This window comes from Papaver somniferum, chromosome 2 (genome assembly GCF_003573695.1).
Source record: "Papaver somniferum cultivar HN1 chromosome 2, ASM357369v1, whole genome shotgun sequence".
NCBI lineage: Eukaryota > Viridiplantae > Streptophyta > Magnoliopsida > Ranunculales > Papaveraceae > Papaver > Papaver somniferum.
The window spans coordinates 98,558,352-98,620,964 of record NC_039359.1 but is presented as its reverse complement, the minus strand read 5'-3'; the positions used below and the strand labels follow the sequence as shown (position 1 = coordinate 98,620,964).

The window sequence follows — 62,613 nt, the reverse complement described above, 5'->3', positions numbered from 1 at the left end:
TGGACCATAAATTCAACGTACGTATCAGATAGATTGATCACTTCCCTTTTTTGGGAATCACATAGTAATAATGCTAATTTAGTAGCACAACAAGTACCATGAGTACCAAAATTAGATACTCTAGTCTATACAAACAGGCTATGTTAGCATAATCTCGAACTTCAGGTCGAGAAGCACTACACCAAAACATCCGATTTGGGACGATATACTCGTTGCAATTAATTTCACCAACGCGTATATTCGTTGGGAATATTGCTTAGCAAATTTGTGATGCAACGCTAAAATCCGTTGGGCAATTATTTTGTGCAACGGATATAAACGTTGGTCAGTCAGTTTACCAACGTTTGTTGAGCAACGGAGTCTTTAATTTGTGCAACGGTTACAATAATTTAGGCAATGTATTATTTAATTTGAGCAACACTTATAAACGTTGCAAACCGTTTACAGGCAAACAAAAAAGAAATCCGACGATAATTCCAGGTAAAAAAAATAATAATTCCGGCAGATTTCTACACCTGAATATATATTCAGCACCTTCATGTACCACTGTAGATCAACTAAAAGGCCCAATTTTTCATATGAACATATGGTTGGTCATCACAATCCATCAAGATATATTAGTTCATAAGAATACCTTCAGTTGTTCACATATGATCACTAACTGAAGTACAATTGATGGAAGAGCATTAAAAGCAATATCCTGCAGAGTAGAAGACATAATTATATGGAAGTTAAGGTTAATGGTAAAATTTAGTGTGTTAATGAGAGATAACACAGTATACACATATGCAACTTTGTTATATTACTGGGGAAAGAGTTCTTATTGTTGAAAGCACACAAGATCTGGAGATCAAATAGCAGCCACTAAGCATACTGTTTAAAATGCACTTGCAATTGTATAAATATATCTATCTAGGAACTGCCACTTTGATAATATATGAGTTTGATTGGGAGTATGATATGCAAAATTATACCTCTGCACAGGATCCTGTACTTCAGTAATACGCTTCCCACTTTATGGACATGATATTCAAAATGCTGGTCAGGTGCTGCTCATTATGATGTCATCATCCTGCTTGTCACCAGGCCTTGGCTGACCTCCAAGGTGAACATTCTGTCGAGGAGCGATTGAGAGTGTCAAGTATATAAAAGTGAAAGAAAAAAACGGAAATAAAAAAGCTGAATAATTCAAAATAATATCTTTGCTGCGTGCATATAGAAAGGTCCTAAGTGCGGCACTTAGGTTCTCTCTGTTATTAACTAAACTGTGATTATTCATTGGTATTATTTATGCATGTTTGACCTGATTTACTAAACATCAACTTAGATCAATTCAATTTGAATCTATCTGAAGCAAATCAGATAGAATTTTAGACTTCTCTGCACATTAGCTAAAGCGTCAAGTTTATGTGAAATGACCTGTATAGAACTTTAGAATTCTCCGCACATTAGCTAAAGCGTCAAGTTTATGAAAGACGAGAGACATTAATATAAGAAACTCTGCAACTGTACATGTTTAATTTTGACTTCTTGCACTTTCACACATTCATTGAACAAATTTCTAGATAGTTAGATGCTTTTTAATGACAATGTTAAAACTTAGGTAAATAATATAGAAGTCTGGTTATCGCACATTCAATCTGATCATATTGTTTTAATAGCATATTGAAAACTTGGATATAAAAAGAAACAAGAAATATAAATACCTCGACAAATGAACTTCATATCACGCATCCAAAAATACGAATGGCTACTGGGGAGGCTATCATCACTAATTTTCAGGTTTCCTAAAGCAGCCTTTATGCTGAAGGAAGACGGGAACACCTGCGGAACACAAAATTAAATATGTAAAACTAAAAAAAGCACAAAGTTAAGGTCTGGACTCAAGAATAGATGATAACTCGAATGAACCTTGATATCCGTGAACAAATTATTTTGTGATAACGTAGCAAGCCGAGTTCCATTTTCATTCATCAATAAGATTTCTGCACGTGCAATATTCAATGTCAAATAAAAGATAACTCTGGATTTTCCTTTCCCGAGCAGTCCTTTCATGACAGACTCTTGGACTTGGGATAAATCCTCCCTAGAACTCTCCTTGGGTAGAACTGCAGACTTCTCATTAGAAGCATCACAGAAATGTTAACAGCAGCCACGAAATCAAGAATCGCAAGAACTGCTGGTCTATAACAAAAAAATGACAAGGTAGCCAGGGTCACCTCCACCTACACAGAAGAGGTATGCTAGTCAGTTATAAGCATATTGAAGTGGTGGCAGAAGTTCAAACAAAAGGATGGAGTGATCACCCGCTTGTCAATATTATTATAGAGTGAAGAGTTCAAATCATAGATAACTATCTGAGCTTTGACAAAACTATCCAAAGCTTCAGTTATGGAGTCCGTTGTTTCTTCCTGACGCTCGTAATCAGGAAGAAAGCCAGAAACACGACAAAAGCTGGGAGGTTTAAGCAGAGGTTTAGGACTCTTATTTCCACGGGTTTGGGCAGGGCTGTCAATGACATCGCCCAAACTCTCAGATGCCTCAAACAAGCTTTCCTCTCCTTCATACTGAGTTAGTTCATTGTTGCTATAGATTCAAATGCATACCTTTCAAAAAAAAAAATCAGATAGGAACACCGGCCGGTTAGCATGGAATTGATCAGCAACTCTTCAACACTCCACAAGTAACTAAACTGCAATCACCACATCAGACTTGAAACATCATCCCGATATATAGAAAAACAGTGAAAAGTAGAACACCCTTACCAGTAAGAATGATAGAAAATCAATGTCAAGAACTGGTACCAAAATGGTGCAAGGAAACCCGTTACCTGAAAAAGAAAAAAAAAGAGCAACTCCATATTATATGACAGGAGTATACCAACCTTCTCCCTCTTCCTTTATTCTTATACCAGCAAACTGATTCCTAAGCAAACTGAATGCATAACAAGAAACTGAACTATAAGCAAACTAAGAGCAAATTAAACTACGCACAATACGAGAGAGGCAGAAAGTACAGAATACTAAAAGTACAAACAAGCAACAAACGCTCTATGTCTTAACCTTTCTTTGTTTCTTATTCATCCTATTTTTCTATGCCTTTCAACATCCAAAAGCTGGTACTGTTTGTTGCTGTCACGTCCCATTCAAAATGGAGATAGTTAATCTAATACATGCTTAATTTAAAACATTTCCAGTCCTGGACTCGTCATTATCAGTACCTTCCAAAAATGATTTATGCAAAGACCATTTCATATTAGATTCCAACGAATACTAGAAAGAAAACAAAGTTTGATCTTTATAATGAGCCTTGCATATGTAAAACCAAAATACAAGTACTACTATTTTTATACAAGACCCGTCATCTTTAAGTTTGCTTGACAAGCGTATCATACAATACAAAGGTAACATCTAGTTGGCATCTAAGATAGCCATCACCTCAAAAAAAAAAATGTACAAACAAAACATGTTTAAGACCACTTCTAAGATACTTCAAGAGATACTTCAAGGAACCAACTTGAAATTAATCACTCGTGCCAGACGTGTTACTCCCCTTCCCCTGCTCCGTTCTCAGCTGTAGTAGATTCACCTGGCACCAAAAAGGACATCGACATGAGCACAACCCAGCGGGAATTTACATATCAACGTTATCAGTTACGGCTAAAATAAGAAAATGGTAAATTAGATATCACATTTTAAGGAAAAACAAATGTGCACACAAAACATGTTTAAGACCACTTCTAAGATACTCCAAGGAACCAACTTGAAATTACTCACTCGTGCCAGACGTAGTACTCTCCTTCCCCTGTTCCGTTCTCAGCTGTAGTAGATTCACCTGGCACCAAAAAGGACATCGACATGAGTATAACCCAGCGGGAATTTACATATCAACGTTATCAGTTACAGATGACAGCTAAAATAAGAAAATGGTAAATTAGATATCACATTTTATGGAAAAAAAATGTACACACAAAACATGTTTAAGACCACTTCTAAGATACTCCAAAGAACCAACTTGAAATTACTCACTCGTGCCAGACATAGTACTCGCCTTCCCCTGTTCCGTTCTCAGCCGTAGTAGATTCACCTGGCACCAAAAAGGACATCGAGATGAGTACAACCCAGCGGGAATTTACATATCAACGTTATCAGTTACAAATGACAGCTAAAATAAGAAAATGGTAAATTAGATATTCATATGGGATTGTTAAATGTGACCCCATACCCTAAGAGGCATTCTGAAATATGGAAATAAGAGGAAACCTCTTGTTTAATACAGCAAATGCGCACATACCAACAAGGAAAACAAACAATCCAGGGAGGAGTTGTCAAAAATGTGCACAATCTTACTTCAACTGCTTAGTGAATACTGAATAGTAACAATAACATATGATGCACAAGACAGGACCCTTCAAATCCCTCCTATTTCAGGACAAGCACCAAGAATCTGGTGGTGTGGTTCACATAAAATTTGTCGCAATTAAAATTTAGAGAATAATCGATAATATAGATAGGCTCTCCACCAAGGATAATGTCCAGAGTCTAGTACTCCATTTTTTGAATGACCCCAAGTGATCAACTTCAACTAATAGAATTCAGACTACATCCAGCAGTAACAAATCAAAAAGGTAGCTTTCTCTCCATAGTGTTACACACAAGATTGAGCTCTTTTTAGTAGAAACAGACAGATGCACTAACTCAGAGAGAGTACCTTTTCACCGCTATCATTACCCACAACCCTAATCTCTAGTCCTACAACAGCAACCTCAGGTGCAAGAGGAATCTCCTTAATGCTCGGAAATTGCACAGATCCAGGTTCATATCTGACATTTTAAAATCAAGCAGCAAGAGATTGATAACTAAAACAATTTAACCCTAAAAATAGCTCACAAATCAGCATAAACATTCTATGACACCATAATAATAAAACTAAATGTGTTGACTAAGCAGAAAGCAAAACACACCCATGCCTTGAAATTCTACATACAAAAAAAAAAAAAAAAATGAAGAGCAGAATCCGTAACTTCAAAACATCAAACTAAAACCCTAACTTCAAAACACCAAAACAACTTCAATAAACACATTAAACTGAAATCTAAATACACCCATGCTTTAAATTTACATGTAAATATGTACATGCAATAAGACTCAACTTCACAGAGTTAGGTCAAGAAATAGATCAGAAGATAACCAACAAAACCAAAATTAAACAACAGTACTAGTAAATAATGGTTTATACCTGATGATAATCAACTATCAGATGAATTGATTTCGGATTTCATGAACAAAATTGATTTTGGATTCTAGGATTAGGAATTCTTTAGGGTTCTAGAAAATAGATCGAGATTTCCAGATTTTGATTACTGAAACTCAGGTTTTGATTCGTTAGTAAAGCTCAAAAGATTTTGGATTTGATTGTGAATCTGAGAGAAAACCGTCTCGAGGGTTTTGGTGAGGGTTTCCGTTCTCTGAAAGATAGAAAAAACGAGAGAGAGAGAGAGAGAGAGAGAGAGCTAGAGTAATAAGATTTTTCTAAAAAAGAAAAATAATATAAAAAAAAATTGAGATTAAATAAAAAAGACTACTAAAAGCCCATGGAAATGTCCGATTTTACAAAATTACCAACGATGCCAACGTTATACGTTTCAAAAACGTTGCTACATTAATTTTATTTAACAAACCCACATTATTTATTTTGAACAACGTATTTTCGGGTGTGCGACGGATATTGGCGTTGCGCACTTGCGTTGCACACCTCCGAAACTGATATGTTGGAAAATGCAGAATATGGTGCAGTGAAGCTGTTTCATTTTTCAATGAGATCTCATATTTTAGTTCAAGCGTGGATTTTAGCGCTACTAAGGGCTCGTTAAGAAGCCAAAAATGATATCATAAATCCATTCGGATTTTAACTTTATACCAAGAACATAAAATACATACAAGGATTGCTCATGAATTTCTCCTATGTGGTGATAATGACTCATTTCAATCCTGACATAATTCACAAAGTCAGGTGGCTGCCTGAGTCAGAAACTCGAATCCTTCAGGGATTTATTACAACCACTAGTCATAACAAGATGCAATATGATCCCCTCGAGGACTACCACGCTAAAGTGCATCTATATTAGGAGAATTATTTTGTCTTACAGAAAAAATCCTGGGGTTCAGCAGGAACACCCCTAAATTGCACTTTGAGCGATCAAATTACTCTCTCTACGCTTCATCTCAAACACCAACCTGTGACATTCAGGCCCCACAATTTTACGGTGTGAGTCGGATCCTATCTTTTGCGTTTTTGGAGATATTCCATCCTCTACCTTAGTTTGATGGAAACATGTCATATGCCTACCAATCACAATGTCGATGTTCCTCTACAGAGGGGTATACAACCACTATTGTAAACAGTAATCAACAATCATATACGATTTATCACATTCTCTAGTGCATGCACATTCAAGAAAATTTCACAAACTGGTACCAGTGCCACTTCAGGGGTATTATCATCTGCTCATTTTCAATAAGGAGTTTCAAACTTAGAGAATATGGATCATATTCTGATAGTCTCCACGAGCACTATTTGTAGTCTCTCTTCAAGAGCACTACATATTAGAAAAGTGATTGGATTCTCTTTTAATAGGCATATATGAGGCAGTTATTCAGGCCTCAAGCGTGTTTAACACAGATGCATGATTTAACCTGCTGTGACCACTTCTCGTGTCTGCATCCTCGAACAATATTTTCCCAGAGCTACTGCAGTTATTTGTTTTAATCATGAGTAATCTCCAACACCTTCCAATATCTTGGTGTGAGAAAACAAATGAGATGTTTCACGCCAATTATAGTGGCAGCCGAACTTTCTTTCATCAGGATAAAGCTTAATCAGATAACATATTTGATTGTCGACATTGTTTACTGCAATCTTTAGGTGGTGCCTGTGATCTCTATGACTTCAAGGGAAAACCTTTAAATTTTTTGACATAATACTTGCCATCTTCAGGTGGCAAGTCTTTCTCCCCCTGGCTAAGGAGTGAAAACCTTTTTAGGTTATCAACATAACTCTCACCAACTTCTTGTGGTGACATTTCTCCTCCTGATTGAAATGGGAGAACCTTAAAAGTTATCAACCTTACTCACGCCAACTTCTGGTGGCGGGTTGTCATGCCAACTTCTGGTGACATTTTAGTTATCCTGATCATGACGGAAACGTTACTATCTCATTTCTGGAAACTTCTGGTTCCATAATTTTGTCCAATTTTCAAAGACAATTCCACTCATGATAGTTTTTGGGTGTGAATTAAACCACAAAAGTATCCCAAAAAAGCTGCAAACTCAACAAAAGATGAGACATTTCACGTCGTTCCTTCTAACGGCCTCCCCCTAACGGCGGGATTACAGTCTCATCTGCAATAAAACATTATCATCTCAGGTTTTCAATGTCTTATGAATCGAAACCAACATATATAGTTAGGTGACACTATGAACCAAATACGTAAAATTAAAATGTAGGGTTGCTTCCCAAAAATATATTGATGGTAAACAGTTGGTCGATCAATCAACTAAAGATGCTTAAAAAAAAAAAACTCAACTATACCATGTTGAGCGTGCACGTGTGCTATTTATGCTCGATATAACACCAACTGAAGGCAAAGCATCAAAAGCCTATAAATTTACCACCAAAATAAATGAGCCTACTTAGAAAGTCAAAAATGGATAGAAAACCACATGATTTACACAAATGGTTCGACAAATCCAACATTACGTGTCAATATAAACAAGTGACCATCTAGAAAATGCGTCTATTAATACAGTGAAGTATTAAAAATTGTCCACAATGCCGGCAAATAAGCCCTACAAAATTCCACCGTAAATCCCCTTTGCAAGAATGATGGTGATTCAGCTGGTTACCGTAAGCCTATTGTTAATGCCAGTTAAAGAGCCAAATGTCTCAGAGAAAGAACAAAACGATTTACATCCTTATTTGACAGAAGCTTCATATTCCGTAAAGGATGTCCATCAGCATTTTGTATCGTTCTACTCAACTTGGTAGAACTTGGGTGTCCAAACTTACCATGCCGAAGCATGACAATTCAAGGTCATTAAACTTCTGGTTAATGACAATGTGAGATTCGAAAATTCGAATTCTCCTATGGCACACCCCATAAAGAGAGCCTTACGCTTCTCTATAACGTGCTTCTGGCACAAAAACAAATGAAGTAACAAAATACTCCATAAAAATGCTCATTTATCGTTTCAAGGTGGTAATACCAAATATTTTTAAAACTCAACAGATTCTTATGGAACCTGATAAAATATAAGGCAAATACCACACCACCAGATAAAATGATATACGCTCTTCTGCAGACGTCTATCATACTATTCGAACCTGAAATGATATTTTATATTTCGTAAAACCTCTACAAGGTTATAAAAGTGGTTTGAAAATTTGTGTTTGTTGTTCAACTGTCTTTGAGACAAATATCTCCATCATCCATATCTTTACTGGATAGATTACTTCTGGAGTCCATATCCTTTGGTAAAGATAGACGGGATAAAAATAGTAGAGTCATCGACAAAAACATTTGGTAACCATGGGCTACTTCGGGAACCCAAAATTTTATGGCTATTCCTGAAATCCAAAAATTTCCATAAACCACTTTTGAGTCCATATTTATGGATTATTACAGGAATTAACAATTTCCATGTTGGACCGCTTCCGGGGTCAACAACATCTCATGAACTACTTCAGGAGTTCAGTATTTACGAAAAAGAAAAGAAGTAACTAAAGAAAAATTTCAAGTAAAGAGATACATAAAAATACACACTTATGATACTAATATTAAGAAATCTCCATTTTCGTCACCTTCAAAGTCGACGAATTATTAATTTACAAGTGTACAAAAATAGATTCGCTTTGGCAAAATTGCCTCAAAATCAGCCATAGGTCACTTCAAGGACCGCTGATAGAAACCGGCTAGCACTTTGTAACGGGTCACTTCTGGGACCGACTGGCTAGCGAAGCGCACTTTTGCATCCATACTATGCCACATGATATTCCATCTTCTGGTGGAATTATTTCATATTTCAGGAGATTATCAAAGCTGAGAAAATCAAATTTACGCAATCCCTAGAGAGGAGGCAATTTCTTGCTCAACCGGTATTAAACTGTTAGTACCACAATAAATAAAAAGAGAATTGTAAAAATTCAACGAATTTCAATTCTCACCATTTCCTTTCTTACCTGTGACCCTGCTTATGCTTACCAAAAATTATTCTCACTTGGTTCTTGAAAATAAGCACGTTACTTTCATCAGAGGCTTATTTAGGTATCACTTATGGAGTTAGTACTCTAGCTTTCCACTTGCCTTGACAGTTAACACCATGTTCAGTTAAGTGATTTCCTGACCACCACAAACACAAATGGAAAGCAATTAAAATTAAAAAATTAAAATCAAGGCTATAAACGTATCTCAGTTAATGAAACTGAGAAGTAAAAGGAGAAAGAAAATGTTTTTCTCTTCCATTAACATAGACTTCGCAAGTATATATCATTAGTGAAGCGAGTATCTCCAGACTAATGGAGTTGATGATTTGGTATCTACATGTCTTTCACTAGATCCTTTCCTCGCGAGCATTTCGTGCTGATAACGTGTTGTGAAATGGTACTGTTAGACTCCTTTACATTTCAGACTAGCTCACGGTAATTAGATATACAAATAGCTCAGAGTACTAATACGAGACATAATTAAATACTAGGCTAACTAGGACATGTATACAAGTAAATGATAATAGGAGAAGTTTCTGTTTTCATTTCATTACTCTTTTTCTATTTTGAGTCGGTCTTACAAAGTGATATTTATAGCCTATGACAATGAGTTCAATTATGTGCACACTCCTCTAAGGAGTATATATTTGACATGTTTTTTTGATTGGTTAATTAGTTAACTGTTGGGCCCATTACCTTCTATATTTAAAATCTTGATCCTCGTTACATAACTCCCTAAATTTAATCAACGATGAAGATTGAAATATTACGTGCACACTCATCAAGGAGTGTGCACAAAATCGGACTCTATGCCAATAAACAAGGCGGCATATATAGAAGATTCAAGAACTGCTCACATGGCAGTGTACAATCCTAGGCTAGTTTTATGTTTATCTTTACATAGTTTACATAAAGATTAAGACTAATCCAGCTGTTGATCATTATCTCATTTTGTGAGATAAAATTGCCGATTCTTATTTGTTCTTTGACGTGTCCAAGTGAGATGGGCCCCATGGTGGTCAGCGACAAAGATAGTCTGCTTATAACAACCCCTCTGTTTTTGTTGAAAATGTCCATGACCCCATGTCAAAATTATTTCCTGCTCCACTTTACCAAATAACAGACGAGATTCAATGAAAACCTTTCCAATAAGCTTTTTTCCCCATTTCTTAATAGCCCTTCTTATTTGCTTATTATCTTCCAAATTTGTAGGATTAATTTTTCCAATGATTTCAGTTAAATCGCCAAGAACTCGCACACATATTAGAAATTATGAAGAGAAAAGTATTGAGGGTGAGAATATGAACAAACCAGTTAGTTATCCTCCAATTTATACTAGACTTGCATGTTTTACAACTGAGACGTGTAATTTTATTTAGAGAATCTTCACCAAGTTTTTCATTATCTAGATAAATTTCGCTTAGTGTCCATCTACTTGTCTTTCGATGGTAAACTTTTTGAGAGTGTTGCGAGCATTTTTTGAAAACTAAATCAGAGCATGGCTTGTAACCTAGGGACCAAATGGGTTAGGGAGATTGGAATAATCGTTAAACTTTCTACTGGTGGCTAAGCTAAGACGTCAAATTGAGTTTTTTTATGCATTTGTCTGATTAATTATATGAAATACTACGCATAAAAAAATGACCTTCGTATATAAAAGTTATATAATTAATCCATATAACCGTGTCCATGTCTTGATGATTTTCAATTCTGCTGGTCCATGTGTCCGTGTCGTGCCCGCATCTCGTGTCAGTACTTACCAGATCAAGCTTGACTGATACCAAGTTGAAGACGATTTAGAGACTAAGTTGAAAGCGCTTTACAGACTTAATTTATCGCTCCATTCACGCTCTGATTAGTTTCAGGGGGTTAAAATGGGTCAAACAGTTCCATATTTGGGAAATAGGGGAAGGTTTTGATGTAAGAGCTTTCCATGATAACTGTATTCCCAGTACCGTCACTAGTACTTCCACAGCTCATTCTTCTACTTTATCAGATGTCAAGGTTAGCTCTTTTATACTTTTGGAATCTTATTTTTGGGATGTGTTTGCTCTTCATCAATATTTTCTCCAAGTCAGGTGCAAGCTATCACTTCTATTCATTTATCTAATATTGATTATGGTACTTTGCAATGGTTATTAACTAACAGTGGTGACTTTAATATAAAGTCCACTTATAGAGCAGTATGGCATCATGTATTCCCACCTCTTGTTACTATATACAAAGAAGCACTTTGGTAAGGTCTTTGGCTTATTAAAGTTCCTTACAAGGGACAGATGTTCATGTGAACACCGTAATAACGTTGGCATCTTCGTGTCCACAGTCAATATTCGCAATACAAGTAATACATAATAGATTGAGCGAATAAGTAATATGAAAACAAATAAAGAGGTATGATGATATTTATCGAAGCCTACCACCGTCGTGCAAATGCTTAACAAATCAAACATAATGAGAGTGTAAGAAGTGACTGAGATAATCGTTAATAAAGGCATTGAATGTAAATATAACGACGTTAATATAAGTACAAAAAGTAAATGAGACCCTGATTTACGCGGTTCAGCACTAAGGCCTACATCCACAGGATATTGTGAGATTTCACTATGGATTAAAGTAATTACAGAGTTTAAGTCAAATAACTTTGAGTTGAGGGGAAGAAGATAGTTTACATAGTTATAATTCATATCTAAGACTCACTTTTATCTCTCCTAAATACTTCTTCTAAGTCAGAAATTGTTAACCCCTTGTTATCTGATGGAGTTGGGTATTTATAGGATCTTCGGGTGGGCCCCTCATTCGACAGTTGTAACACACTTTCTTGGTCGATGTGCCAATATCGTTGGTACCCGTCGTATTCTTCTCGATGATCCTTCAATTGATATATCCGATCACGATGATGCACCTCTCTTTCAGCCATTCATGTTCTGCCACATATCACCTATCCATTGGCATTTAATATGGGTAGTTGGCTTATCCCACGCCTAGACAGCTGTGTTGCATGCTTTTCTTTTCACTGTCCCTTGAAATATTCTCAGCCGTGGAATTTGAATTCATCTCGAGATGTGATAAAGTAAGATTCTGAAATATTCCTATGCTCTGCACCAGTCTCTTTCTTTGGCACTTCTCAGCAGTGCGTCCGTTAGATGTTCATTATGTCTGCCACATGTGTACTGATGGGCTAAGGTTCTTGATATTGTTAAGGTGTTGAACACGTGCCTCGTATTTGATGCGCCCATATAGCATGGTGCACACTACTACACCATTTTAAGGTATTAGCAACCTATTATAGTTGTTGCTAAACGGGGTTGCAACAGCTTTTCGCCGTTGCTAAACACGGTGTCACAATTTTTAGCAACGGCATAAGCTCTATTGCTAATCTCGGTCAGCAACGGAAATTCGCAACAGAGCTTGCCGTTGCGAATTTTCTTATTCGCAACTACAACCTGTTGTTAATAATCTGTTGCTAATTATAGGAATACCCTTACCCGGAACTAGATATTGTTGGTTCTGGTTCTAATTTAAGGGTTCTGGTTCTAATTTATCAACAAAAAAAAGACGTTGCTAATTTTTTGCAACCACAAAAAAAGAGGTCAAGTCTATGTTTATTGACCTAGTCAAAATTCATTTCACCCCACATTTTACCCCCTGCAATTACCCAGTTCCCCATATTCAACATCCCCACAGATATACAAACTACAATTTCCATACAAAACTGTATTGTTAATAAACAAACTACAATGGCCATACAAAACTGTATTGTTGAGAACCACCACTACATGATATTATAAAAGACAGGATTCTTCAATTGATACAAATCTGTTAACTTATTATTACACAAGGGGAATCTTACAAAATATTTTAAAAGATAAGGAATAACATTGTTGGATATAGAGAAAAAATAAAATTGTACTAATACAAATACATGATGAAGTACCTGCGCATCCCGAAGCAGTTCACTCATTGACGGTGCTCCAACGCCAGTATTTGTATAAATCTCACAGCATGTGCTGCTAGAGTCTGTCCATAAACATACATTAGGACTTGGAGAACCCCGACTGTCAACACATATTTTGCAATAGTATGTGCTGACAATTACATCCTCATAAGACCTGATGAAATCCAGCATTCGAATTATCTCAAGAGTTCAGAAAAAAGTAAAAACCTGATGAAGTCTAACTCTTTTGGTGAAAATTACATCCTCATATGACCCACTGCCTGAATGAAGTGTTCAACCTTCCTCAAATCAAGCTAGAGAGCAGCGAAATCAAAAGATAAGATCAGTCCCACTACTTAATTCCAGAATATTATAGTAAGTATACATAATGAGGAAAATCCAATTACCAATAATGAGAAAAAAAAAAGTTGTCAAAGCTAAAGTACCTTGCTTGAGTTGGTATACACCCCTTCATTGCCCCAAATTCTTTCTTACAGATAACAATCAGAAAGTTGATGGCACCCTGAATATCAATCCAACCAGACAACATGGAACAGTTAAAATAATGTCTCAGCAAAAATCTGCCTCATAAAGCTTTCTTACAAGTTCCTCTAGAGTAGATACAACATATATTATAATAAAACCATGAATCATCGAGCTAACTTAATAGGGTGACAAAGAACCAGTTGGCTACAACCAGTTCTATAAGAAATTTGTTTCATTGAGTTACAGATACACACCTAGTTCCCACAACCACCTTGAAATCATCTTCCAATGACCTTTTAACCGCCCTACCTCAAGATTTGTGCATCCGTGTATCCTTCAACTGCCCTACCTTAAGATCAGACTGCAAACAGTATGTAATGTTAGTATAGGACAGTCTTTTAATTTCCTACCACTTGGTACTGAGGGCAGAAGAAAATGGATATGTGAATTCATTTATCCTTCTATGAAGCCTCAACTCCCAAATAGAACACTCAACATAAAAATCTGGATGTAACAGTACCAAATTGCAAAAAGACCTGGTACCAAATTGCTAGTTATACTGCCATGCGAGCTACAAATGCCTCTGCCAAAGGTTCATTCTTCCCTTCCATGCTTAGACTCTAAGGTGCTGAAAAACTATTTAAAGTACAGATAAAGTGAGGCCCGCTCATCAGGCTATATATAATCCAGAACAGGAAGGCTTAAAGGACTATATGGATGAGGTAGGTCTGTCGGGTACCAACATGGAGATGATCCCATGGATGATATTTTTGTATCAGGTCATCTACACATGGCGAAACCTAATTATTATAAAATTTGTACCATACGAAAAACACGAGGAACTGGATCACTAAAAGACTATAAGACTAAATTGATGCAAGTCATTACTATTATAAGTTGGACTATTTAATAAAGATAATCAACATGGTAGGGAAAGACCATTCGTTAAGAGGTAGTGGTCCGATTACTATAAATACATATACTAATGCAAGACAAGATTCTTTTACAAACTCTATTCTGAGTCCAATTGAGCAGCAGGGAAGCCTAAATAGAATTGAAAAGAAGGAAAAGAACATTTACCTCATTAGTTCCTCTTGTCAAGATCCATTACTAGTGGAGTGGTACCTATAATATGTGGCAGTTGGAAAATAAATGCTTAATTACTTCCAACCTTATGAACTGTTCAGGGACCACAAACCAACAAAACTTGTGTATTAATATCTGGAAGACTGGAACAGATGAAGAGACTTGGCTGATTGATTCCAAACCAAATCAGATACATAATCCTCGCCAAACAAGTACAATACTGGATAACTACAAACCCATATGAAGGCAAACATGAATCTTACTATATGACCAACAAACAACTAAACTTAAAAGGAAATATCAGTTTTTAGCTGTTTGGAGTTGATCAAAACCATTGATAACAAACACAACAAATCAGTTTTTAGCTGTTTGGAGTTGATCAAAACCATCGATAACAAACACAACAACAATACATACTATAAACACATTATTAGCTTCATTTAGATAAAATTCTAGTTATCTTCTAGTTTGTTCAACACAATCTCAGATTAAAACTTAAAACTACTAGTAAACAGAACTAAGCATCACTTGATGAGATTCATAACAAAGGCATGAACATCTCTTCAATTACAAAAAAACATCAAAAATCATCTTTCCTATCCAGTATTCATACCATTCCCCTTGCAATAAAAATCAATAAAATCATACCAAAAACAACTCAACAAAATAAAATTGATTGACCCATGACACCCTCAACAGGTTAATCCTCGTATTTGTGAGTTCAGCAAATCAATTCAAAAATCTTGAAATTACAGAAAATTGGAAACCCTAATTCAAAATTTTCGGGAAAATTGATAAAAAGAACAGAGAATAACAAGTTACCCCGTATCACCCTGATCTTGATTGTCATCCATTGATGATGATGTTTGAAGAGGAGTATGCGCTATGGGTTTAGGTTTCCTTCACCCCTTCAACAAACAACATAGATCAGAAACTAAATCAAAACTTAACAACAGTAACAAGAAAGAAAATCAAAACTTAACCTGGTTGGATTTCAGTTAAACAAGAGTGCTTCACTCTTCAGAGCAGCAGATCCAGATTGAAAGAGAGAGAGAGACGAAAAAAGATTTGTGGCTGAGAAAAAGTGAGAAGGAGAAGATAAACCCGCTGCGGTATCGGGGTGAAAAAGAATTTAGACCAATTGACCAAGCTTTGACTTGGGCGAAAATATATTCATAGTGTTACCGACCACTCGCGTACCTCACACGCTTAAATTCCCGTCTGTTGCTAATAGCAACTAAGGACGCGCTGTTGCGAAATCGCAACTAATACAGACCGTTGCGAATATTTAGCAACGAAAATTAGCAACAGAAATTTTGCGACGGCACCATTGTTGTTGCTAATCTGAGTTGCAAATCAGCTAAAATGGTGTAGTGCACGTGTACAGCTGGTGGACACATGGAGGGTGGTGATTCTGTACTCACAGTTCATATGGAAATTAGCCTATCAAATTTTCCTAGTTCTTCATCTTCTTGCTAGGCACATACATATCCACAATACTTCTATTTATCTTTGTAATGTTCAAGAAAAAACTGTCACACACTTGTTCTTGCATTGCTCATTTTCTGCTGCTATTTTGTCTCACATGTTACCTCATTTGTCTACTAAGATCTTCTCACCCGCATATTACCAATTGGTTGTAAGGATGCTTTAAAGATCATCACAAAGTTAACATGGTAGTGGATATCCTTTGGTATATATGGAAGGCTTGATGCACTCTTGTCTTTGACCAAATTCACTAGTCTCCTCGGACTATTATTCATAAGATGAAAGACTTATTTGGGTTATATAAAATTGGTTATACATCTTCTTTTACTTCTCAGCTTACTGCCTTGTCAGGTACACGTCTTACAAACCAATGTCAGATTTTAGATCCTTCAACTAATGATGCTAATAGTTTCAAATTGATGTGGATGCTTCAGTTTTACCTAATAATAACGTTTCACATACTACTTTTATCTTTACTGATTCTATTGATTTTTTTGTAACAACTACAACATCACCGATCTGGGCAATGAATGTAATACATGCTGAAGTGTTGGCCTTATATAAAGCTCTTTGCTGGTTATGTTCCCGTCAACTTTTTAGTGTAATTATCTACTCTGATCGTAAGAAGTTGGTCGGCGATTTGTACGTGTCTATGAATAACGTGTCTTGGATTGACATGTCTTTATTGTTTGAATGTGTTAGTATGTTACATAGTTTGTCGAATGTGACTGTTCGATATAATTGTAGGGTCAATAATAAAGCAGCTGACATGTTTAGCTAACACAAAAATAACCCTCTCACATAACTTCCTATTGTGTAATCCAAAAGTGGACCCCTGCTAGGGCTGAGCATAAAAACCGTAACCGCGGTTTTTATCCGTATCCGTCCGCAAATTTACGGGTGAAAACCAATCCGCTAGAGTTATGGACCGGACACGGGTGCAATCTCAAATCCGCACGCGGTGCGGTTACGGTTGCGGGTGCAATCTCAAATCCGCGGATTAACCGCACCGTAGGACAATTAGGGAATTTAGTAAATGTATTAAGGATACTATGGGAAGTTGGATGTTTATATATAAACATCTTTACATTTGTAAACCCTAATTGATATTTTTTTCTTCGAGAGGAACCGAACAGACCTCTTAGTCTCCTCTCCTTCCTATCTTCGATTCTTCTTCAATTAGGTTTAATTAATCCGGAATTTTCTATAACATCTTTATCGATTTGCAGAGAAGTAAGTAACGATTAACTTCAGTATTAACTTCAGTTTTGATTACAGAGAAATTATTATTTTTTATTTTTCCCCCCCAAATCGATTGCATGTTAGGATTCAATCAATTTCTTCGTCATTGGTTCTTCGGTATTAACTTTCAATGTCTCTTTCATGTTGCAGAGATTTAGTTTCAGAAAATGGTGAAGTGAAGAATATACCTTCAACGAGATTTAGTTGCAGTTGACTTGATTGATAAACAAGTGAGCTAATGAAACACAACCCTTGTTTACTAATGAAAATTCAGTTTCTGTTTACTAATTTTTGGTTTGAAAATGAATTTTGTTATTTGAATGGAGATTAGGGTTTGTTATTTGAATGAATTTTGTTAGTTGATCTAATTAATGACTGTGTGTTTAATATAATGACAAGTTATTGTTTTTTGGTTTGAAAATGAATTTTGTTTGTGACTGTGTGTTTAATATAATGACAAGTTATTGTTGTTATTGTGCTAAATTAGTTGGCTTTGTTGATGAGCAGAAGTATCTAATTAGGGTTATACTAAAAGTATATTGTCAATTCTGGTATACTAGGAATGAAAATATGATGCTTCTTGTACATTTTATGTAAATTTAGAGTTCTCTGACCTTCGACTAACATTCTCTTGAACACTTTCTGATCTTTTTGTCTTTATTTTTTGAACTTGGATATTTTTTTTATATAATTTTATGATCAGTAGGTACGTAGGACTTTTAGTAGCTTTTATATATATATACAGATCAATTGACTTAATCTCTTAGAATGTGTTTTCCTTGTTGTGTTCATTTACCTAATGTGTTAAATTTGTTTGCAGATGGCTTCAAGTACTGAGGGACCTTCTATTCCTGTTAACGATCCTGATGAGAGCATGGCTACAGTTAACCCGGCAACCGTCGAGAGCATATCTACAGCTACACCATCATCTCTGGTTGAAGTTTCAAAGCCTCCGAAAGCTTCTGGTAAGAAGCAATCAGACTGCTGGCAACATTTTGATAAGCGTCTTGATCTTAAGCCACCTAAAGTTCAGTGCAAGCATTGTAAAAGGAAGTTTTCATGGGGTAAAGACGATATAGTGGGTTCTAACTCTCATGGAACAACAAACATGAACAACCATATAAAGCAAAGAAGGTGTCCTAACTACATGCTCATATGCAGTTATCTATAACTCCTCCTCATTTTACAGATGCGGCAGAAATCTTGCAGGAAATTCCAGACATATCTATCATGGATTGAATAAACTAGTACTCGAATCCAAGGTCTCTTTTTCAGTTTTTGGCATCAGCGATTCATATGGCTTTGCACCAGACTTGTTGCATTTGAATTAGTACTCTTTTGTGTTAACTGTTAACTATCTTATGTCCTTTGTTGCTTTTGAATTACTGAATTAGTACTCTTTTGTGTTAAAAATCATAAACCGAAGGAACCAATGTCACAAACAGCAGTTTGAAACAACAGTTTGTAACTTTTGAATTAGGAACCAATGTAACTGTTAACTATCTTATGTTTGTACTCTAGTTTGTAACTTTCTGTACTTAATTTTTTTTTGATGTCTTGTGATCAAATCCGCGGTTAATCCGCAAACGGCTCGCAAAATCCGCTGATCCGCAGAGGACAAATCCGCGGGTGATTGGGCCGGTCACGGTTTGAATTCCCAAATCCGCAACTTTGACGGTTTGGCTGCGGGTGACCCCTAATCCGCAACCGTCAGTCCGTTGCTCACCCCTAACCCCTGCTAAATCCAAAGATGACGGGCCCTCGCTAATATGATGTTTAAATGAGCATATGGAAATCAGAAATGATTTGTTGACCGCGGTTTCTCCCGTGAGAAATCCCGCAGCACTAATAGGAGTGGGTCCCACCCCTATTAGTGCTGCGCGATTTCTCACGGGAGAAACCGCGGTCATCCTAGCACTACTGTATGTAAATGGAACTACACTTGTAATATGCAATGGTGGGTGGTACATTCCACCGGTTGGGCTGGACTAAGCTGGTATGGCTTCTTTTTGACACATACGTCCGTAATCCGTCTAATGCATCAAACTGGGGTGGTTAAAGCCGGAAACGAATCTAACGTCTCAAGTACACTATTTTTCTGGCTTCACTGAAAAGCAATTAGAAAATAGATGAAAATCTCGTCCTGCTAAACTCCTCCAGTATCTGGGGTTCTACAAAATCTTGGGATATATGATCGTCAATCCTTATACTAGAAAAAGATGTTCCTGAGTAGATTTCAGCGATTGAGGAATTCTAAGGCTAGGGTTGTTGATACTCTAGCTCTTCCTTATGTGAAGAAGAAAGTTCTGAACTCATGGTCTGCTTGTCAAGATACTTACTTTTCAACTAAGGTAACAAATTAATCAATTTCCCACATTTTATTTTGCTTAATTTTTGCGATTAGTGTAATGGGTTTTATTTAATTTCTGTGTTTTTATTATGGTTGATTGCAATTTTAGCTGTTCAAAGTGTTGGGTTTTAATGGGGTATTGATGATTTTCAATTTATTACTGAAGGATATTTTTGAGAGGCATAAAGTGGTGTTTACAATCTCGACTTCTCTAGCATCTGTTGGAACTGCATGGATTGGTGAGTTGTTTCTGACATTGCCAAGTCTTATTTTTAGTTGAACATGAAACATGAGCTTTCAAATTCAAAGGGTTATTACATTGTTGAAAGCGCATCGAACTAAGATAGGTTGTCGGGGAGGACGTTTTTGACATAATGTTAACAAATTCCAGTTTGTTCCGTAATTTGTTTATAGTGTTAGATGATATTGACATAAATCAGCTGAAAGATAGTGATTTTGACTGCCCACTTAATATCAAGCACATGTGATTCGAGAATTGTGTTTGTTCTTCGGATGAGCTTTGAATGTTAAGTGTTTTCTAGCTTAATTGTGAAAAACTGATGAATAGAACTATCTTTAAACATTTATGAGCCCTTTCGGTCTATTACCAAGGCTCGCAGCGTCTTTAAAGATGGTTTTGTTTTAGAGAAGTCTGGCAGTGTAGAAGCCAACTTCAGACACAAAACTATTTGGGCACGCTCACAGAGTCACGGTGACTGACTAGGATCAGTAGATAACATGAAAAGCGCATTTCCTAGGCATGCACTAACTGGTTAAAGCTGAGTACCTTGGAGCAAGTGTTTCATAAACGGATGAAATACTTCGCCATCAAACATGAATTCATACAAGCGAGGCAACCATAGAGAGATTGCACTCAGATACTGCAAACCTGAAGAATAAATTGCAGATATCTCCATGAGGAACTTCCAAGACCCAATTTTGATTAATTGAGATATGTTCTGGGAGGAGCACAAAAATGCAGTACGGAGCAGTCTTAAAGATTTAAATATCTAGAGATATAATTTATAGGATAGTCCAATATATATAATAGTGTGAACAGAGGTATGAAAGAATGTTTGGCTAGAATCTCTCTGATTTGACGATGAGAGTTTAATATAGCAGTAAAATGTAAAAATATTGGCTGTAAAGCAGCCAGGGGCAGCCCCATTTGTATGTAAGTGGGCAGAAGGGTAGAAAAGCCAGAGACTAGCGAGGCCTCCGATGTACTCCCTGTGACAGATGAAGTGTTAATTTGTAACAATCCTTGTTTTTATCAGAGAGTCAAAACTCCCTTGCTTTTAAACAGTGTAAGCTGCTATCAATTCGTTCTACTTACCCCCAACACAACGCAAACTAACATGTTGGTAATTGCTATTATAGCTACCTTTTTAAGCCCCTTGTTGACTTTTGGTTTTCTTTTGGTAGGTTATTCTTTACGGTACTTGCATAACACAAAAGTTGAAAAGAAGCTTGAGTCCATCGAGAAAGCAGTGAGTTTTTCTTATTCCTTCTAAATTGTGTTATTTTGGATATTGATCAGTGATTGTCACACTGGCTTCAAGTTTTCTATTTTTGAGCACTATTCTATTCTCACTCAACTTTCCAGTTTCCAGATCTCATGGAACTTAGTCCTGTTAGTTTAGGAAGTTTCTTTTCCCCTTCCCTCCCCTGAAAACAGAACTCAGAAAGACCATGCTAGTCACTGGAAACCAGAATACAAATCTAGGAATTTTCTATGCTGACATTAAGAGCAGTATTTCATAGAGAAATAAAGGACATCTTTCGTGCATTCTATCCGAAGTAGGTTATAAGTGTCGATTTTGATTTTGTTAGTTGAAATTATATTGTAGTATGTCAGATGTAGGACTAAAAATGTTTGCACATAAAAAGGAGATAACTTCTACATTTTGAATCATCTCAGATACTTTGATAAGTTAATTCTCAATCCACTTTAGAAAGAGATCGAGATTTTATTTTTGAACATCCTAGTAGTACGGTAGGTACTGTTCTTACTTGCAAAAGAAGAGGAAAATCATTGCTGCCATTTCAGTTCTCCTTCTATATTGATCTTGATATTGTATAGTTATGATAACTAACGGTTGCATTATTTCTGTAAAGATGAAAGAGAATAAAAATATGGAGCAGGATGAGCTAAAGAAGCTTGTTGGATATAATGTCAGCCCTGCATCTAGTATTGCTACTGCTGGAACCACTTTAGTTATCGGGTTTGTTCACCAACGTTTATTTCCCCATGAATTTTCTCGTTGCTTTGCAATTTTATACATGTTCTGTAACTTGCTTTTGATTCTCCAAAATTTTCAACACGAGCGGTTGTTATTGACATGTCGAATCTTACATCTCATTGGTAAAGACCTTGAAATTTTCCTTGCTGGTTTATTAAATATGTATACCAATAGAAATGCTTATACTTCTTCTCAAATAGTTTTATCAAAATTCTGAGGCTGGTATTTGGAAATGCCAAAGCAATATAAAAAATCGCCTGAGACATTTATGATTTGAAAGAAAGCTTAGGTTATGTGATCTAGAATGATGGTGCTTATACAACTGCCTTTGGGTGTTTCTGGTGAAAGTAGTTTATTTCTAACATTGTTCTAAAGTTTAAATACGAAAAGGTCCAAATTGATACCAGAATAGATTCAAATCTTGTGTTTTAGATCACAAATCAAATGCGGCTACAAGTTTCAAAGCCCATTAATTCGATTGTAATTATTTGTTGCTTCGGTTGTAGGTATGCTCTGGGCTGGCGAGGTGGAAAATGGTTTGCTAACAGGAAATTCAGAAAAGAGCAGTTGAAAATGCTTGGGGTGAAAACGCCTGCAAGGTGGAAATTACCGTCGCTGAGGAATCCCTTCCCAAGACTTCCGTCTTTAAAAAGGCGATTAAGACTGCCAGGAAAACCTAGTAAAAAGTCTGATGCCTTGGCAGACACTGCCATCACCACAAACTCCAGCAACCTGCAGTCAGTACCTAAGTAGCAATTGGTTGAAAGCTGGGGAAAATGTTAGTTGGATATATTTGTAAATTTTTTTGAAACATATACATGTTCTTAAAATCGTTGAGAAGGAACATAATTAGTATAGATTTTGGAACACGTCAACTCTGTATTTTAGTTAGGAAAAGAAAGGCTGAAATTCGGACACAAGTTTCATTTTTTAGTACATAACTTGTTATGTTGAGAAACTTGTGTCTGAGCTGGGTTTCTTATTCTCAAAGATTCTTTGTTACATCATTGAAATTGAACTGATGATTACATTTCTAGTCCCCTTGTCTATGAAGAGCTCAAAAACGAAAATCTTGTGATTTTTGAACCAATTCTGCTCACAGAGCCAACCTGGTCAGGTTTTCAGAATCAACAAACTAATACCATCAAACACAGTGAATACTCTTTGGGCTATGAAGGGAAACTGGAGAACGATATACAGTGAAGCTAGAACGGGGAGGACTCCTGAGTAATTCGAGTTTGTTAACATACAAATGAACAAGTGAAACTTATATTGGACTAAGTTAATAAAATTCTGTTTATACACGTCTTACAATATTGGCTATTCTTTGATTTATCCTATTTCTACTCTCTTCTCATTTCATCGTCGTTTGGGGTGGAGTTGCAGATTTCTTGAGGCAGTCAACAATGCCTTCACAATCTGCTTGAGGCACAATACAACCTGAATCATCATTCTGGATATTATGGGAATCATCAGCCTGATATGAGTGGGGAGAACGAAGGTTCCCATGGGTCTGACATGCTTTCATCGTCTTGCAGTGCTCTGCTTCGTCGTCTCTTATATTGAGAAACACATCGTACAAATTTTCTGAATTAAAAAAGAAATTAGTTTCTCATGAAAAATACAAATCATAATACAGAAGATTCACATGCATTCCACCATTCGTGTTGGATGATTTAGATATTGTAAGATGCAAATTAAACGTCAAAAACCAAAAACATTGTTGGTCCTTCCTTTTTACCTATGTTGGGCCTTCGAGAATTGGGAGGCCTGGCAGTTTGGAATTCATCTGAGAAGATAACCAAAAGAAGATGTTTTCAAATAAGAGTCCTAGTTAATAAAACCAGTTCCATGGGTGGTGTTGAAAGAATAGTTGCTTACCGAACAAGTACAAGTCACCTTCTGTGTAGTATTTGACAGCAACCTCAGGGGCCGGCAGTTTTTTCAACTCATCTGGATCAATGAAAGAAGAAACCACTAAGAAACAGATTATTGTACTGGACCACTGTGATCTGCAAGCTTCTTGATAAAGAAAAGAAGAGGGGGACAGAAATAAAAGACACGGCTTCTTTTGCTAGCCAACACAAATGGCCTATTGAATTTTCACATCAAAGATACTAAATTTATAATTGCAACCAGCAGTCCTGCCGTAGCGCTGGTCCCAGCAGGGACTAAAATACTTCCTTTTGTTCAGAGCTGCTCTATCATTATGTTAGATAAACTACGGATTTATCAATAAATCCTTGTATACAATTTTTCAGTTACCAAATTTGAGCAACATTACGACTATCAGGCATAATCATAATACATACCTCCCTGAAGCTTTAAGAACTTGTCATAAGTTTCAAAAGCATGCATCTCCACACATTCAGAAAAATGATCTGAGAAAAAAAAAGTTGACGACACTTGATACTTTTCAAACTTCGGGACTAATCCAAGCAGTAAGCCCCTTAAGCAGGTCAAGAACACATAAAAGTGCAAGTAAAGAGGTACACTTAAAATTTGTCATAGGCAAACTACTTACAAGCCATTCTTGGGCTTATCATATACATCACCACTATCATGAAATAATAGAATACTGCAATGTGTTGGGCAAGAAAGCGGTCAAACCACCAGGAATTTCCCCCAAGTTCCTGCACAAAAGAAGGTGAGGTGAAAGAATACGAGAGTAACATGTGAAGGGGAAATTTCTGAATTGAACTGCATAGCATCTGGATAGTAACAAGTATAAATGAATTTCCAAACACTAATGAGGCTTTGCCTGGGTTATATGAGGTGCTACAACATGATATAACAAAAAAAATTATGATTTCCTTTCCCGCAATATACTCCTTAATGACTTAACTGTCCATATGGTAAAAGACCATATTCATTCATTTAAGCAATGGGCTTAAATTGGTTTCAGACCATGGATACCACATTTCAAGCATGGGCCCATTGGTCGTGTTCAAAATTCACATATAATTTTGATTAGTGCTTGTAATGGCATATGCATTGGCCCCAAACAGTCACTCATGTAGCCAGATCATTAAGCAAGGTAACAATGCATGGAGAAGCCAAAACTGCTCAAAGTACGATATGAGACCAAATGGGTACGCAATCAGCTAACAGAGAATAAGAGGTCAAATTAGGAGATTAGAGGGTTGCGTGATAAATGGTCGCACCTCCATGATAAGTAGGTGATGCATCTCATTCCAGCTTTCGGCAAAATGCACTTTCAAATAATCCGCTCTTCTCCACCAACCAAAAGTCTCGTACAGGTGTAGAACAGACATAAACGCTGAATCACAACAAAAAACATGCCACAATTAGCAAGTACAAAGTCTTTGTATACCAATGGGGATATGAAATACTGAAGAAACTCATATTCCAGGCGTACATAAAGCTTTCAATAACAAAGGATAGGGATAATTGTGTACTCAGCCATAGGCACATATTGCCTATCATCTACTCAATTGGCTAGGTATATTCAGAAGAGGCCATTATACCCTGTTTACTAATATTGATGACTAGGATATTTGTTCAAATCACCTTCACCAACTAAGCAAGGTTGATAAACAACTACAGATTGTTGCACCTTCGTGTTTGTTCTCCTAAACTTTTTAAAGAACCGAGCACATGACCTTCAATACTAAGTCCTGAGTTAAAATGTTAAGAAAGCCAACAATTCTACAATAAAGGCACTATTAAAAACAAATATTAACCAAGGGTTTAAGAAATGTAGCACACACCGAAATAAGGAACTCTTGCAATGGTTTCGAGTACAAAGAACCTTGCATAATCTCTGTCACGGTAGAAAACATCAAGTATCTTTATAACTGAATCCTGTGTATTAAAAGAAAGAAAGATAAACCCAAAGAAGGCACAAAATTGAGAAGAAAAAATAGCTTCAACCGACCATATCCGCAGATGCATAAGTAGAACATGTATCTCAAGTAAAAGCAGCAGAACTAATATATATTTCGTCATGGAATCTTTGTGAACATGTATATACAGGCCTTGTAATGGATTAAAAACATTCAAAACGCGTTCAAATATTTCACATTCGTAATTTCTCTAAAGAGGCAAGTAATTTACCGTGAGAGCAATATTCACTGATTGTTCAACCTTTATAGCCCATCTCTCCAAAACAGATGAGGATGTATTTTCCACAGCTTCCTCTGCACTTGCGCTTCCTTTTCTGTCATCTCCTGGGAAACTATTGGGTTGAAACGACTCCTCTACTTTCACTTTTTCCTCATCATCTTGCAATACTGTTGCTCTAACTGTAAGAACTTTTCTGTATTCAAAACAAATGAGATCCCATAATTCAATTCAATATATATATGAGAGCCCAATGTATAAAAATCTCCCCTTAATTATCTAAACTAGTTCAATTTACCCACTCCTTAAAAAACCATTTCATTTCATTTCTAACCTACAATTCCCATCAAATTAAACAAGATCAAAACCCTTAAACCACCAACAACCCCAGAATATACTATCAATTATCTGAATTTCAGAATAAGAATCCATAAAAAGAGGGGAAAAGAAGAAATAAGATAAGAAACGCACCTTCGATTAGAGAAAGAAGATAGCGGATTATAGCCGAGAGAAGTAGATTTACAATTGGAAGTGGTCAAGTTTCTGAAGCTTTTCGTATTGAAGGAGGACAAAGATGTTGATGAAGAGGAGGAGGAAGAAGAAACCGAGACGGCAAAGCACAGAGAAGACAGAGAAGTCGCCATTTTGTGTCCTCTCCACTGTCTGGAATTTGATTTTGATTTGGTGTTTGTTCAAGTAGTAGGCAAGTAGCACACGGAGTAGCGGACAGGACTTGGGCACTTGGGCGGTTTTGGAATGAAGATTTCATTTTGCAGAATCTTCGGCCGGTCGTGATCTAAGCTGTTGAATTTGTTAGAAGTTAGAACCCATGCTCCTCCTTAGGGTGGGTCCTTATAACTGATTATTTAAATAATATAAATTTTGTTGGTCAATGATCACACCAAGATGATAATAAATTATTATTGGCAGAAATAATAAATCTTGATGAATAATTCTTTTCTTTTTTTTTATTCAAAATAGTTGTGCATTGATTAAATATGATTATGACAAGAGGTCTGAGGCGATAGTCAAAGCGATTGGTCATGGGAAGTTGACTTTGTCAACTTTGAATTTCATTCATCTTCTTGGATCAGATCACCCTATGTGAATCAATTTTTCTTAGTTTTGATGTGTTTCTAAGTTTATCCTGATTTTATGACTGTTAAATTTTAATTTTTTTTCTTTCTTCTTCCTAATTTTTATTTCTGTTTTATTTCCAAAACCCTAATTTTAAGGGATTCAAAAAAAATTGACGGATCGATTGATTAGGTTTTTGAAACTTACAGCTTTTAACATCCTTTTGTTTTATCTTGTTGTTTAATTCTGTTTTATAACATACTCCCTCCTTCCCACTATTAGATGACCTACTTAGTTTAAAATTTTGTCCCACTATTAATTGACTTATTTCATTAAACAAGGGAATCTTCTAAAACTATCATTTTGAATGATTATCGTAAGTACAAGAAATATGTATAATTTGATATCTATGTTTATACTCGTTGCGTAGGTGTTTTAAAATGCTTTTCAATGATACAAAGTTTACGAAAATCCGTGGTATTGTTTGAGAGATAAGTCATTTCTAAGTTTTACAAATTATCATCCATAAGGGTATAATTGTTTTCTCCTTTCCATTACGTGCCTTAAAAATTGTGCAAACTTGAAATAGGTCATCTAATAGTGGGACAGAGGGAGTATAATTGTAATTTCTTGTAGCTAATTGCTAAAGTTTCCCCCTTTTTTGTTGTTCACATATTAGGTCATGAGCTGAAGAAGGTAGCGTGTATAGGGTCATAGTTTTTTCACCATCATGAGACTAGTATGTGAAAGAAGAAACGGAGTTTCTGGTTTGTATTTCTGTTGGGTCTAATTCTAGATTTCTACTTCAAGGAATATCATATTTATTGGATTTCGTCAGATTGAATCAACATTGTCAGGATTATCAAAGAAGAATGGCCAATTTTGGAATGCTTTTTAGCGTCATGAGATCCTACTTAGGTAGGGATTTGTTATTATACTGTGAATTTGTTCCTTCCTTAAGAGATATTTAAATTGCAGATTATATAAAGGCTATATAAATCCACATATTTCAAGATGCATTTGCAACTCATTCTCTGGTTCATGATTACTTACTGTTATAGACTCTATGAATTACTCTGTGTGTTTGGCAAGTGGTTTATCTTGTGGAACAGTTTTTAAGAATTGTTTGTGTGCTAGTATAAGATTTTGTGTGCTAGTAAAGGCATCTTGGAATTTCTCTATCTTCACACAAGATCAACTGCTAAAGAATTTTTAAATAATTGATGTTGGTGCTAGTGTAGATTGATCAGCATCTTGCACTTCTGTATCTCAAACTGTTTTTACTTCTTCTGGGGTGATTTTTAACACTTCTACTGAGATGAACTATTCTACAGATGTTATTTATAATCAGTTTTATCACAATGCTATGATGAGCAATCCATAAGTTGATGATATCCTAGATAAAGCAATTGTACTTCAACCAACTCCATTATCTACACTTCCTCCGGAACCTTCTATTACTGATGAAGATTTTGAAAAGGAAGTTTGTCTCATGACGGTGGATTTTATGGACTTTACGGATGCATAGCCTTCTTCAGCTCATGACCCTGTAAGTTCAACATTTTCTTAATCTCTTTCTCATTTTCTTTTTACTGCTCTTAAAGCTAGTTTATTTATGCTTTTTTAAGTCTTTTCTTGGTGTATTAGAAGATTTAAAAACCCTTCAAACCTAATCTGTGTTTAGAGTTTTTTTACCCTGTCCTTAAGCTTTGATTCTTTAGTTATGAAGATTCTTTGTTGGAATATGAATGGTTGTTGTTCAGATAAAAAATGGCTACATTTGTTAAACATATTTAGGAAAAAAAGACCTTATGTTATATGTATTTTTGAAACCGTGGTAGATTCTAATACAATATATAAGTATAATCATCACCTTCCTTTTGATTCTTGGTATGTCGTGCCTGCTGTTGGAAAATCAGGAGGTCTAGCTTTGGGTTTCTTTGCTAATTCTGGTATTGAAGTTATAAGTAGTTCATTTAACATGATACATATAATTTGTGATATTACTCCACTTATCAAACACTGCTTGATCTCTTTTATTTATGGTTCCTTGAATGTTAAGGGTATGTGAAACTAGTGGAATTCGCTTAATCATATGAAGGAAGATGACAATCGTCCTTGGTTATTAATGGGTGATTTTAATTTTATTCTACATGCTTCTGAAAAACAAGGAGGAAGTCCTGATAATTCTTTTTTCCCTGATTTTGTTAGGAATAGTTTGTTGCAGTTGAAAATGAATGAAATATTATCTTTTGGTAATCCTTTTACTTGGTGTAATAGGAGATTTAAAAATCCTTCTGAGTTGATTTTTGAAAAATTGGATAGGGGGTTTCATGAATGATAAGTGGCTATCGATTTTGTCGTTGACTAGGGTTACTAACTTAGGAAAGGTTCACTATGATCATTGTCCGATTCTGTTAAATTGTTTTCATCAGCAACTAAATCTTAATATACCTTACAAAATTTTCAAATGTTGTCAACTAAGTCCTGATTTCAAGAATGTTCTATCTAACTCCTGGATTAAGCAAGTTCGTGGTTCTTCAAGCTATATTGCTGCTGGAAAACTTAAGAATCTTAAACAGGATCTTAGTTTTTGGAACATCAACTCTTTTGGTCATATTAAAACCACAATTTCGAAGCTGAATATGGAAATTGAAAAGTTACAATTTGTGCCTTATACTCCAGCTATTGGTAATTATATTCTTAATTATTCAAATCATCTTGACTTTTGGTATGAGATTGAAAATTATTTCTAAAAACAGAGAGTTAGGATTGATTACTACACTCAATATTAAAAGAACACAAATTTTTTTCATCATACCGTGAAGCTCAGAAATATGTATAACACTATTCACACATTAAGAGACAGTCAAGGTAATCGGTTAGAAAGCAGAGAGCAAGTAGTTTCTCTTCTCACCAACCATTTTAAAAGTATTTACACTTCTTCTTTGCCTAGTAATGCTGATATTGATGCAGTCTTATTGGATGTTCATCCGATTATTACAGAAGAAATAAATGTCAACTTGATAGCTATTCCTTCTTCAGATGAGATTCTTTTAACTGTTAAAATGATGGCCCCCTGTAATTCTCCGAGGCTAGACGGTTATCCAGCGGGTTTCTTTAGAGATAATTGGGAAGTTATTTCTACTGAAATTATAAATCACGTTCAAAGTTTTTCAGAAATAGGTATATTCTTAAGCAGATGAATCATTTTTTTATTGCCTTAATTCCTAAAGTTAATAACCCTTCTACTCCTAATGAATTTAGACCTATAAGTCCATCTAATACTGTCTACAAAATTATTTCAAAAATTCTTACTAATAGGTTAAAACCTCTTTGAGACTCTCTTATTTCCCCGTTTCAGTCTGCTTTTATAGCTAATAGGAAAATTCAAGATAATATTATAATCAGTCATGAAAGTTTGCATTCTTTTAAGAATAGAAAGAAAAAGAATAACAAAAATGGTTTCATGGACATCAAATTGGATCTTTCATAAGCTTTCTATATATTAGAATGGACTTTTATAGTTGTGTTTAAGAAATTGGGTTTCTCTGATGATTGGTGTCAGCTGATTTTTCAATGTATCAGCACTGTGTCTTATTCAGTTTTGGTGAATGGATCGCCGGGTGAATTTTTTCTTCCTTCTCGAGGTATTAGGCAGGGTGATTGCTTATCACCGTATATTTTTATTATTTGCATGGAGATCTTATCCAAGCTTCTGTTAAAGGGTGAATCTGATAAATTAATTCAGGATTTCAGGTTTAAAAAGAATAGTCCTTCGATTTCGCATTTATTATTTGCTGATGGTTTTATGCTGTTTTGTAAAGCTTCTTTGACTTATGCTAGAAACTTCGTGAAGATTATAAATACCTTTTCTAGGGCTTCAGGTCAAGCGATTAATATGGAAAAATCAGGTTTCTTCACTAGCTCAAAAATGCATCACAAGCATATTAAATTGCTTACTAAAACTCTTGGGATTAAATTTTTAAGTAGTTCAGAGAAATATCTTGATACTCCTCTCTTTATTAATAGAGATAAAACGAAGTCTTTTCAGTTTTTAATAGATAAGTTCTATTCTAGGTTAAGTAATAGTAAAAGAACTAATCTTAATGTAGCAGGCAGAACAGTAGTTACTAAGCATGTGATATCTAGTTTGGTGATTTATCATATGAATTGTTTTCCTTTTCCTAAGAAGATTACTAATAAAATTGACTCAATTCAGAGAATTTTTTAGTAGTCTAAAAAGAATCCTAGAAAATCAGCTTATTTCATTCTTGGAAAGATATAGGTATTAGGAATTCTTATGATACTAACAGGGTTTTTATAGCTAAACTTGGTTGGAGGATATGTCAGAACCCGGATCTGCTGATTTCTAGATTTCTTAAAGATAAATATTTCTCAAACCAAAACTTATTGGAAATTGATAAGGCTGCAGATTCCTCTTCGTGGATTTGGAAAGGTATTGTTGATAGCTTATCCTTTCTAAGATCCAACATTGTTATTAAAATAGGAGATGGTACTTCAACAACAATTTGGACTTCGAATTGGTTACCTCTTAATAATTTTCCTCCAATATCTATTATTCAAAATTTCAATTATTATACTTTAGTTAGTGATTTTATAAATGTGCAGAATAATCGCTGGAATGTTGGGTTGCTAAATATGTTATTTTCACCTGAGGATGTTATAAAAATTAGATCGTTAAGAATTAAAACTAATCAACTAGATAAATTAAATTATGTGGGGACATACAAGAAATGGTGTTTTATCTATTAAGTCATCTTATAAGGCTTATATGATTAATACTTGTACAGCCGAAGAATCTTCTTTTTGGAAAAAAAAGTGTGGTCTTTAGATTGTCTGCCGAAGATTAGATATTTTATTTGGAAGATTTTTGCTCAGATGCTTCCTGTTAATTCTCTTCTAAGGTTCTATAATCCTGCTATAGATGATTGTTGTCCTTTATGCAAGAATACTAAGGAAACTGTTCTTCGTTTGTTCTTTAACTGTCCGATTGTTTCCCATATTTGGTTTGCTTTGTCTTTTCAACACTTAGTATTCACTGATTATATTTGGATTGAAGATGTTTTCATGAAATGGTTTGACAATAACTGGGGTCACTCTCCTTATGCTGTTAATTGGCCTAGCATTGGTGCCATTGTTATGTGGAGTATTTGGAAATTTCATTATGATGTGGTTTTTAAAAATATAACTATAAATCTAGATAGAATGATATTGGATACTATAAGGTTGATTAATTCTTATATATCATCTTCCTTACCACCTAAAGTTGTCCCTGTGGTCACTAAAACTCCAGCTGAAGATGTTGATCATGTTATTTTTAAAGATGGTTCTTTCAAAAAATTTGACATGGGTGTTGGTATTGTTCTATGTGATGTAACAGGTAGAATAAAGTATTCCAGATCGGACTTTGTACTAATTTCAGATGCAGTTGGTGCTGAGGAAACTGCTCTTATTTTGGATATCTCCTGGGCAGAGTAGATGAATTTGTCTAAAGTTCTGCTAGTCAGTGATTGTTTTCAGTTGGTGAATTTTGTTAATGGAAGAAATGAAGTGGTAGGATGGAGAAGCAATGATATTATGGAAGACTATAGGGTATCTTTAGCTAATAAAAAAGATTTTAAACTTGTGTATATTAAGCGTACTAAGAACAAGGTAGTTGCGCGACGGGCTAGAAGGCTTTGTATTAAAAATGTCTGGGTTTATTTTCCTTCTTTTTTGAACAGTATTGTAAGGAAAGAACCAATTGACGATGCTTGTAATTTACTTCTTAGTTATTGAATCATTTTTTCTCAGCAAAAAAAAAAGATTAAATATGATTGTTATAGAGAGTGAAATCTTCCCTTGCCCAAGCTAAAATGTCTTGTGATAGATTATCAGCACAATCAAAATCTAGCCTATAAACTCTGGCTTTTTTTGCTACTTTATCTGCTAAAAAGTTCTTAATCCAAACTACTGACTGACAGGAATAAAACTCATAGTTTTATAAAACTTAGTGTCAAGGATAGTTCCTTGATTCCTCCAATGAACATAAGAATTTTTTTCATTTATTGACCTCACTACTACTTCATTATCAGACTCAAATATAACCTTAGAGTAGCCTCCAGCAATTGCTCATTCTAGTGCCTGCTTCATGGCCAAACATTCCAGATACTCCACTTCTTGATCTTCTATCATTCCTCCATTGAAGAAACACCCTTTTTCTCCAAGGCATTGACCTGCAGAAGTTCTCACTATCAGTCCAGTTCCTCCTGTATAAGATAACTTAATAAAAGATGCATCAACATTAATTTTAACATAATCACTATATTGAGGATCACATTTGTGAGATTGTACTTGTAAACTAACATCACTAATGTTATTATTATCAGTCTTAGTCTTACAGTTCTCCACCAGAGTTGAAATATTACTCAAGGATAACAATCTATTTGGCTTAGCATTCTGAAAGGACGCATCACACCTATCTTTCCAAATAACCCATAAAGTTATCATAAGCAAGTGTAATTTATTTTCTCTATCAGATTGAGATACATTACCTTGAGAGTGACCTGCAACAAACCAAGTTATTATCCAGTGTAACAAATCTCCATGCATATGAAGAAAATTATTGACATTAATATTAACTCCAAGTCATAAGGTTTTAGCATGAGGACAATCCAAAAACAGGTGGTCAGTTGTTTCCATACTAGCATTGCAAATACTACAGTGTGTTTCAATGTCATGTTTATACCTATAAATTTTGTCTTTAGTTGGGACAATATTCCTAAGGCATTTCCAAACCAGTAGCTTAACTTTGTGGGATACTTTACATCTCCAAAGATATTTCCAGACATTACTAGTAACAGGGTGAGTAATCACATTACCAGCATCATAGTTACGTAGCACCTTGTAGGAACTTTTAACTGAGAATTCACCTTTTCTGTCAGGCAACCAAATTAAGTTATCAGAGTCTGACAAAGAAACGTGCATAGATAAAATATTAGCAGCAGTATTAGTGGAGAAAATATCATTTATAAGCTGAATAATTCGATCTAAGATATTTTACAAAATAATCAGACAGTTTGTTCAATCTTTCAAATAGCCAAGTTTTTCGAGATAAACTGTTTGTTTGCATTTTATAGAATGAAGCATGCAATAAGAATAATATAAATATCAAAAACCAGTAAAAGAAAAGTCTTCAATCTTATAAGTGACTGTTGCACAAAAAACTTGATTTCTACTATTGATCAATATACAAAACGAAATCTGTTCATGTTGATCGATCAACAGTTCTATCTACAGATCTTGAATCACGAGATATGTACTAGTCAATCCTCAAACAAACTTGAGTTACCTTATATCGGAAGAAAATGACCATAGAATAAACAAGTTTGATATATTTAGGATAACTATACCTTATTTTCTAATCAAATCAATTAATCGAGAAACTAAAAAGAATACGATTTAGTTTCAACGGTATTAAAAGCTTCTTGATCCCAAAGAAGATATTAAGCGAAGGCAACGCAAGATTACAAGATGGCTTCCCAAAAATTTTTTGAGAAAGCAAAATAGTTTATTAATGGAAACTTCATCAGAGTAATGATTTCTAAATGCTATGCACTACAGCTTCCTAGTTACAAATCAAGGTGATCAATGAATAACCCTCAAAAATATTACTTCCAAGCGACCAACTAAACATCGTACATTTAATCAAGATGATAAGTTAATATAAATTCCTTCTATGATTTCTGAAAAGTGTTCCATTATGGTCATTCCATATCGTCCACCATATAACAAATGGTAGAAGATTCCAAATCTGCTTTATTAAACTTCGGCTCTTAGTTCTCTTCCATTCTCATACATTCTTCCTTACTGAATCCGAAAATGTCCACTTAATGTTGAAACTGTCCAAGAAATAATGCCATAATTTTCTCGTTTCAACACAATGTAAAATTAGGTAAGCTTGCACACATAAGGAATAAGCTTGATTGGACACTCTCACACCTCTGTAGATAATCTAAAGTAGGTGCACCACTATGATAAAGAGTCCAAACTAAGCATGAGACTTTGAGAGGTATACTTGGATCCCAAACATGTTTAGGTGGAAAACTAACAAGCCGTCAGCATCTAGTAAAACGTAACAATTAACAACCGAAAATTCTTCTCCAAAATCCCATTTCATGTCATCGTCACCATCAGAATTAGGAGAAAACTGTTATAAGACCAGCAACATCACTGCAATATGTCCCACTTCCTGCTCATTTAGACTTCTCTTAGAACTAAAGTTACAAGAACCATTTACTGACATCATTTCACTGATAGTAGGACTTTTATTAGATGAGATTTTGTAGACAGATAGGTACCTATCTTTCAAACTGTTCAATCCTGCTCATTTGTTGTTTGAGCATTGCTCGATCGAACTCGCATGCGTTGTTATCTCAAGCATGTTTGTCAATGTTAGTGATCAAAACTATGAGTCTTGATTTTTAGCCTATTTAGATGTCTCAGACTAGGACATAGATTGTGTAGTTGAGTTGTAGACTTCACGGCGTTCATCTCTTGAAGACGAAGAACTACTAAGGGGAGCTTGTTGAACTTCATCGACAAAGGTATGTGGAGACTGAAACTTATCTATCACTTGGAAAGTCTATTTCTATTCTATCTCCTATATTGAGACATAAGTCGTGTTACGACATAGTTTTTTATTATACACATTTGAGATTTCGAGCTGAGTTTATCTCGCTTATATATTTCTCGGAATATGTGTTGGCAAGATTTCGCTTCGGCCGAACTCATCTTACATTAGTGACGAAAGTCCGAATAAGATCATATGAAAATTTTCGAGTCACATCTTACGTGGTTTGTGTGATACAATCATTTGGTGTTGTCTTGGAATGTTTCATTATGGTAATTTCAATAACTTGAAAATCGCTTTGACGAAAAATAGTTTGTAAACAACAACTATATAACGTCCTCTAACAAAGTTTCAATGATTGAAATAAAGAGTTTAGAACCATGTAACCATGTTTGTATATAAGCATAGTGTTTTAATTACATTAGTGTACAAGTCCAAAACCGGGAACCTGAAGTATGCGTACTCGTACGCGTTCTGGTGGTTACTGATGTCTGGGCAAGTATGCGTACCCGTATGCAGAAAGTTCACGTCCGTGAAAATCTGCTGGAGTTTAGAATGTGTTGAAGTATTCCCACCCTGATAAGTGCATATTTTACATATATTTAGTGTTAATTCCATGCTAGTAATTGTTTATGTTCTTGCAAATTATTATACATTAGGCTTGTTTTCTCTTATTTGTGTTTTATTAGGTAAATCATCTGAAAGAAGTGAATTGACACTTAATTTTGCAATAAAAGAAGCTAGCTACAAGTGGAGAAGGGCCAAATACCAAGTGGACTCATTAAAGCTGGCGAAAGAACGGAGTCATTCGGAGTTTGTATGAAGAAGTTATGAGCAAAACAAGAACTTGGATGAATGAAAGGGTAAAATGGTCATTTCAAGTGCAAGTGCTATTAGCATCCCATTGTACGTTAAGGGGTACCCATTCTGCTAAGGGGCATTCAAGTTCACAGGAACTGCTAAGGGCTAGTCAAGTCTTTAAAAGGGGGTGCCAGAATTTGAATTCTACTAAGAGCACCAGCATCTTCGACTCAAGGCTGCCATCTTCCTTGATTCAAAATAATGAAAAAGGGCGCGACTGCAATTCCTCAGTTCACGAGCAGGTTCGTGGTTTGATTGATCGCTGATTGATGGAAGAAACGGAGAAGCTCGAGAATGAGTCGCTGCAACGAATCAAAGTTCAGTTAGACAAGGGAGTGGGGAAGTCATGTGTTCGCTGTAGTAATTGCATTTTGGAACTGTTGCCATTATCGTGATTGATGGCTGATGTTCATGGTATCGAATGGAAATGATGGTGTTGGCTGGGTGGAACTGATCGTGATAATCGCGACAAGGTCTGTGCTAGGTAACAGAGACTCAATGGAGCTGGGATGACGATCGTGATGGTGATGCTATTCGTAGTTGGTGATGATTATTATTTACGGGTGATGATGGAATGAATAGAAGAAGCTCGTGTTTGAGCTTGGAAGTTATGAAGCTGAGATCGACAGGAACTTTGGTCGATGGCGTCGATGATTCAAGGGGAGTTGCTGTGAAGCATGGAAGAACTCGAGCAAGTCGGAGACGAGCGAGGAAACTTCCAAGAGGGAGAACTGATGCGGATGATTACTGAGAATACATGACCGGGATATTCTAAGACAGAGTCCTAGTTTGATAAGAAGATTGGGTATCCGGATAAATTTTTCAAGCAATAAAACAGGGATTTATGGAGCTCGAATTTGTAGAAAGCTGGACATCAGTTCATGCACACCAAGAACGACTTGATGCCGTTGATTAAAGAACCGATCGGAGAGGATTAAGAGGTGTTGTCGGCTCGAGACTTTAGGTGCATGGAAACAACTTAACTTGAGCGAGAATTCAAATTTGGATAAGTTGCAGGAGCTAGAAAACATCCACCGACTAGTGGCTTTGCCGTTGATTTTCAAGATGAACGACTGAGAAATAATATGAGTTTAGGGTTTAAGTCGGTCTAGAATTCTTGGATGATTATCAGATTCGAAATTACAGGGTCGAAAAACTATAAATAGAGGCTCAAATCGTGAGCAGAAGGCATCTCCTCAACCTCACTTTCACGTCCAGAAACTGTTCGACAGAAGTACCCAAAGAGAGAACATAAGCATTAAGAGTTCATATATGCAGTAGTAGCTAAAGTTTTCTTGCAACAAGGAAACATTGGCTGATCTCCTGCAACAGAAGTAGTAGTAGCTAAAGTTTTCTTGCAACAAGGCGACAGTGGCTGATCTCCTGCAACAGAAGCAGCAGTAGCTAGTTCTTCTACAACTACAGTTTTCTTTCTATAAACTCCATTATGTCTAGCTAATTTACTTATTTGATTAAGGATAAATTCTAAGTACTATATATGATTTGATTTAGTATATGAATCTGTTCTGATTTCTTCATATGATTATTGTTTATGTTTATTATTAAAAATGAATATGATTGATTGATAGATTGTTTACGTGGCCAACTGAATATATTTGTTAACTCAATCTAATGTTAATAAGGGTTAGGATATCCGTAATTGTTTAATAATTTCTTACACAAGTAGAGAACGTGAGACCTTGCGGAGGGATTCCATAAAGCAATCGCGTGTAAACACAACACTAGAAAGTAGACCGAGCGTACTGAGTTTAACTACTAGGATTAAACCTAAATTCACAGACCATAAAGCATTCGACTGAATTGCATCTTGTAAGCGTACCTCAAGGTGGTTCAGACGGATAGACTCTGGCGACTAAGCGTACCTGTTGTCTAGTGGTTTAAGGGATTTTGGAGATAGCTAAGAGTATTTGTTATCTTACTGTTAGTAATAATATATGATTAATGATGAATGGATGAATATACTACTTTGATTAGTATTTAGTTACGAAGAAGGATTCCTCGATCATCTCACTCCATTTTGCTTGCAATCTTAATTACTTCTCATTGCTTTATTATTTATTTAGCTTTTGAATCTAAAACAAAAAACCCCATTTGTGACATTTTTGACAACTAAACTCCCTGCTCTTCGTGGGAACGATCCTTGCTTCCATTATATTACCAGCTAATTGTGTGGAAATAATATTATTAATTTCTTGAGCCTACGACACCCATCACACCCATACGCGTACTGACGTAACCAAACTCAAGTCCGGATACTCAAGTATGCGTACCCATTTACGTACTTGAGTGGGTTACTTTCTAAAATTGGTTGTGTACATGAACTTAAACATTTATATAATAAGAAATGCAATCTTTGCAAACCGTGGATATAATGTTCATGAATTGATTCGAGTGAATCAAACCGATTTTGTTTCGATTTTGTTCTTGTATACTTCTATGAGAATATGGCAATTGAACGACTCTTTAACTAGTTTCATTCGAGTCATTTGAACTAGTTATGGATAAGATGAATATGGTTGATATGAGATTATCATATGGATAACTTCGGTTGACCATTGTTGAGCCAACATGGGTGTACACGTTTGGCCACGGTTCATAAACCTAAATGAGGGTACATTTCATTTGTGTGTAACAAGCTAAGATTTGATCTAATGGTTGAAAGATATTAGCTTGGTTGAATCAGGTTTTTCATATAACGGTGAATATTGAATGCTTTGTTACCAAGGTAACTTGGATTACAAACCCTGATTTGAAAACTATATAAAGGAGAACTATAGCAACTGGGAAACCTAATCCCCATACTTCTGTGTGTTAGTAGTTGCATAAGCTAGAGTTGATTCTCCTTTAACCTTATCTTTTCATAAACCTTGTAGGTTAACGACTTGAAAGACTTCATTGGGATTGTGAATCCAGACCCAGTTATTTCTCTTGTAGTTGCGTGTTCTGATCTTGCCCGATTCTATCGTTTGAGTACTATCTTCTCTAAGATTTGTTCGAGATTAATTTCTATGATAGGCAAGATAAAACGTGATCACAAACATCTCCGTCTCATTGTTTGTGATTCCACAATATCTAGTTTTTCCATCATACGATTTAGATTATTGTGAGGTGATTGATAATACTAAGTTGTTTTTCGGGAATATAAGTCTGGTTTATTAATTGGTTCTTGTTCACCTTGATTTATAGAAAGACGGAACAAAAACTCTTTGGTATTTCTATGGGAGACAAATTTATTCAATCCTATAGACTTTTCTGTGTGAGACAAATTTGTTTATCTAGTCTTCGACTTTGGGTCGTAGCAACTCTTAGTTGTGGTTGAGATCATCTAAGGGAATCAAGTGCGTAGTATCCTGCTGGGATCAGAGACGTAAGGAGCGTAACTGTACCTTGAATCAGTGTGAGATTGATAAGGGTTCAACTACAGTCCAGTCTGAAGTTCATTGGTATTAGGCTATTGTCTGTAGCGGCTTAATACAGTGTGGTGTTCAAATTGGACTAGGTCCTGGGGTTTTTCTGCATTTGCGGTTTCCTCGTTAACAAAATTCTGGTGTCTGTGTTATTTCTTTTCCGTATTATATTTTATTATATAATTAAAATATCACAGGTTGTGCGTTAAGATCAATCAATTAGGATATCCAACATTTGGTTGTTGATTTACATTGATTGACACTTGAATATTGGTCTTTGGTACGGTTCAAGTTGTTTCACATAATAATCAGGCTCACGGATTTCTTTCTATTTGATTTGCTGATTACATTGTGAAACAAAGATATTAAAACTCTTTAATATACTTTACTCTAGATTGAGTCTGACTGTCTAGTTAATTCTCTAGAAAGTGAATTGGAGTAAGTCCTCTCAGATTTCCAAACGAATTATTGGGTGTGGTTGTTAGACCCCCCCCCCCCCCCATCGCACTTTCAGTTGGTATCAGATCAGGCAAACACATTAAAGACCTCATAAGTCTGTGTTTATAGCGATCTGATATGGATAGATGTGTTATCTCAATAAACGCACCACCAGATCCAGGGATTTCAGAATTCTCTTCCATGACTGATTTAATAAAATCTGTAGAAGAAATTCTTTCTAAACCTCCACCAGGTTTAAAATCCCTTGAAGTGTTTTCAGGGCTTGAAAAGAAGCTTGAGAGATTATCTCTTGATGTTGAGTTATACCTCCAGAAAGAGAAAGAATCTCTTGATAAGCTAAACCAAGTAATTATGAATAATTCATGTCGAGGTTGATATTCATTTACTAATTAGTGAGAGCAATGCTCTTCCTCTGTGTAATCCACTTGGTTGTAGTAAACTAAACGTATTACAAGAGGAGTTTAAATCTCAGTCATCTGACGGTATCACCTTAAAGCATGAATCAGTTCATTGGTCAATTCTTGATACACTGTGTCATGATAATTGTTTTGTTTACTGTTGTAAACATGTCAGGATGTCTTCTTTCACCAAAATAGTTTCCCTGTACAATACTAAACATTATCTGCAGACACTGTTTTTATTAAGTTTTAAAGTGAGACATGAGGGACTCAAATTTTTGTGTATATCTCTAAAGTCTTTTGAAAAACTTGTAAAACAGATTCTTGGATGTTTATCAACCTTGTTGAATGCAAAAGTAGTTGGAAAGAAACTCTTTCTTGGTTCTATGGTGAGCAAGACATTGTTCACCTCAACACAACTTGATTGTGTTGTTAGTGCATCCCCACCAAGGATTTCCCTGCTATGTATACGGTGAGGAAGCACGAGAATTGGGGCACACAGATTGTGTTCGGTAAGGCTGTAGAATTCGATTGGATTCTTCTAAAAAGGTATGTCTATAAACTTGAGAAATATTTGTGTTTTTACTTTCTTAGAGTACTTATATTGATCCATGTACCTTGCTTATCGTTCAGTTCTACCTAACTTGATCTGTGTTTAAGGTTCTTATATGTTTAGGTTTGAAAATAGTAGTTCGGGATGTTTGTACTTCATGGTACACATACTAAGTATGCATACCATCATCTAAAATGAAAATTCAGGGGTTTAAGTACGCGTACCCGTTTGCATACTGCTCCAGGTCACGAAAATTTGTTTGCAAACCCGTATGCATACTAGCCTGTAGACGTCGATATTCGGTAAACTTGTATTGGCCGTAATTTCTTCGTCCAAACTCGGAATGACCTCATTCTTTTTGCATTATATTCCTCTTTGAATTCGCTTCCAAATGGAGATGAGAATTCCTGAATTTGGATGAGTTAAGGTTGGTATTTGTCCTGTATCTTGTTTTTGAGTGTTTTGCTCTGTTTTGTTGTACTTGTTCCACTTCTCTTGGACTTGGGCACTTGGATTCTTGGAGTACTACTCTTCTAAGCTCATTTGCAGATTTTACAAGAATGTTGTTGGTGAATCACAAAGAAGGAAGTTCAAGAATGGACAGTAGTACGTATTGCTATGGGATTCTTGAATGTTCACAATCATCTTATGTGAACTATGATTCATGGTCGTTAATGACCTTGTATGTGCTTCTTTGTTAAGAAAATCTTTTTATACGCCTTTGGTAGCTATTCTTGGTGTAAATCTGTGCGAAAAAGATTGATTCTACCCTCTAAGGACAAATCATCTTGTATGTGCATTACGAGTTTGTCTTATGTATAGGAAATTTCTTATGAGAATTTATTTCTTGTGTTTTAGAAAGATTACTAGGGTTTGGAATATCCATTATTGTGAGTACACATAGTTATTTCCAACTTTTCATCTTCTATATTTTTAGATTTATTTATTTAAATTCTAAGTTACAAGGAAGATGATTTTTGAAATTTTTAATCTTTATGGTTTTATATATTGCAAATTGTTATGGGATATGTTGTTTACGTCCGTGAACCTTGACTGTCCCATACTTGTTCAAAAGTTATCTCTATTATTGTCGGTATGAAAGTATTGATAAAAGATATAATTTACTTTTGACAAACAAAAGTTATACCTTTTATGTCATTATGCAAATATTGATGGAAGAAAGGATGACCTTTTGTTTCCAAGAATTGTCTATTTTATGTCATTGTGCAAATGGTGATGGAAAATAGAGTGATTTCTTATTTATTCCGCAGTATTGATCTTCCCGGATCCACATCTTTGTGTTTTTACTGTGTTGCTCCGTAAGTTCTCTTATGTCGAGCATGTGCAATTGAATTGATCATCTTGTGTGGTTAATTCTATTGATTTTTTTGGATACAAATTCATGTTTTCATGTGATTTGGTTATATCCAATGAAATCTTTCTTTTCTTGTAAAAGCAAGGTCTCCGTTGTTGTTCTCTCGGGAATGACATTTTATGGGGGAGAGTTTGTTTATGAACTTGTGCTTAATCGCCATATCTTTGTTGGGAGTGCGGCTGTGGATTTTATAGGGGTTATCTTGTATCTTTATAAACTCCTTGATGAATGCATTTAGCTTCGGATTTATGAGTGCATCTAAATTTGTTGGTATGTTTGTTCTTTTTTGGTCATGAAGAATCTCTATGGAAATTTCATGAGGATCCACTAGTTTTCGTACCTTTGCCAATTTTATTGACAAAAAGGGGGAGAATTAATGCGTAATTTCATACTAAAAATACATATGGTTTACGGATCATTATGTAAGGGGGAGTGGTTTTCATATTGAGATGATGTATTGACTAAGGGGGAGTAATACATATCACCGTAGTATTATTGTCAAAGTTGTGATGCAATTGAACTTTGATGTTGTGTAATAATACTATGACACTGTATAATAATGATCGAGAGCATTTGTTTTCTCATTGTTATTGCTACGGATCCTCAACAACGATGATACTAAACTTACAACCTTTGGAATCATTGGAGTACTTGGAAGTGACGAAGATTTCGAGTAATGTTGAAGATGCCAAGGAGATAAACAGGAAGGGGAGATAAAATCTCATTGTCTAATTCCTTTTTGACTCCTAAATAGAAGTTGCTTCCTCATTTATTAGAATTGAGAATCTAACATTTGAAATACACCATCTAATCCATCTTATACACAACATACTAAAACCATATCCCTACATCACAATATCCAGGCAATTTTCCAATTTATGTTGTCGAAAGCTTTCTCGCAATTAACCTTGTAAATAATACAACACATATTAGACCTTATTCTCGAATCAATCACTTCAGCCACAGTTAAAATCCCATCATTAATCTGTCTATCATGCACAAATACACCTTGATAATTAGAAATGATAGAGGGAAGCTCCAACTTCAGCCTATCTGCTAAAAGTTTAGAAATTATCTTATACACTCCACCAATAAGGCTTACAGTCCTGATGTTATGTAAACTCATAGCCCCACTAGACTTGGGAATCAGCTTCAAGTAGGTACAATTCAACCTCCAGCCCAAATCGGCAATTCTTTCAAATTATTTGATAACAACTATCATCTTAGTTTTTATAACTTCCCTTGCGCATTTGAAAAACTCCATTGTGAAGTGATGGGTCGGAAAACCGACCTCTTGTAATACCGCAAGCGCACAGTGTCAAAACTGTAGACAATGGAAAATACGGTTCGTTCCCATGAAAAGTGTGAAAATACCTCTAATTGATATTAATCAAAGAAAATAAATATGTAGGATAATCTAAGCTAAACGAATCAAATTATTGTGGACGAAAGAAATATCAACGGTGACAAACATGTTAGGGATTCTGGAATTCCATTGTAGAGTTGAATTCATATGCATCCTATCACAAAAGTCTCATATTACTCATACAGGGCAGCAACACATAGCATCCTATATGGAAGATTTATCAATAAAAAGTTCAATTATGAATATTCAAAAGATATGTTTGGTCTCGACTTAAAATTGGATATTCGAAGCACTAAATATACGTGGCATAGATAGTCAAGGAATAATAATAGGTAAATAATCAATCAAGTCTATAGAATGAATTTGTTTACTATCGAACTATGAGATATACTCGACATAAAACATGAAGGAGTTATAATCAAACCCATCAACTGAGACACTCAAACATCATTAAGCATAAAACTGACTTTGTTTTAGGACACAAAATTAACTAACATCTACAAGTTCATCCGTTTCCCTAACATGGAAAACTAGCAAGACGTGGAATAAGAGAACAATAACATTGCAAACCCTTGTCTTCTCTGTAAAACGGCTCTGTGCCGCCTCCTCTTCTGTCTGTTTCTCCGCTCCTTCTTATATGAAGCTGCTGCTACAGTCCAAACAAAGACCTAGCCGATAGTTTCCGAGGCCCAGTCCATTTACCACAGTTCAAAATGGTTACTCCCAAAATCTGACCGCAACTCATTACCAATTTATCTCTGTCCGTCCATCCCATGCATCTCGAGCCACGTAATACCATGGCGTCAGTTCCATTCACCGACAACCACCAACCATTGAGACGGCCACCATCTACATTGCTGCTTTTGACCCTCCACATAAATACTCTTTGTAACCAATTTAAGTTTATAGCAAACCTCCAAAATTCATTGACGTTACCACATCCAGTAGCAACCTCAACATCAGAGCCATCTAAGTACTCGAGAATGATCACCACTTCCGCCATCAAACATCCACTGTGATGTCTCGAATCTCGCCAATCCCATATGAAATGCAAGCCAACAACACCACTGCCTTCACCAGTTCCATGGAGCTGATATATTTCCACAACAAACAATTCAGGCCAAGTACAGCCAACCATTTCCATTTCCTGACTCCATAAGCACAGCTCCATCTCAAAACCCCAACTGTTGTTATAGATGAAACCATCTTCGAAATCCCACATCGGACCTTCACCACGATTCACAAATTCATGGCAGACTTGCAGTTGTCAATCTCTTTCCCTTGAAACTCATCAACCCCATACACAGTCACATGATTCATGGCTAGCAACCCTCAAATTCCAGTTGACTTATAATATCGGATTGAAACGTATCATCTCCCACTGCAAACTCGACTTCCATTCACATCACCATGCTTTGCCAGTCCATCTTCATACTCCTGCGTTTCCAGTTATTTCCTAACTGAGATACAAGAGTCCCCATACGAACTGACCACAGATCCATGGAAGTGACTGAGAAAATAACCACCATTGTCCATGGCAGCAACAGCCAACTCCACTGAAGTCCACCACCACTGGCATGAATTACTCCATCCAACACATGCAATAACTATCTACTTCAACAACACCACCAGCAAATCCAGTCCGAGTCAAGAACTCTCAATGATCACCAGCCACTAATTCGACCTTCCCCCATCATCAACTACACAACATCCATCTCTACCAACAAACACCAATTTCATTTGAAAGAACCACCATTAATCCACGCCTAAGACCTCATTCCATGAACTCCTAGTTGTCATCTTCTTTCACGCAATTCTGTGAGCAATTACAACGCAGTTTCAGTGCTTATTTGACCTTTCATTCAGTACTCACTCAACTCCATGGAAGCAACACCTTTCTTCACCTAATTGATTTGTTGAACAGCAAGAATACACCCCCTAAATACCATTGTTGCAGCTACTTCTCAGTTGAGGAGTTTCAATCGAACTAATCCGTATGAACTGATGTTGCCGGTGATGCCATCTGCTTCTTAAGTTGATCCGAGTCCCAATCTTGCCCATGATTCAGTGGAATAAACTCGAAGAAGAAACTAGCAGCTAAATAAGAGAAGAGAATTTTTGTTTAGAAAACAAACTGCTGATCTGATAAGAAACTGAGTTGTGGTGGGAGCACAATGGAGACGTCCCACTCATATTTTCTTTATCCCAATGATGGGACTCACGTGCCTGGCAAAGAAGAACAATTCTTTGCTCCCTTGTATTACACCTTTGGGCCTCTGGCAATGAAACGACTTGCATGCTGCTGATATAACGAAATACCGGGGCCAGCTATATTTTATCATCTTCATGGTAAGCGCTATTCGGCTTCTACTTTAGACGTTTATTATCCGGAAGAGCAGAATTTGGATGTACTTTCTACCAAAGCATTACAATAGTGTGGTTATCCAAAATATCGAGTCCTAACTTATACAACTATGGGTATAAAATGTAGCGCTTATGTGCTTATCAACACCCCTACACTTATATTTTGCTAGTCCTCGAGCAAAACAGAGAATATATCCGATCCACAGCTGGATAAAGAGTGATGTCTGCTAAACAACGAGACAGAACCACTAAACAGTGGTGTAGAGAAGTCTGCTAAACGACGAGACAAAACCACTAAACAGCTAGACAGAAAGACCCGCTAAACAGCTAGACAGAAAGACCCGCTAAACAGCTGGTCGTATCATGAAAATTTGTTTTTTAATAAGACCCGCTAAACAACTGGTCATAGTATATATTATGCAAAAAAAATATTTTCTTCTTTTTTTGGGGGGGTAAGTCCCGCTCCACAGCTGGTCATATAATAAGAGAGAGAGAAACCCGCTACACATGTGATCATGGAAAATTCAAAATAAATAAATGAAAACGACCTGCTACACAACTGGTCATATCATGATAAGGAAATACATAAATAGACCTGCTCAACAGCTGGTCATAAGAAAATGATAATAAAACAAAAGAATATACCCGCTCAACAGCTGGTCATAATTATTCTTATTTTTATATTTTTTTATGCAATTTTTTTTTTCAAAATTCCTAATAAAAGTGAAAACCTATAAAAATCAAAATAATTACCGCTCCCCCACACTTGAACATTACATTTTTCTCAATGTAATTGAGTCATCCAACGTAGAAATTAAGGTGGGAAATTCTAAAATGCGATGTGCAAAAACTAAACAAATAAAAATAAAAGATAGAGAAAGGGAAGCAAATCTGATGGGTTGACTCCCATGAAGCAAAATCTTTGTATCCCTACTTGCGCTTGCAAAGAATTTCAAACAGGGTGCTGATACACCAAAGTAAGCTGCCAAGCATATATATAAAGTCTAAAAAGTTGGGGATCAATCCAACAAATCAGTTCAACTGCAAATACGAACCTGCAAACACTATAAACCTCCAAAAAGATGTGTAAATGGATTCGCAATAGAAAACTGTAAGTGATACTCAAGTTTTCCATGCTTGGGATAAGTAAATCACTCCCGTAAGCAACAAGTTCAGATTGTTTAACAGTTTCTATTCGCAGAGCACACTCTAAATCGGGTTCTAAATCAGCTGAAATAACTTTTGCGGCTGATATTGGTTCAAATTCAGCAAAATGGGGCATAAGAACAAAATTTGGTTCAAATTCACTCGCTGGACAAGGGCTCAATGGAGCGATAATATCACGACTAATAGACTCATTTTCATCCACAACGATTCATATTCATATCATTAAGATGAAAACAATCAACGATTCAGACAATGGCTTAATGGTAAAAATCGGAGATTTCTCGACTGATGGAACTAGTCGAGACTCGGGAAGAACTAGAGGTTCTAGTTTGGGCTTCCATTTATTAGTGTCTAGCAGCGGTGTGGAGTCTAACAAAGCATTGACTTCACAAATAACATTGTCATCATCAAAATCATACCCAAAATGAGTTAAGCAAACCTTTAATAATAGATCCTCCAAGTGATTCTTAGAAAAACCTTGCGAGTGCGTACTTTCTTTTCGCCCGCTAGTGATATCAATCGCCGCACTCCAAATTAAGGTACCTAAAACAAATATCAAAGAAACTGCGTAAAAAGAACCAAAAAATCTAAAAGAAAAACAAAAATAAAATTATGTACAAAAAGATATTAATCAGAGAGTATTATGCAGCCACTCCCCGGCAGCGGCGCTAAAAACTTGATGGGTCGGAAAACCGACCTCTTGTAATACCACAAGCGCACAATATCAAAACTGTAGACAATGACAAATACAGTTCGTTCCCACGAAGAGTGTGAAAATACCTCTAACTGATACTAATCAAAGAAAATAAATATGTAGGATAATTTAAGCTAAACGAATCAAATTATTATGGACGAAAGAAATATCAACGGTGACAAACATGTTAGGGATTCTGGAATTCCATTGTAGAGTTAAATTCATATGCATCCTATCACAAAAGTCTCATACTACTCATAAAGGCAGCAACACATAGCATCCTATACGGAAGGTTTATCGATAAAAAGTTCAATTATGAATGTTCAAAAGATATGTTTGGTCTTGACTTAAAATTAGATATTCGAAGCACTAAATATACGTGGCATAGATAGTCAAGGAATAATCATAGGTAAATAATCAATCAAGTCTATAGAATGGATTTGTTTACTATCGAACTATGAGATATACTTGGCATAAAACATGAAGGAGTTATAATCAAACCCATCAATTGAGACACTCAAACATCATTAAGCATAAAACTGACTTTGTTTTAGGAAACAAAATAAACTAACATCTACAAGTTCATCAGTTGCTCTAATATGGAAAACTAGCAAGACATGGAAGAAGAGAACAATAACATTGCAAACCCTTGTCTTCTCTGTAAAATGGCTCTGTGCCGCCTCCTCTTCTGTCTGTTTCTCCGTTCCTTTTTATATCAAGCTGCTGCCACAGTCCAAACAAAGACCTACCCGCTCAACAGCTGGTCATAAGAACCCTACAACAGACCCACTCAACAGCTGGTCATAATTATTATTATTTTTATGTTTTTTTTTTATGCATTTTTTTTTTCAAAATTCCTAATAAAAGTGAAAACCTATAAAAATCAAAATAATTTATCACTCCCCCACACTTGAACATTACATTGTCCTCAATGTAATTGAGTCATCTAACATATAAATTAAGGTGGGAAATTCTAAAATGCGATGTGCAAAAACTAAACAAATAAAAATAAAAGATAGAGAAAGGGAAGCAAATCTGATGGGTTGACTCCCATGAAGCAAAATCTTTGTATCCCTACTTGCGCTTGCAAAGAATTTCAAACAGGGTGCTGATACACCAAAGTAAGCTGCCAAGCCTATATATAAAGTCTAAAAAGTTGGGGATCAATCCAACAAATCAGTTCAACTGCAAATACGAACCTGCAAACACTATAAACCTCCAAAAAGATGTGTAAATGGATTCGCAATAGAAAACTGTAAGTGATACTCAAGTTTTCCATGCTTGGGATAAGTAAATCACTCCCGTAAGCAACAAGTTCAGATTGTTTAACAGTTTCTATTCGCAGAGCACACTCTAAATCGGGTTCTAAATCAGCTGAAATAACTTTTGCGGCTGATATTGGTTCAAATTCAGCAAAATGGGGCATAAGAACAAAATTTGGTTCAAATTCACTCGCTGGACAAGGGCTCAATGGAGCGATAATATCACGACTAATAGACTCATTTTCATCCACAACGATTCATATTCATATCATTAAGATGAAAACAATCAACGATTCAGACAATGGCTTAATGGTAAAAATCGGAGATTTCTCGACTGATGGAACTAGTCGAGACTCGGGAAGAACTAGAGGTTCTAGTTTGGGCTTCCATTTATTAGTGTCTAGCAGCGGTGTGGAGTCTAACAAAGCATTGACTTCACAAATAACATTGTCATCATCAAAATCATACCCAAAATGATCTAAGCAAACCTTTAATAATAGATCCTCCAAGTGATTCTTAGAAAAACCTTGCGAGTGCATACTTTCTTTTCGCCCGCTAGTGGTATCAATCGCCGCACTCCAAATTAAGGTACCTAAAAAAAATATCAAAGAAACTGCGTGAAAAGAACCAAAAAATCTAAAAGAAAAACAAAAATAAAATTATGTACAAAAAGATATCAATCAGAGAGTATTATGCAGCCACTCCCCGGCAGCGGCGCCAAAAACTTGATGGGTCGGAAAACCGACCTCTTGTAATACCACAAGCGCACAATATCAAAACTGTAGACAATGGCAAATACAGTTCGTTCCCACGAAGAGTGTGAAAATACCTCTAACTGATACTAATCAAAGAAAATAAATATGTAGGATAATTTAAGCTAAACGAATCAAATTATTGTGGACGAAAGAAATATCAACGGTGACAAACATGTTAGGGATTCTGGAATTCCATTGTAGAGTTAAATTCATATGCATCCTATCACAAAAGCCTCATACTACTCATACAGGCAGCAACACATAGCATCCTATACGGAAGGTTTATAGATAAAAAGTTCAATTATGAATGTTCAAAAGATATGTTTGGTCTCGACTTAAAATTAGATATTCGAAGCACTAAATATACGTGGCATAGATAGTCAAGGAATAATCATAGGTAAATAATCAATCAAGTCTATAGAATGGATTTGTTTACTATCGAACTATGAGATATACTTGGCATAAAACATGAAGGAGTTATAATCAAACCCATCAATTGAGACACTCAAACATCATTAAGCATAAAACTGACTTTTTTTAGGAAACAAAATAAACTAACATCTACAAGTTCATCAGTTGCTCTAATATGGAAAACTAGCAAGACATGGAAGAAGAGAACAATAACATTGCAAACCCTTGTCTTCTCTGTAAAATGGCTCTGTGCCGCCTCCTCTTATGTCTGTTTTTTCGTTCCTTTTTATATCAAGCTGCTGCCACAGTCCAAACAAAGACCTACCCGCTCAACAACTGGTCATAAGTACCCTACAACAGACCCACTCAACAGCTGGTCATAATTATTATTGTTTTTATGTTTTTTTTTATGCAATTTTTTTTCTTCAAAATTCCTAATAAAAGTGAAAACCTATAAAAATCAAAATAATTTATCACTCCCCCACACTTGAACATTACATTGTCCTCAATGTAATTGAGTCATCTAACATATAAATTAAGGTGGGAAATTCTATAATGCGATGTGCAAAAACTAAACAAATAAAAATAAAAGATAGAGAAAGGGAAGCAAATCTGATGGGTTGACTCCCATGAAGCAAAATCTTTGTATCTCTACTTGCGCTTGCAAAGAATTTCAAACAAGGTGCTAATACACCAAAGTTAGCTGCCAAGCATATATATAAAGTATGAAAAGTTGGGGATCAATCCAACAAATGTGGTCAACTGCAAATACGAACATGCAAACACTATAAACCTCCAAAAAGATGTGTAAATGGATTCGCAATAGAAAACTGTAAGTGATACTCAAATTTTGCATACTTGGGATAAGTAAATCACTCCCGTAAGCAATAAGTTCAGATTGTTTAACAGTTTTTATTCGCAGAGCACGCTCTAAATCAGATTCTAAATCAGCTGAAGTAACTTCTGCGGCTGATATTGGTTCAAATTCAGCAAAATGGGACATAAGAACAGAAGTTGGTTCAAATTCACTCGATGGACAAGGGCTCAATGGAGCGATAATATCACGACTAATAGACCCATTTTCATCCACAACGGTTTCATTATTCATATCATCAAGATGAAAACAATCATAACCTGATAGATCAGACAATCGCTTTCTCGACTGATAGAACTAGTCGAGACTCGGGCAGAACTAGAGGTTCTAGTTTGGGCTTCACTTATTAATGTCTAGCAGCGGTGTGGAGTCTAACAAAGCATTGACTTCACAAATAACACTATCATCATCAAAATCATACCCAAAATGAGCTAAGCAAACCTCTAATAATGGATCCTCCAAGTGATTCTTAGAAAACCTTGCGAGTGCATACTTTCTTTTCGCCCGCTAGTGGTATAAATCGCCGTATTTCAAATTAAGGTACCTAAAAAAATATCAAAGAAACTGCGTAAAAAGAACCAAAAGAAATCTAAAAAAAAATAAAAAATAAAATTCCAGTTGACTTATAATATCCGATTGAAACGAATCATCTCCCACTGCAAACTCGACTTCCATTCACATCACCATGCTTTGCCAGTCCATCTTCATACTCCTGCGTTTTTAGTTATTTCCTAACTGAGATACAAGAGTCCCCATGCGAACTGACCACAGATCTATGGAAGTGACTGAGAAAATAACCACCATTGTCCATGGCAGCAGCAGCCAACTCCACTGAAGTCGACCACCACTGACACAAATTACTCCAGCCAACACAAGCAATTACTATCTACTGCAACAACACCACCAGCAAATTCAGTCCGAGCCAAGAACTCTCAATGATCACCAGCCACTAATTCGACCTTCCCTCATAATCGACTACACAACATCCATCTCTACCAACAAACACCAATTTCATTTGAAAGAACCACCATTAATCTACGCCTAAGACCTCATTCCATGGACTCCTAGTTGTCATCTTATTTCACGCAATTCTGTGAGCAATTACAACGCAGTTTCAGTGCTTATTTGACCTTTCATTCAGTACTCGCTCAACTCCATGGAAGCAACACCTTTCTTCACCTAATTGATTTGTTTAACAACAAGAATACACCCCCTAAATACCATTGTTGCAGTTGCTTCTCAGTTGAGGAGTTTCAATCGAACTAATCCGTATGAACTGATGTTTCCGGTGATGCCATCTGCTTCTTAAGTTGATCCGAGTCCCGATCTTGCCCATGATTCAGTGGAATAAACTTGAAGAAGAAACTAGCAGCTAAATAAGAGAAGAGACTTTTTGTTTAGAAAACAAACTGCTACTCTGATAAGAATCTGAGTTGTGGTGGGCGCACAATAGAGACGTCCCACTCATATTTTCTTTATCCCACTGATGGGACTCACGTGCCCGGCGAAGAAGAACAACTCTTTGCTCCTTTGTATTACACCTTTGGGCCTCTGGCAATGAAACGACTTGCATGCTGCTGATATATCGAAATACCATGCCAATTATATTTTATCATCTTCGTCGCAAGCGCCATTCAGCTTCTACTTTAGACGTTTATTCTCCAGAAGAGCAGAATTTAGACGTTTAAAATAGTGTCGTTAGCCAAAATATCGAGTGCTAGCTAATACAAATATGGGTATAAAATATATCACTTATGTGCTTATCATGAAGCCATCTGGTCCCCAGGCTTTACTTGTACCAAAATCTCGTATAACATTTTTCACCTTATTTTTTTGAAAAAGGATTCTCAAGGGCAAATTATTAGAAACAAAAATAGACTTTACTCAATACCTTCGAAACCTAGTCTTGTCGTTCTTCAGAAAAAAAAAAGTAGAATTAAAATCTGCGGCCTCTCTATAAATTTTAGTTTTATCATAACTCGTAGCACCATCAACAACCAGTCGGTTAATATTGCAGATGAACTTGTATGAAGGCAATTGATGTAAGTATTTTGAGTTATTTTATGCTCCCCTTTCCCAATTTTCCTTAGCTCTCTGCCCCTACTTCCTTGCCAAATTTAAAATTAGTGATGCATGATTTTCTTTTGCATCTTCTCTAGAAACTATCTCAGCAATAGATAATACCGCATCATTCTCCCCCTGCATATCACTGGCATCAACTACCTCTTGTAAATGGTCCAACTGAGACTGAAAGTCTCCTAGAGACCTTTTCCAAGCTTTAATAAGGACTTTCAAACCTTTAATTTTTTTGCAAAAGTAAAACTAAGGCTTCCATTAAAATTTAAATATTTTCACCAGATCTTGAGATTATAGAGGAGATCCGGATGTGACAAAAGGTAGTTATCTAACCTAAATGGAGCTTTGAATTTCAGAGTTACAATTCAGTAAAGTTGGAATATGGTCAGATAAAGGTCTCTTCAATCTTAATTGTAAAACAGAAGGACACATCGCTATTGCCAATCCACAATCACTAGAAATCTATGTAGTTATACTAAAAGAGGTGGATGTTGAGAGTTTTTCCATGTATACTTACCTCATGCCATCAAAAAATCAACAAGTTTATGAGTAGAAACAGAATTCTTTAAGAATCTTCTATTAGTAATCCATCATCCCATCAAATTCCTTTCAGATTGAGCCAAAATAGCGTTGAAATCACCTCCCAAGACCCAAGGATCCTCAAACAAAAGCCCAATATCAGACAACTCTTTCCAGCATTATCTATAATGCCCAACATCTGAGGCTCTATAAACTGCAGCGAACAACCAAGTAAAATTATTAGATGAATTTTTAAATTTGATGGAAAAAGAAAAACTCCCAACTAAGTAATCTTCCATCTGAATCACAACCTCTTTCCACATAATAATGATTCCTCCAAATGTACCAACTAAAGGTTGAATAAGATATTTACATCTGATATTGACCCAAAGAGATCTGACTAAACAATCATCAACAAAAAAAAAAAAATTAATTCCAAAATTGCACAAATATTAGTATTATTCTTCCAAATAGCATTTGTAATAGAAGTTATTTTGGTATCACGCCCCAAACCTTGAATATTCCGACACAAAATCTTATGAGCCGTGTTGAGAAATTGAAGCCCTAGAAGAAATAATTGGATTGAAATCCTTCATATCCAAAGAATCATTCACGACCGAATCTTTAATTTCCATCAATTTGACTATCATTTAAAACTTCTTGCTCTAGTGGTGCATCTTCGTCTGAATCGAAATACCCCAGAGCATCATCATCAACATGAGAAGGAACCTCCCAATTAATTTTATTCAATGACCTTCTCACTTAAGTTGTGTGTCAAGTGATAAGTTTGTAAGAATACAAGACTTCACTGTTTATAGTATTAAGACCAAAGATTGTTTGGACAACAAGGAATTACCAAATCTGAAAATCCTTATGATATGCAAAGAATATTTATTTCTGAATTTAACCAATACCAATTGTATTACAACTCATAAACCGAAATCACTCATAGTTGACAACCAATATTAGCTAGCACACATCTATATATAATACTAATATAGTAACTAGTGATATGAAAATCTCTGGAATATGGTAAGCATATATTTTTCGATATCTGAAATAAATTGGAATTTCGGTTTCGGGATCATGCCTTGATTATAAAAGGAAAGTACTTGAACATTAAGATATTAGATTTTATCACATGTGCAGATCATTATGTCGACATTATGTGAATATTTCCAATCCAACCAAAATACATCTCGATGTCTATACACTCTACATAGTAAACATATCAAGAATGTAAGTTTCAGTCAGACATTAGGATCGGTCCTGACTTAGATCATTGCTAGGAACCGGTACTGACATAGACCCTTGAGATCGGTCCTAATAGAGATCTTTGTTAAGGATTGTTCCTATTAGAGATCCTCATGATCTGTCATAGTAGAGATCCTTATTAGGATTTGTCCTAGTAGAGATCCTTATATGACCCATTCGACTATGAAACAAGTTTCGCAAGTCTTTTCCTTAAACTATATAGTTAAACATGTTTGTCAATGTTAGTGATCAAAACTATGAGTCTTGATTTTTAGCCTATTTAGATGTCTCAGACTAGGACATAGATTGTGTAGTTGAGCTGTAGACTTCACGGCGTTCATCTCTTGAAGACGAAGAACTACTAAGGGGAGCTTGTGGAACTTCATCGACAAAGGTATGTGGAGACTGAAACTTATCTATCACTTGGAAAGTCTATTTCTATTCTATCTCCTATATTGAGACATAAGTCGTGTTACGACATAGTTTTTTACTATACACATTTGAGATTTCGAGCTGAGTTTATCTCGCTTATATATTTCTCGGAATATGTGTTGGCAAGATTTCGCTTCGGCCGAACTCATCTTACATTAGTGACGAAAGTCCGAATAAGATCATATGAAAATTTTCGAGTCACATCTTACGTGGTTTGTGTGATACAATCATTTGGTGTTGTCTTGGAATGTTTCATTATGGTAATTTCAATAACTTGAAAATCGCTTTGACGAAAAATAGTTTGTAAACAACAACTATATAACGTCCTCTAACAAAGTTTCAATGATTGAAATAAAGAGTTTAGAACCATGTAACCATGTTTGGATATAAGCATAGTGTTTTAATTACATTAGTGTACAAGTCCAAAACCGGGAACCTGAAGTATGCGTACTCGTACGCGTTCTGGTGGTTACTGATGTCTGGGCAAGTATGCGTACCGTATGCAGAAAGTTCACGTCCGTGTGAAAATCTGCTGGAGTTTAGAATGTGTTGAAGTATGCCCACCCTGATAAGTGCATATTTTACATATATTTAGTGTAATTCCATGCTAGTAATTGTTTATGTTTGCAATTATTATACATTAGGCTTGTTTCTCTTATTGTGTTTTATTAGGTAAATCATCTGAAAGAAGTGAATTGACACTTAATTTGCAATAAAAGAAGCTAGCTACAAGTGGAGAAGGGCCAAATACCAAGTGGACTCATTAAAGCTGGCGAAAGAACGGAGTCATTCGAGTTTGTATGAAGAAGTTATGAGCAAAACAAGAACTTGGATGAATGGAAGGGTAAAATGGTCATTTCAAGTGCAAGTGCTATTAGCATCCCATGTACGTTAAGGGTACCCATTCTGCTAAGGGGCATTCAAGTTCACAGGAACTGCTAAGGGCTAGTCAAGTCTTTAAAAAGGGGGTGCCAGAATTTGAATTCTACTAAGAGCACCAGCATCTTCGACTCAAGGCTGCCATCTTCCTTGATTCAAAATAATGAAAAAGGGCGCGACTGCAATTCCTCAGTTCACGAGCAGGTTCGTGGTTTGATTGATCGCTGATTGAGGGAAGAAACAGGAGAAGCTCGAGAATGAGTCGCTGCAACGAATCAAAGTTCAGTTAGACAAGGGAGTGGGGAAGTCATGTGTTCGCTGTAGTAATTGCATTTTGGAACTGTTGCCATTATCGTGATTGATGGCTGATGTTCATGGTATCGAATGGAAATGATGGTGTTGGCTGGGTGGAACTGATCGTGATAATCGCGACAAGGTCTGTGCTAGGTAACAGAGACTCAATGGAGGGGATGACGATCGTGATGGTGATGCTATTCGTAGTTGGTGATGATTATTATTTACGGGTGATGATGGAATGAATAGAAGAAGCTCGTGTTTGAGCTTGGAAGTTATGAAGCTGAGATCGACAGGAACTTTGGTCGATGGCGTCGATGATTCAAGGGGAGTTGCTGTGAAGCATGGAAGAACTCGAGCAAGTCGGAGACGAGCGAGGAAACTTCCAAGAGGGAGAACTGATGCGGATGATTACTGAGAATACATGACCGGGATATTCTAAGACAGAGTCCTAGTTTGATAAGAAGATTGGGTATCCGGATAAATTTTCAAGCAATAAAACAGGGATTTATGGAGCTCGAATTTGTAGAAAGCTGGACATCAGTTCATGCACACCAAGAACGACTTGATGCCGTTGATTAAAGAACCGATCGGAGAGGATTAAGAGGTGTTGTCGGCTCGAGACTTTAGGTGCATGGAAACAACTTAACTTGAGCGAGAATTCAAATTTGGATAAGTTGCAGGAGCTAGAAAACATCCACCGACTAGTGGCTTTGGCCTGTTGATTTTCAAGATGAACGACTGAGAAATAATATGAGTTTAGGGTTTAAGTCGGTCTAGAATTCTTGGATGATTATCAGATTCGAAATTACAGGGTCGAAAAACTATAAATAGAGGCTCAAATCGTGAGCAGAAGGCATCTCCTCAACCTCACTTTCACGTCCAGAAACTGTTCGACAGAAGTACCCAAAGAGAGAACATAAGCATTAAGAGTTCATATATGCAGTAGTAGCTAAAGTTTTCTTGCAACAAGGAAACATTGGCTGATCTCCTGCAACAGAAGCAGTAGTAGCTAAAGTTTTCTTGCAACAAGGCGACAGTGGCTGATCTCCTGCAACAGAAGCAGCAGTAGCTAGTTCTTCTACAACTACAGTTTTCTTTCTATAAACTCCATTATGTCTAGCTAATTTACTTATTTGATTAAGGATAAATTCTAAGTACTATATATGATTTGATTTAGTATATGAATCTGTTCTGATTTCTTCATATGATTATTGTTTATGTTTATTATTAAAAATGAATATGATTGATTGATAGATTGTTTACGTGGCCAACTGAATATATTTGTTAACTCAATCTAATGTTAATAAGGGTTAGGATATCCGTAATTGTTTAATAATTTCTTACACAAGTAGAGAACGTGAGACCTTGCGGAGGGATTCCATAAAGCAATCGCGTGTAAACACAACACTAGAAAGTAGACCGAGCGTACTGAGTTTAACTACTAGGATTAAACCTAAATTCACAGACCATAAAGCATTCGACTAAATTGCATCTTGTAAGCGTACCTCAAGGTGGTTCAGACGGATAGACTCTGGCGACTAAGCGTACCTGTTGTCTAGTGGCTTAAGGGATTTTGGAGATAGCTAAGAGTATTTGTTATCTTACGGTTAGTAATAATATATGATTAATGATGAATGGATGAATATACTACTTTGATTAGTATTTAGTTACGAAGAAGGATTCCTCGATCATCTCACTCCATTTTGCTTGCAATCTTAATTACTTCTCATTGCTTTATTATTTATTTAGCTTTTGAATCTAAAACAAAAAACCCCATTTGTGACATTTTTGACAACTAAACTCCCTTCTCTTCGTGGGAACGATCCTTGCTTCCATTATATTACCAGATAATTGTGTGGAAATAATATTATTAATTTCTTGAGCCTACGACACCCATCACACCCATACGCGTACTGGCGTAACCAAACTCAAGTCCGGATACTCAAGTATGCGTACCCATTTACGTACTTGAGTGGGTTACTTTCTAAAATCGGTTGTGTACATGAACTTAAACATTTATATAATAAGAAATGCAATCTTTGCAAACCGTGGATATAATGTTCATGAATTGATTCGAGTGAATCAAATCGATTTTGTTTCGATTTTGTTCTTGTATACTTCTATGAGAATATAGCAATTGAACGACTCTTTAACTAGTTTCATTCGAGTCATTTGAACTAGTTATGGATAAGATGAATATGGTTGATATGAGATTTATCATATGGCTAACTTCGGTTGACCATTGTTGAGCCAACATGGGTGTACACGTTTGGCCACGGTTCATAAACCTAAATGAGGGTACATTTCATTTGTGTGTAACAAGCTAAGATTTGATCTAATGGTTGAAAGATATTAGCTTGGTTGAATCAGGTTTTTCATCTAACGGTGAATATTGAATGCTTTGTTACCAAGGTAACTTGGATTACAAACCCTGATTTGAAAACTATATAAAGGAGAACTATAGCAACTGGGAAACCTAATCCCCATACTTCTGTGTGTTAGTAGTTGCATAAGCTAGAGTTGATTCTCCTTTAACCTTATCTTTTCCTAAACCTTGTAGGTTAACGACTTGAAAGACTTCATTGGGATTGTGAATCCAGACCCAGTTATTTCTCTTGTAGTTGCGTGTTCTGATCTTGCCCGATTCTATCGTTTGAGTACTATCTTCTCTAAGATTTGTTCGAGATTAATTTCTATGATAGGCAAGATAAAACGTGATCACAAACATCTCCGTCTCATTGTTTGTGATTCCACAATATCTAGTTTTTCCATCATACGATTTAGATTATTGTGAGGTGATTGATAATACTAAGTTGTTTTTCGGGAATATAAGTCTGGTTTATTAATTGGTTCTTGTTCACCTTGATTTATAGAAAGACGGAACAAAAACTCTTTGGTATTTCTATGGGAGACAAATTTATTCAATCCTATAGACTTTTCTGTGTGAGACAAATTTGTTTATCAAGTCTTCGACTTTGGGTCGTAGCAACTCTTAGTTGTGGGTGAGATCATCTAAGGGAATCAAGTGCGTAGTATCCTGCTGGGATCAGAGACGTAAGGAGCGTAACTGTACCTTGAATCAGTGTGAGATTGATAAGGGTTCAACTACAGTCCAGTCTGAAGTTCATTGGTATTAGGCTATTGTCTGTAGCGGCTTAATACAGTGTGGTGTTCAAATTGGACTAGGTCCTGGGGTTTTTCTGCATTTGCGGTTTCCTCGTTAACAAAATTCTGGTGTCTGTGTTATTTCTTTTCCGTATTATATTTTATTATATAATTAAAATATCACAGGTTGTGCGTTAAGATCAATCAATTAGGATATCCAACATTTGGTTGTTGATTTACATTGATTGACACTTGAATATTGGTCTTTGGTACGGTTCAAGTTGTTTCACATAATAATCAGGCTCACGGATTTCTTTCTATTTGATTTGCTGATTACATTGTGAAACAAAGATATTAAAACTCTTTAATATACTTTACTCTAGATTGAGTCTGACTGTCTAGTTAATTCTCTAGAAAGTGAATTGGAGTAAGTCCTCTCAGATTTCCAAACGAATTATTGGGTGTGGTTGTTAGACCCCCCCCCCCTCCCCCCCCCGCACTTTCAGTTGGTATCAGAGCAGGCAAACACATTAAAGACCTCATAAGTCTGTGTTTATAGCGATCTGATATGGATAGATGTGTTATCTCAATAAACGCACCACCAGATCCAGGGATTTCAGAATTCTCTTCTATGACTGATTTAATAAAATCTGTAGAAGAAATTCTTTCTAAACCTCCACCAGGTTTAAAATCCCTTGAAGTGTTTTCAGGGCTTGAAAAGAAGCTTGAGAGATTATCTCTTGATGTTGAGTTATACCTCCAGAAAGAGAAAGAATCTCTTGATAAGCTAAACCAAGTAATTATGAATAATATTCATGTCGAGGTTGATATTCATTTACTAATTAGTGAGAGCAATGCTCTTCCTCTGTGTAATCCACTTGGTTGTAGTAAACTAAACGTATTACAAGAGGAGTTTAAATCTCAGTCATCTGACGGTATCACCTTAAAGCATGAATCAGTTCATTGGTCAATTCTTGATACACTGTGTCATGATAATTGTTTTGTTTACTGTTGTAAACATGTCAGGATGTCTTCTTTCACCAAAATAGTTTCCCTGTACAATACTAAACATTATCTGCAGACACTGTTTTTATTAAGTTTTAAAGTGAGACATGAGGGACTCAAATTTTTGTGTATATCTCTAAAGTCTTTTGAAAAACTTGTAAAACAGATTCTTGGATGTTTATCAACCTTGTTGAATGCAAAAGTAGTTGGAAAGAAACTCTTTCTTGGTTCTATGGTGAGCAAGACATTGTTCACCTCAACACAACTTGATTGTGTTGTTAGTGCATCCCCACCAAGGATTTCCCTGCTATGTATACGGTGAGGAAGCACGAGAATTGGGGCACACAGATTGTGTTCGGTAAGGCTGTAGAATTCGATTGGATTCTTCTAAAAAGGTATGTCTATAAACTTGAGAAATATTTGTGTTTTTACTTTCTTAGAGTACTTATATTGATCCATGTACCTTGCTTATCGTTCAGTTCTACCTAACTTGATCTGTGTTTAAGGTTCTTATATGTTTAGGTTTGAAAATAGTAGTTCGGGATGTTTGTACTTCATGGTACACATACTAAGTATGCATACCATCATCTAAAATGAAAATTCAGGGGTTTAAGTACGCGTACCCGTTTGCATACTGCTCCAGGTCACGAAAATTTGTTTGCAAACCCGTATGCATACTAGCCTGTAGACGTCGATATTCGGTAAACTTGTATTGGCTGTAATTTCTTCATCCAAACTCGGAATGACCTCATTCTTTTTGCATTATATTCCTCTTTGAATTCGCTTCCAAATGGAGATGAGAATTCCTGAATTTGGATGAGTTAAGGTTGGTATTTGTCCTGTATCTTGTTTTTGAGTGTTTTGCTCTGTTTTGTTGTACTTGTTCCACTTCTCTTGGACTTGGGCACTTGGATTCTTGGAGTACTACTCTTCTAAGCTCATTTGCAGATTTTACAAGAATGTTGTTGGTGAATCACAAAGAAGGAAGTTCAAGAATGGACAGTAGTACGTATTGCTATGGGATTCTTGAATGTTCACAATCATCTTATGTGAACTATGATTCATGGTCGTTAATGACCTTGTATGTGCTTCTTTGTTAAGAAAATCTTTTTATACGCCTTTGGTAGCTATTCTTGGTGTAAATCTGTGCGAAAAAGATTGATTCTACCCTCTAAGGACAAATCATCTTGTATG

At 35.9% G+C, this 62,613-nt stretch overlaps 2 protein-coding genes and 2 long non-coding RNA genes across 7 annotated transcripts; 1 reads left to right on the top strand and 3 right to left on the bottom strand.

The window, feature by feature from the left end:
- Nucleotides 1-3,273: 3,273 nt before the first annotated feature.
- LOC113353754 lies at nucleotides 3,274-5,487 on the bottom strand. Its single transcript, XR_003361512.1, has 4 exons — nucleotides 5,239-5,487; nucleotides 4,029-4,086; nucleotides 3,777-3,834; nucleotides 3,274-3,588 (listed from the first exon to the last, which is right to left on the bottom strand). It is a non-coding gene; the product is annotated as an uncharacterized LOC113353754 (long non-coding RNA).
- Nucleotides 5,488-13,066: 7,579 nt separating this feature from the next.
- Nucleotides 13,067-15,811, bottom strand: LOC113353753. 3 transcript variants are annotated; one of them, XR_003361510.1, is made up of 6 exons: nucleotides 15,590-15,811; nucleotides 14,762-14,995; nucleotides 13,936-14,042; nucleotides 13,642-13,718; nucleotides 13,424-13,509; nucleotides 13,067-13,278 (listed from the first exon to the last, which is right to left on the bottom strand). It is a non-coding gene; the product is annotated as an uncharacterized LOC113353753 (long non-coding RNA). The 3 variants fall into 3 exon arrangements; XR_003361509.1 differs by having other exon boundaries at nucleotides 13,067-13,509; XR_003361511.1 differs by having other exon boundaries at nucleotides 13,067-13,509; nucleotides 14,762-14,987.
- Nucleotides 15,812-19,562: 3,751 nt separating this feature from the next.
- LOC113348535 lies at nucleotides 19,563-23,211 on the top strand. Its single transcript, XM_026592343.1, has 5 exons — nucleotides 19,563-19,848; nucleotides 20,014-20,086; nucleotides 21,273-21,337; nucleotides 21,966-22,072; nucleotides 22,597-23,211. The coding sequence occupies exons 1-5, from the start codon at nucleotides 19,717-19,719 to the stop codon at nucleotides 22,841-22,843; spliced, it is 624 nt and encodes a 207-aa protein (XP_026448128.1). The 5' UTR covers nucleotides 19,563-19,716; the 3' UTR covers nucleotides 22,844-23,211.
- Nucleotides 23,212-23,311: 100 nt separating this feature from the next.
- LOC113348533 (ubiquinol oxidase 4, chloroplastic/chromoplastic-like) lies at nucleotides 23,312-26,943 on the bottom strand. Of its 2 annotated transcripts, XM_026592341.1 has the most exons (9): nucleotides 26,645-26,937; nucleotides 26,168-26,369; nucleotides 25,822-25,915; nucleotides 25,255-25,370; nucleotides 24,615-24,723; nucleotides 24,403-24,471; nucleotides 23,972-24,043; nucleotides 23,832-23,879; nucleotides 23,312-23,677 (listed from the first exon to the last, which is right to left on the bottom strand). In XM_026592341.1, exons 1-9 carry the CDS (start codon nucleotides 26,815-26,817, stop codon nucleotides 23,445-23,447), a joined length of 1,116 nt encoding a protein of 371 aa, XP_026448126.1. In that variant the 5' UTR covers nucleotides 26,818-26,937; the 3' UTR covers nucleotides 23,312-23,444. The 2 variants fall into 2 exon arrangements, with proteins under 2 accessions (XP_026448126.1, XP_026448127.1); XM_026592342.1 differs by lacking the exon at nucleotides 23,832-23,879 and having other exon boundaries at nucleotides 26,645-26,943.
- Between the last annotated feature and the right edge of the window lie 35,670 nt (nucleotides 26,944-62,613).

Coding starts and splice junctions, on each gene's coding strand:
- LOC113348533 (XM_026592341.1), bottom strand. CDS start 26,817: ATGGCGACTTCTCTGTCTTCTCTGTGCTTTGCCGTCTCGGTTTCTTCT. Junction 26,370..26,644: donor TCTTCTTTCTCTAATCGAAG/GTGCGTTTCTTA, acceptor TTTTGAATACAG/AAAAGTTCTTACAGTTAGAG. Junction 25,916..26,167: donor CAGTGAATATTGCTCTCACG/GTAAATTACTTG, acceptor TTTAATACACAG/GATTCAGTTATAAAGATACT.
- LOC113348535 (XM_026592343.1), top strand. CDS start 19,717: ATGTTCCTGAGTAGATTTCAGCGATTGAGGAATTCTAAGGCTAGGGTT. Junction 20,087..21,272: donor TGTTGGAACTGCATGGATTG/GTGAGTTGTTTC, acceptor TTCTTTTGGTAG/GTTATTCTTTACGGTACTTG. Junction 21,338..21,965: donor TTGAGTCCATCGAGAAAGCA/GTGAGTTTTTCT, acceptor ATTTCTGTAAAG/ATGAAAGAGAATAAAAATAT.